General features: G+C 34.0%; 7 protein-coding genes, 1 long non-coding RNA gene and 1 pseudogene across 11 annotated transcripts; 4 read left to right on the top strand and 5 right to left on the bottom strand.

Annotated features, from left to right (window-relative positions):
* Positions 1–7057: 7057 nt before the first annotated feature.
* Positions 7058–15010, top strand: LOC18599092 (protein EMSY-LIKE 1-like). Of its 2 annotated transcripts, none has more exons than XM_018121416.2 (10): positions 7058–7422; positions 8449–8651; positions 8753–8862; positions 8968–9088; positions 9311–9538; positions 10060–10128; positions 13595–13834; positions 13933–14001; positions 14104–14167; positions 14673–15010. In XM_018121416.2, exons 1-10 carry the CDS (start codon positions 7395–7397, stop codon positions 14717–14719), a joined length of 1179 nt encoding a protein of 392 aa, XP_017976905.2. In that variant the 5' UTR covers positions 7058–7394; the 3' UTR covers positions 14720–15010. The 2 variants fall into 2 exon arrangements, with proteins under 2 accessions (XP_017976905.2, XP_007028972.3); XM_007028910.3 differs by having other exon boundaries at positions 7059–7392.
* Positions 15011–17632: 2622 nt separating this feature from the next.
* On the bottom strand, positions 17633–22008 carry LOC18599094 (DNA-binding bromodomain-containing protein). Its single transcript, XM_018121415.2, has 3 exons — positions 21385–22008; positions 20628–21294; positions 17633–18894 (listed from the first exon to the last, which is right to left on the bottom strand). Exons 1-3 carry the CDS (start codon positions 21723–21725, stop codon positions 17821–17823), a joined length of 2082 nt encoding a protein of 693 aa, XP_017976904.2. The 5' UTR covers positions 21726–22008; the 3' UTR covers positions 17633–17820.
* A 2479-nt stretch (positions 22009–24487) lies between these two features.
* LOC18599095 (uncharacterized) lies at positions 24488–26142 on the bottom strand. Its single transcript, XM_018122419.2, has one exon. The coding sequence runs from the start codon at positions 25758–25760 to the stop codon at positions 24711–24713; it is 1050 nt and encodes a 349-aa protein (XP_017977908.2). The 5' UTR covers positions 25761–26142; the 3' UTR covers positions 24488–24710.
* A 2219-nt stretch (positions 26143–28361) lies between these two features.
* Positions 28362–31068, top strand: LOC18599096 (non-structural maintenance of chromosomes element 4 homolog A-like; annotated as a pseudogene). Its single transcript, XR_016026235.1, has 7 exons — positions 28362–28615; positions 28965–29045; positions 29173–29434; positions 29506–29596; positions 29869–30085; positions 30192–30283; positions 30686–31068. The product of XR_016026235.1 is annotated as a non-structural maintenance of chromosomes element 4 homolog A-like (transcript).
* A 1031-nt stretch (positions 31069–32099) lies between these two features.
* LOC18599097 (enoyl-[acyl-carrier-protein] reductase [NADH], chloroplastic-like) lies at positions 32100–37509 on the bottom strand. Its single transcript, XM_018121962.2, has 13 exons — positions 37280–37509; positions 36297–36624; positions 35764–35873; positions 35609–35664; positions 35427–35511; positions 35302–35349; positions 34576–34650; positions 34380–34491; positions 34225–34276; positions 34089–34140; positions 33878–33935; positions 32789–32887; positions 32100–32549 (listed from the first exon to the last, which is right to left on the bottom strand). Exons 2-13 carry the CDS (start codon positions 36574–36576, stop codon positions 32398–32400), a joined length of 1179 nt encoding a protein of 392 aa, XP_017977451.2. The 5' UTR covers positions 36577–36624; positions 37280–37509; the 3' UTR covers positions 32100–32397.
* A 1316-nt stretch (positions 37510–38825) lies between these two features.
* Positions 38826–41461, top strand: LOC18599098 (zinc finger CCCH domain-containing protein 52-like). Of its 2 annotated transcripts, XM_007028919.3 has the most exons (4): positions 38826–38927; positions 39018–39157; positions 39400–39454; positions 40467–41461. In XM_007028919.3, exons 2-4 carry the CDS (start codon positions 39085–39087, stop codon positions 41215–41217), a joined length of 879 nt encoding a protein of 292 aa, XP_007028981.1. In that variant the 5' UTR covers positions 38826–38927; positions 39018–39084; the 3' UTR covers positions 41218–41461. The 2 variants fall into 2 exon arrangements, with proteins under 2 accessions (XP_007028981.1, XP_088662929.1); XM_088806803.1 differs by having other exon boundaries at positions 38879–39157.
* Positions 41462–44110: 2649 nt separating this feature from the next.
* LOC18599099 (18 kDa seed maturation protein) lies at positions 44111–45253 on the bottom strand. The gene is made up of 2 exons (XM_007028921.3): positions 45105–45253; positions 44111–44673 (listed from the first exon to the last, which is right to left on the bottom strand). Exons 1-2 carry the CDS (start codon positions 45189–45191, stop codon positions 44269–44271), a joined length of 492 nt encoding a protein of 163 aa, XP_007028983.3. The 5' UTR covers positions 45192–45253; the 3' UTR covers positions 44111–44268.
* A 2353-nt stretch (positions 45254–47606) lies between these two features.
* On the bottom strand, positions 47607–49684 carry LOC18599100 (uncharacterized). Its single transcript, XM_007028922.3, has 2 exons — positions 49522–49684; positions 47607–48292 (listed from the first exon to the last, which is right to left on the bottom strand). The coding sequence occupies exons 1-2, from the start codon at positions 49606–49608 to the stop codon at positions 47960–47962; spliced, it is 420 nt and encodes a 139-aa protein (XP_007028984.3). The 5' UTR covers positions 49609–49684; the 3' UTR covers positions 47607–47959.
* Positions 49685–57783: 8099 nt separating this feature from the next.
* On the top strand, positions 57784–59326 carry LOC148762827 (uncharacterized). Its single transcript, XR_016026238.1, has 3 exons — positions 57784–57879; positions 58305–58380; positions 59242–59326. It is a non-coding gene; the product is annotated as an uncharacterized LOC148762827 (long non-coding RNA).
* Positions 59327–70719: the final 11393 nt, after the last annotated feature.

The raw sequence follows: 70719 nt of genomic DNA on the forward strand, positions 1-70719 counted from the left end.
CTCTCTAAAATTTTTTTTCTCCCTTCGTCGGCGCCGGCGTCCTCCCCTCTTTTCTCGGTTTTCTCTTTTACCCGGCGAATCACTTCGCCTTCCGTTGGACGATTCTTCCCTATTCCCGTCGGCCTCTCTCTCTCTTCGCTCAGATCTGAACCTTCCGTCGGTCTCTCTCTCTCTCTTCGCTCAGATCTCCCCTTCCGTCGGCCTCTCCCTTTTCTCCCGGATCTCACCTTTTTCTCCTTGTTTCTCTTTGTGTTCTTTCTCTCCCCTTTTTGTGGCTAACTGCTGTGTTTTTTCTTTTGCAGGTTTTGCAGGGTTTTAAAGAGCCGGGTTGTCCAATTTTTTGGACAACCCGGCGTACGCCCAGCCATCCCGATTTTTTTTTATTTTATTTATTTATTTTATTTTATTTATATTTATATTTATTTATTTAAGTGTCTACAGCCACAAGCTGGCCGACGACAACAGAGGTAGGGACCATGCAACGTCGATCGGGTTAAATTCAACCCTCTGTCATTACCGGCTAAACCCTGGTCAATAGGGAAGACAGAGAAAAAAGAAGAAAAAAAAGGGGAAAATGAAAAGATTAAAAATAGAAAAAGGAGATATAAAATAAAAACTTAATAAACAAAAGAAGGAAAATTTTGGACGCTTTTTTAAAATTTTTTAGATATATTTTAATTTAATAAATAAATTTTATATATTATATTTTACCATAAGTATTTTTTATTTTATTTTTTTACTATAATATGAATTTTTTTAATTAAATTTAAACTAAATAATTTTTTAAATAAATGGTTAACATACATATCAATTTTCATATGTCTATCATGTCTATTATGTCGACTAACATTTAATGCGATGAAAACATCATTCGATTATGACATGATGTTAATAGTAAAAGAATCAATAAATTTTATTTAAAATTATAAAAATCAAAATGGTATGCACTCTAAATTTTAGAAACCACAGTAATAAAAATATTTTAAAAAAAAGGAACTCAGTTTAGCTCATTTATACCTCTAATTTAAATAGGCATAATAATATAATAAATTAATGTTTTTCTAAAACATTTTTCAATTCCAAGACATATGCCTCTCCTTGATTCATAGCTGGAAAGATGGGCTTCGCTCATCACTGCTATGGGCTCAATGAGTGATTGCTTCTAATCCGTCTTTAATTCAGACCTCAATTGGGCTTCGGCCTTCCTTTTAAAAGAATAACGAAGCTTTTGTCGGCGCATTTGCTATAATCTTCATCCTTTTCTCTTTTTTTTTTTATATATTTTGACTGCACAAATGTAAAATTCTGATTCACATTTTCAAAAACAATTCTCAAAGAGAGTGTTGCCTTTTTTTTTTTTTTTTTTTCTGCTTCAAGTTATTATTAATATTAGCATCTCATTGCAAATTACTATCACGAATTACCAATAATAATAACAATAATAATAATAATAATAATTTTTAAGTAAAAGATGAAAAATGAAGGAAAAAAGATAAGGTAAAATTATAAATAAAATTATTAATTTAAATTGAATGAGTGTTTTCTCTCGCATCCATAAGAATTCGATTTTGAGAGGAAGAAAAGTTACAAATCCATTCATTTTCCTTTCCTCCTATTTCTCTTCTACCAAAGGAAGGAAATAATTTTTCCTTCCACCCTCTATCATTCCTTACTCTTTCTCAACTACCAAACAAAGTATAAAAGTAACAATCGAATCACAATCTTTTCTTAACCTAATGATAAGAATCTTAATTATATGATGATTATATTTAATATTCATATTTTTAAAAAAATCAAAGAAATATAATTTTATATATATGTGATATATATTGAGCTGAACCATTGTTCGTAGAGTTTTTAAGCTTTATAAATGAAATTAAAATATTATCCATTTACCATATTAATTTATTTCTTTTATATATTTTAACGAAAAATGAAATAATCTTTTCATTTTGTTCATAAAATTTATATATTTAATGGACGATGAATAAAAAATTAATGTTATTGAATTATATGATAAAACAAGTAACTCAAAATCAAAAAAGTATAGCAGAGGAGACAGACGAATCTTGCAAAACACATTATATACCTAAAATGCCTTGACCGATGATAATAATGCAGTTATGCGGCGATGAATGTATTATCTCATTCACATATTGTCATGTATGCTACCTTTTGGGTTGTAAAGAGTAGTCTGTACCTAAAAGGTGGATGGGAAAACAATCCGACACCATACAAGCTGACAACCCAGCGTGCGTTTCTTCACTTTCCATCTAATTCATGGGGACTCAATATACAGACAGAGAGTCATGGTTCAATATTCATTGAGCCCCCATGTAGATTCATCATCTGGATCTAAAATCATGAATTGCCAAAATTGGGACAACAAGGGTAAAGCCAAGGCTTGAATTAATTTAAATTAAGGACCATGTGATTTTGTTTTTCTGGTAGCTCTGCTAGTTGTAGGCACGGGGAAGAGTTACTCGGACCTTATCTCTTTCACTGTTGGATAAATGAATTAGTCGACTCCTTTTAGAGGGAAATGCATTCCTTATGAAGGAATATAGCAATAATCTTTACTTCACCCTTACCAATTGTATGTCTTGGGCCTCCTGGCTCCAAAATTTTAATTCAGTCTTAAAGTTCTTCTTGCCTGATATACATAGGACTAGCAGCATAAAGTTAAGAAGCCAATCAAGATATATCTGTAATCTTAAGTGACATCTTCAAGTGTTCCATGCTTATTTCTTTTCTGGGTTGGTTCAGTTTTCAGGATTTTTCATTTAACATTATATAGAAGGGAAGGGAATTTTCTGGTGCAATCTGATAGGTATTTGTTGGCTATATATTTAGCAAGTTTTGTTAATTAGAAATCCACCCCAAGACATGGTCAAAGGGATTCTAGCCCTGACTAGCACAAACTCCCTCCTTTTAAGAGAGGCTACTAGATTACTAATTACTAGAATTGGTATAGTCTACACATAACAAATCTAATGTCTTTGCAATTGATTTTCTTTCTTTCTTTCTTTTTGGCTATGTGAATATCGTTGGAGATAAATCCCTAAGATTTCAGGCTCCCTGGCCTACAAGATCGACTCCCTTGAAGTAGGAATGAGCTGTAATTCAACTTTTAATAAAAACTAGGCAAGTTTTTACATTCCCTGCATTCTTGGCTTCTTGCATCCTTATTTTTTCACAAGAAAAAATTACTAAAAACTGTTTTCTCTTGGAATCTACGAACTGTACAATCCAATTCTGTAGTAAGGAGTGAGGTCAGGAAGAAAATATAATCCTATTTCCTTGCAGCTCTTGATCAGGGTTGTCAAAAACAATATCATTTTCCCAAAGAAAAGGGTAATTAGACAGTACATTCCCCATCCCAAAGTAGTTGTCGGTCTCGGGTTGTAAGTTTTTTACTTACCAATAATTACCAAGAAAACTGTCAGTGATCAGAAACTGATAATTAACCAGTGAAATTCAAAGACTGCAGCAAAAGGGTTTCAAGCATTTGCCTGAAACATTTATGCCTTCTGATTTGTGTTGGTCATCAATTTCAATTTGAAACAATTTTGAGGGAACAAATTTATAAAGCTTCAGAAAGATGGAAACAAAAGATAACAAATAATTGAATTATCTAATTCAAGTCCTTATTTACATACATACTTTACATACAATATTTTTCTAACAAATCTACTCAAAGAAAACACTATAAACACTACATAGATAACTGTAGATGTTCAAAACTTAAGAAGGCCAAAATTAAAGATCCAATAGGCTTCAAAAAGACAAAAAGAAAAAACTGAACTAACAAAAAAAATGTGGATATATCCTTCATTTTTGTTGAGAGATCTCCGGATCATGTAGTATAAACTGCTAGTTCTGGGTAGGATTTGGGACAGAGGGTGGTGCTTTCCTCAGACTTGGCTCTACAGCTTTCTTGGGCTCTTTCATGGCTCCATTCAACTTGTTTTCACCAGCAGGAAACGAAGCCACGGCTGACAGTAGTTTTCTTGACATCTGATATCTTTCTCCGGGAGGAACTTCTCCATGGCAGAGACACAACGGTGAGCACATGATGAGGATGTGAACTAGAATTAAGGCAACGAAAGCAGTCAAATTTATGGAACTGATCTTCATCAGAGTGGAGTTCAGTGAAGAAAATGATTAGTGAATGAGAAATCAAGCACTCAAAGGATCTATAACTTGGAGCAGGTTTATAAAGGCAGCATGCATGCGTGTTCATTGCACGTGGTTTGCCATAACCCCACTAGCATATATATATATATACATATACATATATATTATTTAAATTAATTTTGCAAAACATTGATGATTGGTTTTATTTTTCCAAAGATGGGAAAGGACACTCCTTTGTGTATTCCAAGAGTATGAATAAATGAGTTAATTTCACTCATATTAGGTCAATATAAGAGAATAATAAAGTTTTTACTCATCAAGCTAAAGACAAATCCCTTTCTGACGGTAAGGATTAACAGCGATTGTTAAGTTTGGAATCAGCTTTTCAAGCCTTTTTATCTTTATCATTTTTCTATCTATATGATGAGAAACTCATAAAATTTTCAATTACTTTGTATCACTCAATTTTGACAGTAAACATATAAATATAGCATGCATTTCCAATCTGACTACCTAAGCAAAGAATGAAAAAACAAGCAGGTTTATATCTTGTCCTGTAGCAGACTCAGCCCTTCTCACAAAAACAATGGCAAATCGAGGTTCATTATTGAAGATGCTTTAGATGTCATTATACAAATGGTACTTTTTCCTAACCTTTCACCGCCTCTGAACTTTGAAGTTGCCAATCATGTGATGCTGAATTGACTATTACGTTTTCTGGCTTCATTACAATCCTGCAAACAGAGATTAAACTATAAAAATCATGTGACAAGGCACGTGTATCACAATCCAGTACCTGAGTATCCATGTTCTTCATTTAGCTTTAGAGCTAGCTAGTTGTATATATACCTTCTAAGCTAAGACTAAGTTGATATATAGGTAATTAATTCACCTTTTTCACTTCAGAAATTACCTTTATCTTACAAAAATTCTATCCCTTTTTACACCTCTATTATCCTCAATCTGGCTCATTTCTGCCAAAAGTAGTAGTCATCCATTGTATGTTTCGCATTCCCCACCCATGGTAGCTACTGAAATGTGAAATGTGGAAACCATAGATTAATTTGGTTGATGATCAGAGGCTAACTTTTGAGTTATAAAATTAGCGTGTGAACGGCCATTAACTCAAACTAGGCATAGCTGGCTTGTCAGCTAAATGTGATTTCTCATTGGCTACACATTTACTTACTCTTTAATTGGATTCCTGGAACCTCACTCTTAATTTTCTAATCGATTTCAGAGACTAGGCTATATAGGTATGAAACGTGGAATTCAGCAACTTTGACAATTCCTATAGCAACCAATAGGTAAGACCACTAAACTCTTGACTGTCATGTTACTGCTCCACCATTCTTAATAATAGTGCCGCTGTAGCTACCCTTGATCTGTTTCAATTATATGAATATGCCTTTACATCAGCATTGATTAGTGTGGTTATTTTATTGTTTAGAATGGTGGCGCGAAGTTACAAATATCATATGTAATACAGTAAGTATAGCAACATTGACAGAACAAAAGAGAACAACATTCACATTGCACATGTCATCTTGGGTCTTTTCTCTCTTTTTGACAATATTTGAACAAGATCAAGAGAAAGAATCTCAATGTTGAACCTCCAATCTAGAGGCTAGAGCTGCCCATCAGTCTGTTGGGACTAAACAAGATAGTAATATTATATTATATGGCATATATTTGTCCAGGCTCGGCCTCGCCCAAAAATTCAGGCTTCAAATCTTGACCAAACCCGGCCCTAGCTTAGAAAAATTGAGCCCAGCCCGTCCATCGAGACCCAATTCTAAGTAAATAACAAAATAATTAAATCAAAGCCAGCTAATATGTTAAAAAGAAAAAAAAAATTGAAACCTACCAAGATCTGAATTACTATACTCGTAAAAAACTCAAACCCAAAATATTAAATTATAAAGAATTAGATACCCATTGTAAAACCCAATTGAAACTCGAACTCGAAATAAAGTAATTTAAAAATCAATTTGAATATATATTATTAATAAATAATTAAATTAAAATTAATTTATAAAATGTAAATTAAAGTCTAAAATCATATGTAAATCATGGATCTTTCAAAAGGAGGATTGTTCAATAAGATTACTGAGTTTATTTTTTAAGATTAATTACTCTCTTGTAAAAGAAAAAAATTGGAAAAATATTCAAATCTATGTCACAAATGACAAATTAATTAATTAATTAATTAGTAAGTTAGCCTACTCTTCCTTTGAAAAAAAAGGAAAATATTCAAATCTATGTCGGAAATGACAAAGGCCAATTAACCATGTGCTTTCCAAACATGTCGGGCAAAGATATTCATGTTTTAAGGATCTTAATTTATATATCAAAATTAATACTTATTCAGTAAAGCACATCTTGATTCATATATCAAAACTAACACTTCATCTCTTTCAAATTGAATCTCTACTTTCCATCTTTTTTATCAAACAAAACCAACTTCAATCATTATTCATCATAACATTATGTGAAATTAAGATTTCTCAAAAATAAGTTCTGAAAAATTATATTATGATCAAAGTTGGTAAAGCTTGGCCCATAAAAATATATAATAGAAATTCAATTTGAAATGTAAGGAATATAGTTTTACATATCAATATTTTATTATGTATTGGAGTAATTGTCTCAATGATAAATGCATGCTTGTATCATCAAGCAAGCAAGTGCTCCACATTCAATACTAAGTATTGGAGCTCAAAAAAAGATAAAAGAAAAAAGAATTATAGCCCAAAAGGCCTAATCAGCAATATTGCCAAACAGATTTGAGCCCTTTATGAGCCCAAAGACAACACAATAATACAAACATTTTGGACCAAAGCTTGTCCGAACTGGACCCGAACTTACCGAAACCAAAAGCCAACCTTAACAATAAAAATGGAAAAAGAACACGACAGCAAACATAAATCTCCATGAAGAGCCAAGCCGTAAGTAGTTTTAAGTCCAAAAGTCCCTCCTCTTCTCTCTCTTTTCCCAGTTAACAGATCTCTCTCTGTCTTTCGTCTGTCTCCACAAAACCAATCAAATCTCTTTCAAAACAACAGAGGAAAAAAGGCTTCCATCGTTCTCTCTAAATCTAGCTACTTTAACTTGGGTCTGTATTGCATTGGAGCATATTTGTCAGCAGCTTCTTCCTTTAATCTCTATCTCGGGGCAACTTCTTGTTAGGGTTTCCGCTTGTGTTCTTCTTCGACAAAGAAAGATCTTTTTCGGCCTTGTTTTTCTTTTTTCTTGGTATGGACTATGAAGTTTGCGATAGTAGTGGTATGTTGCATTAATTAATGTCATATTTTTGCATTAAACAATGTGGGTGTGTCTGGGTTTTTTTTTTTTTTTTGGGTTTGGGGTTGTGGGGTTTTGTTTGTATTTGGAAATTGGATAATGGGTGCATTGGGTTTTTTTTTTTTTTTGGGGGGGGGGGGGGGGGGGGGTGTAAGGTGAGATATGAGGGTTTAGGGTTTAATTGAGATCATTACAATTTTGATAACTTTGATTTGGGTAATGGTGTTATGTGGTTTTCTTTGGCTTTTGCTTTCCAAAGGTTTTGATTGGTGTTCAACTTTTAGGTGTAACTTGCTTGTTTTATTTTGAATTCTAACCTGGATTCGAATGTAAAGAAATCCATGATGAAAAGGAACTTGTTTTTATCTGGTCGATAAAATGGTTTTCTTTTCTTTCCTTTCTTCTAGTTCATAGTTTACTAGATTTTTGGTTAGTTGACACTTGAGAATAAACAAATAGCTATTGTTGTTAGAAGAATGCATTTGGTAGTTAAAGTTCATTCGTCCTGGCAATAAACTATTTTATTTTCTTCTAATTGTTTCAAAAGATTTTCCTTTGTGAATTATTATTGTTTAAATTGTCCACCTGGATTTGGAATTTTGATCTTCGATTTTGGTTGCTTACTAGACCAGTTATAGTCAATGCAGTATCTTCACGTTTCTCTTTTTTCTAGTTTAACCATATTGTATCTATTCCCTCTAACTTTCTACTTTGCGACATGCAAAGACCTAGTTAAACTTGGGTTCGTGTTTATATGCATAAATTGATTACCTTTTATGATAGTATGCAAGAAGATTCCTGGTAGATCGGTTATTTTCTTCTCCTTTATGTGCATTTGTAACATTACACTTCCTGTATAACTGTTCTTTTACCCCCTAATAAATTTGGTACCTATCAAAGAGATTAATACTAGTAAACCTTTCAAGCAAGAGCATCAGATGACTAGTTAATGTCGTTGGATACTCTATCCAGCATGATCATCCATGGTTTTATCTGAAATGACTACAGGTACTGATGATGATCTGCCTCCATCACATCAAACTAGAGTTTCAAGAAGGGGTAATATTGCTGGCAATGGAAGATCTATCGTAGGTTCTGCCTCATATTCTAGGATGCACTTTGACATGGAGGCCCAAATACATCAACTTGAGCAAGAAGCTTACTGTTCTGTCCTGCGTGCCTTTAAAGCTCAATCCGATGCAATTACATGGGTATTTACTTTTCTGTATTTGTACTTCTTGTTTTTAATAAGCTTTCCAATTTATTTCAAGCTGATCGGGTTTGCATGCTCTGTCATATGCTGCATATTCAGGAAAAGGAAGGCTTGATAACAGAACTTAGGAAAGAACTGAGGGTGTCAGATGATGAGCATAGAGAACTTCTGACCAAAGTTAATTCTGATGATATCATCAGAAGAATAAGGTCTGAATGCGTCATTAAATGTTCTCACTATTAGGGGACAGTAATTGATTCAATGGGTTTTGTATCTTCTTCTTTTAATGGGTTATATGTGGGCAATGCTTGCAGGGACTGGAGACAAGCTGGTGGGAACCAGGCTGCAAGACTTAGTGCATCTCAGCCTGTTCACAGTCTTTTACCTAGTCCAACTGTTTCAGCATCCCGCAAGAAACAGAAGACATCTCAATCGGTAACTTCTCTTGCCATTGCTGTGCAACCACAGGTTTTAAAACCTCTCATATTAGTAGTTCTGTGCATGCTGCTTTCTTCTTTGAATGCAAATTAGCAAACTGCTTTAGAAGTTAGGGGCCAAACGCTGGAAGCAATGTTCTTATTTTCATGATAGAAATGCAGAAGAGTACATTGGCCTCCATCTACCTTGTTTTGTTTTACTCACGTTTTACCCTAACAGGGTCAGTCATTGCCTGGCTTATCCTCTGCAAAGGCCATGCATTTTTCTTCTACAGTCTCTGCTGGAAATAGGCAATTCAATAACCGTGGTTCTGTTGGCTGCCTTTTGGCAAATGAACCTGCTGAAGGAGCAACATTTGAACCCTTAATTGGAAGGAAAGTGTGGACAAGATGGCCTGAAGACAACAATTTCTATGAAGCTGTAATAACTGATTACAATCCCTCTGAGGTATGTTAAAGGCATATAAGGAAATTTTCTGTGTCTCACTCTGAGACTTATCTTAACGCAGTACTTGTTTTGGTGATGCTGTAAGTCTTAACAATATATAACTTTGAAAGCATATGCATGACAACCTAAGGCTTTGTCACTGGTGCACTTTCTGGACCTGTTTATTTGGGTACTTGACTTGTGAGTCAAAAGATTTATACAACACTTCTTTTCCATTTCCCAATGGTGGAACCATGTTATTTGTCTCTATTTGCTAATTTATATGCGATCTGTCAATAATATCAGCTGTGACCAAGTAAAGACTTATTTTTTTAATTCACTGTACCTTAGGAAAAATATTTTTGTTAGATATTAAAGGTACCCATATAATCATAATGATTGTTCAAAAGGCTTGTGCTTTATGCCTCAAAGTTTGAGCACCTGCTAACAGTAGTAAAATGCCTTTTAGAACTAATTTTAATATTCTGTGAATTGTTAAGCCATCATCAGTATGTTTTATATTTATTATTATTTTTTTACAGGGACGACATGCTCTGGTTTATGATATAAATACAGCAAATGAGACCTGGGAATGGGTTGATCTCAAAGAGGTAAGTGGATATGATTTTTTAGCATGAACTGAATCATTTGTGCCTGCTAGTCATTATTTTGTGCAGCAACAATGTTAGAATGTATTGAAAAATATAGTTTGCATAGTTAGTGATGCTTATTACAGGAAAAGTAAAATTCATTATTATAGGATTTTTATATCTCCACAAATCTCTTCTGAATTTGGAAGTTTGCTGGGCTTTGGCTTAGCTGAGGTTTGTTGGTTTCAGGGAAGAAATTTGAAAGAGTTATAATGTCCTACTCTCTCAATCTAATAAAGGTCTTTTTGGAAGTGGGAAAATATGAGACTGACATAAAGAGATCCCTCAAAAATTGTTCTTTTGATTGTAACCATTAAAAAGGGAATGGGGGTCCGTAAAAGCAGTTGCAATTGGTTCTTGGTGTGAATCTTTAGTTTAACGATATGGGAATCTTTATGTTCACGGGAAGGATGATAATTTTTATGCAATTACTGTGCAATTAGATATTCTTATAACGTATTTAACTTTATATTCTAGGAGATCCTAGGAATCTGGTGTTATTTTTCTGGCAGTCTTGGTTGTTTATGCATTTGATAAGTAGTTTCCTTGTTAGTTTTGCTTATCCTCTTAACTTGCGAGAAAGTGAGCCATTATAGATACCTATGATTTGTATAGTATGGTTGCCTTTCCTGATGCATCAATGCCTGGTGCTCCATTTCTTTAGTTGTTATATTTTCTCAAATTCTTTATATCTTTTCTTTTCATATTAAGTTCTTTCATTACCTTGATTTCCCATAACCTATGTAATACCAGAAACCATATAGACATATTTATGAAATCAGGTATCCTGTGTCCTTTCTGTGGCAGCATTCATTGGTCTCTTTGATTGGATAGATCTTGTGCAGTTGTTTCACACCCAACATACTTTCTTAGACATGACAACCAATCCAAATATAGAGATAATGTACAGATATAAGCCTGAGAATGACAAATCCAATTGTCAATATTGTAGTTGGTTTTGATGTTGAGTGGCTACTATTAGTTGGAATAACGACCATGAATTCTTTCATCCTTCCAATTAGGGATATTGAAAGTAAATAATCCATAAGTATGAAGGTATTAAAGTTCAGTAAAAAGGTTCCTTGATACAGATATGACAATATGGCTTACTTCTTCCAAATGCTAAGATGAAAACAAGACAAATGTTTAGTGGATTGATATGGCCAATAAATATTAGTGTAATATTTGGCAGATTTTCTGATACCAGGCACATTAGTTGGTAGTACACAACATATCGAAACTTGGCAGCAGAATGAGTGGCAGGGGTTACCTGGTAACTTAGTAGAGTTTTAGAAGCAATAACCATGTTTACTGGCTCCTTTTTGTAATTAGAAAATTACTTGCTGAAGGAAGATTTTTTCTGTTGAAAATAACTTCCCTGAAAAAAGAATGTTTACTGGTGTTTGGATGTCATTATGAAAATATATTCTGGTGGTTGGAATACAATGAAGATTTGGAAAAATTTTCATCAAGATTATCAAAATTTGCAAAATATAAATTTCTTAAAAGATAACAAAATTATATATGGTCTTTCTTTCAATGGAAATTAAACTAGAAAATTTCATTATTTATGCACTCATATTTGAGCTAAGGCAAACCACAAATCAAATCATCATAGAAACCCATTACTCCAAATTCAATTAAATAAAAAAAATGCAACAGCCTCAATGATCTCAAAGGAAATTCTTAGATTTCGTATTTTATGTGACTTTGTTATAACAACTTAAAAAGTTTGAAATCCATGAAGATTTCGGGGTGTTAATGGCTGATCTAGAGTAGAGAGATGGAGTTTGGTTTAACAAGAAAGAGGGCAAGGCCTAAGGAACAAGAGCTGTTGTTAGTGGTGGCAAGTTCTGTGGGGAGAGGGAGTCGCTTGAGAGTGAGAAATGACAGTGGATTGAGGTTTGAGGGAGAAAGGGAGATCGGATAGGAAGGGGATTTTACTGGCTCTTGGGTTTGGGTAGTCTTTAGTTAGGGGTTTGTGTGGTGAAGATTCTTGGGAAGGGAAAAGGCCTTTCATGTGTTTTGGAAATTGTCTTCCCCTTTCAAAAAAACAGAGGATATTTTTTTGTGTGTGTTTTTTGTTGCTTTTTCTTTGCACCAGCAAGCTAACTTCTGTTGACCAATTTATATTCTACCATCCAAACATTGGAAAATGACATCTGGAAGCCATTTTCTTCATGGTTATGAACTGGAGTCTTAAAATGTTCTACTAGCTCAATTCCTAATCCAGTTGCCAAGGTGATTGAACTTGTCTATTAGGAGATTTATGAGCAGTGCTGTTCCAGTCTTTGTCTTTGACTAGGAAGCACAGACAGACATGGGACACGTGCATGATGATACGGGATATGCCATCTGGTTTATGAGCATTAAAATCTTATTAGATTTTTGAGCAGTCTCCTTTATTAAAATCTTATTAGATATACTTTAAATTTTATTTGGCTCAATTGTTGTTTAAACTTAAAATTCTAACTCAATAGGTTTTAAATTTTCCAATCAAAAGCTCATTTAAGCCAGCCCAATTTTATACTTGAGCCCTAACTATATTAACCCATTTTCTCCTTCACCAATGCAACATCTAGTTTTGGTAGTGCAGCCGCTGCATCTTCTTCCACCCCATCAATCACATAATCTTCAAACCAACTTTTCAATGTCGTACACATGCTTAGATTCACACTGCTTGAGCACAAAGCAAGCAAGAATGAACCGTTGGAGAAGTCACAAAAATTATAACCATTGGAAAAGTTGGTTAGTAGAAGGAGATGCTACAGCTGCACTTCCAAAACCAGATGCTGCATTGGTGAAAAGGATAAAGAAAATGGGTTAATATAGTTAGGGCTCAAGTATTAAATTGAGTTGGCTTAAATGGACCTCTGGTTGGAAGATTCAAAACTTATTGAGTTAAAATTTTAAACCTATAAAACAATTGGGCCAAATAAATTTAAAGTATATCTAATACAATTAATTGTTTCATATGCATGATAATATAATTATTTGTTGGAACAAAATGCTATCTAATTAGTTTTTTATATATTTTGAAAGATTTTAATGCATAGTCTATATTTAGATTAAAACTAATAAAGATATATAAAATAATAAATTTTAATGAAAAATTAATTAAATTATACACATATATCAATTATATGTATTAAATTTATATTTTATTACTGTGTTGTATCCTAATTTTTCAAAAATTACCATATCGCTTTGACTGTGGTTCCTAGGGTGTTTGAAAGAACAGTAGGGTGGGGAATAGGAGCATGTTGGCATATTTATTTGTTTGCTTTCTTGCATTGAAAGAGCTGATTTTAATTATCTTAGCCTGCCAATTGTTTTGCTGCTTCATCAAAGTGGAATGTTTCTTACCAGCAAAGAGTTTTTTGTCAACATTTTATTGAGAACTATATTGATCTCCTAATGATTACAGATTTCTCCAGACGATATCAGATGGGATGGTGAGGACCCAGGCATATCATATCGAGGGGGCCCTGGTTTTCATGTAGCTAAGAAATCCTTCAGCCGTGGTGCTTCTGCTCCAGGTCCTGGAAGAGGTCGAGGTTCAGTGAAGGGCCAATTCAGAAAAGAATTTTTGCCATCACAGAATGGTATTGTAAAGAAAGTGTCTGATGATATTGAGTTGCTTAACACAGAGACACTAGTAAAGGAGGTATTTATGGAGAACCATCTCAACTGATGTTATTACATGTCAAATTGAGATACACATTTTAAGTTGTTGGCTAATTCTTATTTTGATCCCATCAACAGGTGGAGAGGGTTTTTGATACAAGTCAACCTGATCCTCTTGAGCTTGAGAAGGCGAAGAAAAAGTTAAAAGTAAGATTATTATCGATTCATACCCACCTGGATATAGCTTTCTTTTCATTGCTTAGTACTGCAAGCCGCCTAATCAATATATTTAATGCATATGTAATGCAGGAACATGAACAAGCTCTCATTGATGCTATTGCGAGGCTTGCCGATGCATCGGATGGGGAAAGTGGTAATAAATATATGTGTACATAGTGATCTTTTGCATTCATTTCTGCATATTGCAGATAGCCCAGCACTTGTATTAGTACTGATTAGAATTAGTTTTTATTCCATTCAATTTGTTGAAGAAGCTAGTTGCATAATTTTTTTTCCTTTTTTCAAACATGTAACATAAGGTGATTTTCTTCTATTAAAACCATCTGGAACATTGTTTTGAATGGATCAAGGCAGAAATAAAATCTATTTACTCAGCCCATGTTGTATTTATTTTTTATTTTTTTTATTTTTTCCAACATGTAAGTGACACAGAGGTTGTATTAGATTACTGCTGTAATAGTACAAATTGGTCTTGATCCAGAGTGCATAGACAGTGTATGGTGGGCTGTTATTAAATGAACCAAGTTTTTGCTTTACAAATTATGGCATTTCAACAATGCTGTACGCAAGGTTAAGCTTTTTCTGAATTAGCGTACACCGGTGAGCCTAATTCTTTTGTTTCTCTTATTAATTGTCAGATGGAGAACAACCCTTCTCGCGTGGGCAACCCATGGAGCGGCTGTAAGGATGCAGACAACCAATGGTATTGTGGACACCATCAGAGATTGACTAGTTGGATTTTTTATTTCCTATTTCTTTGATTTTTATTTTTCCTTCTGGAATCTGCATCTGGTCCTCATTGGATAAAGAAGTTTGCCAGAATCTTGTACGAGGATCAGTGCTTTAACTTAATGTCCTTGGAAGATAGCTGCTTTCCCTCATCTTTCGGATGACAGTGTAGGTTGAGAACTTGGACTGGAATGTAAAATTACCCATGGCAGTCTTCAATGTAAAAATTTTGATATTTTAGGCTAAATGGCTGTAGTCTGTTGTGCATAGCATGTGAAATCCGTGTTATTGGTTGCAACCAAGCTTTCCACCATCTTTTCGCAACATATGCTAATGCTGCACGCCACAGCATAATGAGAACTGGAATACACAGGATTCAGTGACTTTAAAAATTGCATTTGCAACAAAATGTATTGTGATATTTCTTGTGAATGAATCTTTCAATTTAACTCCAATTAAATCACCATCAGTAGACACATGACATGATAGTAAGTATAGGTTTGGGTTTGAAGTGGCAGAGGACAGTCCTAGTATGCTTTCCAGACTGCTTGTAAATTTTAAGGAGGTGGTGACAGAATTGGCCTGTTCACAGCAAACAGATAGAAACAGGAGATCCCAAAGATAGGACTTAACTTTTGCCACTCCCTTAGGTGCTTCTATCAATTGGATTGGTTTTAACATTGTTGATTTGCAATCTTCAGCTTGTTTACAACAGTTGGAAGTTTCTACACTCATAAACCCTCATCAAGAGTTTCAGATTCAAGGGACATTAATGGCTAGATGGTTTCTCTAAAAGGACAGCCACTACCTAATCTCACATTAAGCTAGAATTTCATACAAAAAGGTCCTACTTAAATTGCCATGAATAATTAAAAGAAAGGTGGGAAGATTCTCACAAAGAAGACAGCCTTACAACTAAACCACAGAAGGTAAGTTACAATGCTGGAAAGCAAGCAATTCAAAAGCCAACTCCTGTTAACAAGACAGCTGCTCACATCTAAGAGCTTAACTTTTTCTATACTGGTATTAACTGATTTGGGGGCGGCACTGCTAATCAAGAACATATATTCTGCCTGCAAATGATATAGCACCAAAATGCAATCTCAAGAAAACTCAAAGCTTTCAGTAACTACTATTCTTCGGTAGAAAAATCTTTGAACCAAGTCATTGCTGGTGTTAAGGACAAGTACATACCTCAACAATCTGTCCAGCTTGAGTTCATCACCCATCTAATGTTAGCCTTAGGAAACCACTGGTCTTACTACATAAGAAAAAACAAATCTGTCAATCATGGAGAGATCATCACCCATCTAACATGGAATTCCTGTATAAATTGTTCCGCAAATTCTATTATGCCCTATAGATTAGATCTCGTTGTGATGTAAACTAGGCAAATAACAGCAGATAAGAGATGAGGATATGAACCTGGTCAAATTTGCTGAAACAGCCAAAATTAAAATTCAACTCAACCTGCTAAAATAGAACATTGACGTCCATTATATCACTCCCTTATTGACAACGAAATCAACAAATACTCGTGAATCACAAGATCAATCATCTGTGGCTCAAATTATCAGGAAGCAAGCAAAGGAAAAGAAAGTTAAGAAACGGATAAACAGACACATATATAAAGCATCAAAACTCCAAATAAACAATACCAAGAATCCAGAAACTCCAATCAGGCACACCCATCAATGATCATCACAAAAAATATAAGATTAAAAAAAATCATCAGTACAAGAACTGCATAAATAATTCAAAGAACCTGAAAGTTCAGCCTAAGCACATAAATCCAGTGATCACCAATCAAAATCAAACAAAAAAACTTTCATAAACACAAAGATCCCAACGACGAACCACCCACCAAGGCGTTAAAAGATAAAAATAATAAAAAGTTGATCAACGCAACCGGACCTCCAAGAGAATAAGATTAGCAACCAATCATTGAGGAACCCGTTTGTGCATAGCAACAAAAAAAGATCTTTAAGATCTGTCCACATCCTCAAATGTCAAGGGTAATTTGCTTTTACCCAGTATTTACCATTGATTTTATTGGTGATACTACCATGTTAACATTCTCACAATGAGCGTTATGCCACTGGATTTAAAGATTGTTGGCTGGTTCAATTGAATTTCTATTCGTCCTGAAATGGGGTTATGGAGAAGGGGAAAATGGAGGGTATTGGGGGAAAGTGTAGCAGAAATTGAGGTTGTCAAGTTAGGAGAGAAAAAGGGTCGAATTATAGGAGGATTGGTGAATGTCTGAATGATTATTTTAAGGAGGTAAAAGAAGAATGATAAATTTAGGAGGAATGATGTTGCCAAATCATAATGAGTGTTGCTAAAGTTTTGGATTTCCTCAAAGCCATTTTGACAAGGAATGCTTGCTTCTATTCACTCACTTTCCTCTTTAATAAAAGGGATTTACGGTACGTTTTTTACCATCCAAAATCTCTCATGGAGGACTACCTGTCAGAATTATCAAATTTCTCTTAAAAAACAGTATGAACTTTTTATGCTCATCTTGCCCTCTGGGTTAGGCCTTAGGCCCATCCCAAGAATAACATTGAAGCCTTCAATGGACGATGATCCCAATGTTCCCATGTCATGGTTTAATCCTAGAGCCCAGAGGCACGCATGGACCCATTCCACCCATTGCAGCGACTTCAGCCCAGTGGTTGATGAAAATGTCGTGCTTTATTGTACGAACTGCTGTGAATTTCCATTGCAAAGCTTGTCCAGGACTAGGGGAAATTGAAGCTCAAGGGAGGAGAAGGTAACAAATTACCGAGTAAAGTAGACTTATGCTCGAGTATTGTATATGCATCGAGTCTATTGCAAACAGACTGTCAAAGATTTGGCCAAATCGTACAAGTCAAAAGAAATTGGTTTTCGTATGATTAGTTGCCATGTTGCTAGACATTCTCAACCCCGATGGAGCAACATATATTTGATAGAACAAAATATAATTTAACCGCCTAACACAATTAGCTATATGGGGCTGAACCATCTTACAAAAATACCCAAAAAAAGAAAAGGATACAGGAATTATCCATTTCACTTTCTCGATCGCTTCTTTGCATGTCCACTACCCAATTCGTTCTCAACAACTTCTCTTCCCCGTTTAGCAGGAACTGACGGAGTAGCAGGAGATGGTGCTGCTGCTCTCTTCGGTGGTCGTCCTGTACTCCTCTTTGCTGGGCTTCCCATCTCTTTTGCTCTTTTTCCACCGGAACGTGTCCGTGGAGTTGATATTTGATCCTTACGTTGATCACCTTTACTATTGCTGTTTTTCTTCTGCTCACCTCCATCTCCTTTACCATTATCGGAGCTAATCACACCCTTCAGCGTCTCTATTAATGGCCCATTATTGGATGAAGAGCTCCTTCTCATTCTATTCAGGAAGTTTGCCGCACTTCGCTTCTTTGAACTGATATTTGCGTTGGTCTTCTCCTTCTCAGCCTTGGATTCCGAATCCTCATTCGATGACCCACCTTTGCTTGAAATGGCAGTATTGGTATTGGCATCTGAATTTTTGTTTGTGCTTGTGTTACTACGAGTCTTTACATTTTTGCTTGCTTTTCTTGCACCAGAGGCAGATCTTTCTCTTGTTCTCTTCTTTGTTACAAGACTTTCCTCGGCTTTCTCAGACGATTTATCATGCTGTTTCCAATCTAGAACTGGTTTCTCATTCATCAATGTGGCTATTGGCTGCCTTTTTTTGTCTTGTCCAGAAGATGATGTTGATGCTTTTGCAGTAATTGAGCTCCGTTTGCGACAAGCGATCAATGGGACTGATAATTTAGGTTTCATTGACAAGGAGAGTGCTGGTTCCGGTTCTGGTTTCATAGGCATCTGGGATTCAAGCAGCGTGTAGGATTGTGCTTTGGGCAACAAGTTTGTGTTGGGAATCTGGACAGCAATCTCCTTTGAAACAAGTGGTCGAAGCTCAACAGCAGCTGCGTATTCTGACGACTTCTTGCCAAAGAAAACAATGGCATTGTTTAAAAGCAACAGTAAGTCTCTAAAGAACTTGCTTTTGCATCCTGAATACCAGCCTTCTTCGAGCCTTGTCCGAATAGTCTCAAAGTCAAGATGTTGCCGAACCAAGTTCAGGTAATCTGGTGTTTCCTGCAGGATTGAAAACTTAGCCATGCCTAAGATATTTGCATGTCGCATTCATCAATTATGTGGGGCAAGAAAATGACAAATTAAAGAAATTGCAACTAATGGAAGCACATAGATCAAAAACAGCAGTCGATCCCATATAGCATACAAATACAAAACACATATGTTTTTGTTTTTATTTGAAGAGCATTATGATTAAAAATTAAAAGGTCTACCTGATCCTTACCTTTCCCATTCAACAAAATAAAAACTAAACCCAGGTGGTTTACACATGCTTTTGCTTCTTCTGACGTACAAGTATATGTACATGTGTACATGTCAGATTGATGCAAACTACGTGTGAGGGACCTTAACGTCAATAGGTTAATAAGATGTAATAAAATCTATTTAACACCTTTTAAATAGTATACAAATATAGAGAAAGGGGAAACGACAAAGAGCACAGAAGACTGAAAACAGAATTTATTATTAGTCAAAGCTGATGACTGACCAAACTTGGGATGGAGATGGGAATAAAGGGCCTCTCCCAATTTCTTTCTTGGACAAGATTCTCCCCTAATACCCACCATAGATCTTGCACCGATTAGCATGCGTAAAAGGATTTCGTGTTTTCACTCAACCCATTACCCCAAACAACTTTTGCTTGCTCACAGCAAAATGGACCGACTAACAACTCCTTATCAGGATACCACGTGGACCCCAATCCACTGCTGTTCTTCCTTCTCAATATGGCAACGCCACAAAAATCTAGTTTGTGAATATGACCTCTAAATTTATGCAGTCTATGTTCTATCTATGCAAATTGCCGATGTAACATAATTAATCAAATTATAAACATTCACATAATCAGATTTAAAAAGGATGAATGAAAACAAGATTTCATAATACTAATCACGAGAACACCAAAGTCCAAGCCTACATTCAACAATCCTGTTTATTGGGAACAATAAAGGGGAGACGAGAAAAAGACAGGAGAGGACAGGCTATTGGCCAATGATATCAAGTTAGTAGTGGTAGTAGTAGCTAGTACTACCAGATTCCTTTTTTGGATATTGCCCTTTTTCCTTCTACTACCGAGTATTGTTTTTACTATTTATCTTTCTGACAAAATCAGAGGAAAGAGAATCTTTTCATTGAAAACCTAATTCCACAAGGTTCATTTGCTCTTTATCTCCAAGCATGGCTGCATGGGCCCAACCACAGCACATGATATTCATAACTAAGAAAATTACAGGAACAAAATGAAAGGGTAGTTTTCGTCAATTCCAGCCACAAAATGATCGACAGCACGCAATTACCCTACACTTAAATGTAGCTAAACCCACCCAAAATAAAAAAAAAATTAAAAAAACAAGGAAGAGAGACCAATTATTTTACACAACTATTAGACATTTCTAATACGGCCAGATCAGCGGTTCAATTGCCAGGATCTCATTAGATAAATCAACTGGTCCAAACTTTGTAAAATACCAATTTCCCCTTTATCTGTGATCTATCATAGAAGAATTCTCCATGACCGATAACTATTTATCATAAAAGTCACCAAACCTAATCGTGCTGACACGTCAACCCCAGATTGGGCCACCACTACTGATAGTGTTGCTGTACCTCACCCGCAAAGCACCCAATAAAAACCTTCTCCTTATCTCTTTTTTTCAATACAAAAAAGTAATTATAAATTGATTTTAAAAAATTGAATCGAATTTTTTTCAAAAAATTAGAATATTTTGTGTTACCTGGCCATCCAGTCGGCGCTCAAAGAGGGAGCCGAGATTATGAGACCGGAAGATCTCGAGGAACTCAACCAACGGCTGAGATTCAATGGAAACCTTGATGGCGGGAGATTGGTCCAATTCCTCATTATCCGGTTCGTCCGGTTCAGCCTTTTTCTTTTCCTTTCCGGACAAGCTTGCCGAGCTCTGTACATCGCTGCTCTCTCTATTTGGTTCTTCCCCCTTTGACTCGGCTACTGACTCGGGCGAGTCACCAGGTTCTGTCCCCGGGTCACCTCGTTCCGAGTTCCCCGCCGATTCCTTCGCCACGCTATCACAGCTCCCGTTGCACGAATCCTCTCCCGCTGGCTTCTCGCTCTCCATCTCCTTACCCGTTTCACCACCTTCCGGTTCGACCGGTACCGGTTCAACCTTCGCCTCCTCCGGTCCGGCTTCCGGACTCTCATCCTTCGGATCTGTAGAGTTCGACTCGTTCACCGAACGATTCTCCCGGTCCGACTCTTCGCCGGCGTGAACCGGTTTTTGGATTTGATTTTCCGGTTCGTTTTCTTCTTCCTTCTTATTGCTTTCCTCCTCTCTCTCCAGATCCGTTTTTTCAGTTTCTTTTCCGTTATCTCCCAAGCTCTGTTCTCTCTCTTCTTTCAATCTCTGCACCTTCAATTGCAACGACCTGTAAAAAAAAGCCAAAAAATTCTCGAACTTTGCCCCAAAAAGGAAATAATTTAAAATTTTTTAAAAAGGTATTTTTGTAATTATTTACACGATGGAGAGGTCATATTGTTGGACTTCGCGGCGGAGTTCAGCAACGCGGAGTTTTCGGAGCTCATCGAGCCAAGGAACGGCGGTGGTGATGTTATTAGTAGTTTTAGCATCGTCGCCTCCGGCGTCGTTTTCAGCGAACCGGAGTTTAAGTTCTTGAAACTTCTGCTGACAAGAGAGAGGAGTAAGGAAGAGGTGTCGGAGCGTGGAAGTACGTTTCTGGAGTTCCATAGCAACGGAGTCCCAACTCTCGGTGCCGTAACGGTGAACGGCACAGGCAAGTAAGAGCTCCTCCCATGTACCCCATGTTTGTTTCTCGGGAAAGTTGTCGGGTTTGGCCATGAAAAAAAATAGAAGAAATAATAATAATAGTATCGGTCACGGTCACGGTTCCATAATAATAATAATCCCTTTTCTGAATAATAAATTTTTTTAAAAAAAATTATCTTTTTTATGATTTGTTTATGTTCTTTTGGAATTTCAAAGAAAAATAAAGAAGGAATAGCTAGGGCAGTAGGGCTTAATCTCTGTTCTTTTCGTATTTTCTTCTGTGTGCGAGGTATTTGTGTGGTTTTATATGGGAATTCGGCTCGGCCTTTTGTACTAGTTCAACGATGACCTGCTTTTGCTTTTGTCCGTCAAATTACTTTTTAGCCCTTTTAGTTTTTTTAACAAATTCTTATCTAAATTATTCAAATTTTTTCTTGATTAATTTATGGTAAGAAAAGATCTTTATTTGTGTATTTATTCAATCTGTTGGAATTGTGGTTGGTGGAACACGTTTAATTCTATTTGATTATTATTGCAGTGACGAGGTTGCCCTTCTAGACATCCATCTCGTTTCAACTTGGTTTAGGTACCCAACAGTTAGGACCTTAGTGACCAATTTAATTTATTAGGACCTTAGTGACCAATTTAATTTATGTTAGGACTACTTAATTACTAATCTGATCCAAAATAGTTGAAATGTCCTAAAATCTTTTATTTGAAAAAATGAAATTGCAAAATTAGGCCCTTGGCATTTCAGCCCAAGAAGCTTTGAATGATTTTTGTAGTCTATGAACTAATCTATGCAATGGCCCGACCCAAGAAAATAAAAAGAAAATACTCGTAATTGGACTATTGGGATGAGCTATGGCAATATGGAAAGAATAAGGTTTGTTAGTCAGCCCAATTTCTTGGGTGACGAGCTATTTCATAGGCTCTGTTAAGTAATTACACTAGATTGAATTTGAGCGTTTGATTCAATAATATATATACATATATGAAACAAAATGTAAATCGCCTCTTTAACCAAATCATATTAACAGTAATAACCTATAGATGTTGGTTAATGATAGGCTTATTATAGCACAACCAAAGTGGGTCTTGTATCCGCTTTTCACTCTTTGTTTCAACTGTCATCTCTTTTGTTTTTTGGATAATTAACTTCATCACTTCTGGACTAAGGGCTTCGTATTCAGGCTAGATCAGGATCGTTTACAAAGCCATAACAACAAGACAACTTGGGAATCCAAATCAGTAACCAAAAGGATATGTTTTCTTTCGCCCTATATGGGTACCTCTTGTTTAATTCATGACATTTATTCATTGAAGATTGAGTTAGCAATAAAGAGAATTGCAAGGTTAATTATTTTTGTAAGTGAATGACCTGGAAGAATATTGGACACACAACTAGTCTGATTTCAATTCAGATTTGCACCCGAGCATTTGGTTGCATGTATTACTGTTCAAAGAATTGGGTGCATGTATATGATTAGTCTTAAAACATTAGTGATAACAACTAAACAAAAGGTTTTGCAAGAGAATGGAATTGGGTGCTTGAGTTCTCTTTGGTTTTTGGCCATTTTACAATGTGAAAACTTGAAATGCTTGTTTGAAGATAAGCAAAGCCTAACAGCCCTTCCAACATTGGTGGTTTGGGGTTGTGAAAAGCTTGATCTCTCTATGGAGCTGGAATTTGGAGGAAAAGATGATGGTAATCTTCGAAAATTATTTATTCTAGGGTTTACCAAAGATGGAGGCACTACCCCAATGGATTTTTCTTGGATCTACCAAAACTTTTCAGCAATTGTCATTTGTACATGAACTTGAGAACCACTTCACATTGCCAATCTGGCTCCAACATCTCATATCTATTCAAAAACCTTGGATGATTGCCCGAAGTTGTCATCTCTACCGGGAGGGATGCAACAGATCACTTCACTTAAATAATTGAGTATTGTGGGGTGTCTGAATTAAGGGAAAGATGCACACCACAAAGATTGCTCACATCCCTAATATTTATCTCAGCGACTTGGAAGACTTCAACTACAGATGATGAATCCGTAAAGGCGTTTCATCTCCTCTTACAACTTTCACATCTGTAACCATATTTTTTAAACTTCTGGGGAACTTCTGTCCTTATGTTCTAAGTCCAATCATTAATGCTCATACTCTTTAGAAAAAATTGAAAATATTACAACTTAAAGCATCTTTTTCATCTGTCCACTCCAATATTCTGAGTTCAACCATACTCAAACCATATTTTAATTTTAAGTCTTCTGATCAGTTGGATTTTTTTCTATTATATGTTTTTCTGTTCTAAATTATGCTATCTATGAAGTGGTAGGTCAAGTTCATGGATTTCTAGAGTTCTATAGGTGCTTGGACCAACTGCTTTCCTGTGTTACGTGTCATGTTGATCATTGCCTTGTAATGTATGCTGTAATCTGATATGTTCTATCCTTGCTTGTTTCCTATGTCATAAATCAACTCAAAAGTTTTTATTTCTACTAATTAAAGGTTATAGAACAATTATAACTTTTCCCCTCGATGGGTATATTGTGGCTGTGTGTGTTTTTAGTACAAGAAACAAAGAAGTAGCATTATGATATCAGCATTTAAATTTACTATTTAAACCTCAACCTACTCCATTCTTATTAGTATTATTTTAGCACTGCTTTATGGAAACCAACATTTAAAACGAAAAGAAATACCATCTTTCGTAGGCTACTTTGAAATGATGTGACAACATAGCTTAAGACTATTTTCAGAGACAGAAGACTATTTTCATGTTCTACTCAGAAAAAAGGCAGCAAGCAGCAAGATTCACTAGGATAGTCTTACTTTCACTCTTTGGAAAAGAGTCCGGAACCAAATAAACCTATCGATTAAGAAATTTACAAATGAAATATTCACTAACCAAACCCAGTAATTTAAACAGTGCTAACAAATTTCAGATATGCTAAACAAAAACTCACAAAATCGATTGTAGTGTAATTACTAAACCAAGCATAAACACTTAATAAAAACACTAACCAAAGCTTACATTATATTTCGACAAATTCAAGCACCCGTAGCTCCCTTCAATGCCTTCTTCAACTCCTCATTTACATCCACTTCCGTCGATTTCTTATCGTTGTTTCTTCTCTCCATTTTTGATCTACTAACCCCATTTCTTTCCATTTCTCGATATGTCCCAGAATTCAAGTCCCCGAATTGCCCGCCGGAGATTTCTCGCCTGAGATCCTCCACGGCTCTCTTCAGAAACCCATTCTCAGCTTGCAAAGCTTCCAACTGTCGCTTAACAGTATAACATGCTGTCGCCAGGTCAGCATTGGAACCCAGCTCTGAACCCGCCTTGCTGTCTGTCGATATGGCCTGCTTCGACTCAACACTGTCCACGTGCTCGATCCCGATCTTATCCATCACCAAAAACGGAATCTTGCTATTCGAAATCCCAGCCGCTGGATCACCGAATCGGCCGACGCCACTCTTCATCTCCGATGGAATCCTCATTCCCCACCGGAATTTCAGCAGCGCCTTTCCCTTAACTGGCACCGCCGTCTTCGCCGCCACCTCCATTCCGGACAGAATCCCGGTGATATCTCCCCAATTCAGAGCCGCCAATTTCCTCTTCTCAGCAAAGAACCCGCCGGCCCCGCAGTTTACAGCCGGCGTATCCACAGCCTCAATCGACGAATCGTCCTCCAAAACGACGCCACTCCTTGGCTTCACGGCTCTATCAAAAACCGAAGACTGCGACTTCTTGATTGAGAAATCCCCAAACTGAGGCTTGAAGTGAAGCATAAAGCTAGGGTTTCCAGGGCCAAGGAGATTAAACTCAGCACTCATAAGCATAGAGCTGGAAATCGGAGAGCCGAACGGTCCGGTTCCAGTTTTGACGATGAGAGAGAAAGGGTTCCACGTGTCATTAGGACGATAGGCGATTTTGATAGACGGTCCAGATTCGAAGAACGTAGAAAGATTTAAAGTGAGCTCCTTCGATTCGCCGGCGACGATTCCCGATTGAAACGGCAAGCCCAAAATACTTAGAGGTACTTTCGCTCTCAGCAGCGGCCTTTTCTCTTCACGAAATTTCAATGAAGCTTTCATTTTTTTTTTTTACCTCAAAACCGTAACTTTGAGATTAAAAATAAAAAACGAAAATCTTTTCGGGCACTGAAGAATGAAGATTGGAGTGTAGAGGTTTTTGAATTTATAGGAATTTCTTATTTTGCTTTTGAAAAATTTTATTTAGCGGAAATTCCGCCAAATTTTGGCCGGATCGGGGAGGAGTTTCAGAGTGCTTGGCTATGGTGGGCTTAAAACGTAGGAGGGTTCGTCAGCTCTTGCCATTGGGTTTTAAGAAAATAACGAAAAGAGTAACAGTTAGGGAATTAAGGTTGGGGGCGTAATTATGGGGAATAGGAAGGGGGATTAGTGGGAGTAATGGTGGATGTGGATCTATGGCTACCACCCAAACCCAATGATAGATGAAATGATGAATAAACAAGGCAAAGGCGCCAGGTCTTGGAGTATTGTAGCAAACTTGGGTATTTTTGAATTTCAAAATTCAAAAAATTAAAAATCGTTTTCAAATGGCAATTATTTTATCTGGCGTTTATAAAATCAGTACTTAAATTTTTATAAAGTTAATCCACCCATAATTTTGCAGCGGATTATCTGTGAACATCGCTGGGCTTTTTGGTGATAGCTCTTACTTTACCAAGTTTTCAAATGCATTCATAACTAGGAAGATAATTGTTAAAAGAAACCCAAACAGCGATGCCAATGCCATCTTTCTGATAAAAATGGCTATATTTACACACACCTTTTATTTTTCTTAAAGCATTTTTTTAATGAAGTTACAAGTATATTATAGAGATGATTTCGTGTATTATCCCACTTGATTAAATAAAATTAAGGTATTTTATAATTAGATTCTATTAGAGTTTAAATATTAAAAGTACTACTCAGCTTCAAGTAAAGTTTGAGTAGTGGTGTTAGGGTATTTACTATAGGATTATAAATAATGATTCTTAACATAAAATATTATTTTTTTATTGTTTTTATGATAAATGACTTATATTACTTATAGTTAACATAAGCTAAAATATTAAATAAGTCCCTAAGCTATCTCATATTAGCTCATTTCTTTTATTATACACATAAGTTCATATTCTATGAGTTTTACCTAACTAAATTTTTTTATTGACCCAAAATATCATGTGGCACACGTGACCTTAACGGTTGTTGACTCATTATCAATTGGCATCTTTTGCCACCCATTTTAAATGATGTGGTTTTTTTAATGACTAAATGTTTAATTTGGAATCAAAATTTTTGAGTTTTTACCAATTTATGATCAAATGTTTCAATTGTAACAATTAAAGGCTAAATGTTCTTAGTTCCTTACAATTAAAGACTAAGGTAAGAGATGTCTAGCACTTGTAGGACATGCACATGACGTGAATGTATAACAATTTTTTCATCATGATGTGTAACAACTTATGCCTTGCATGATACTGTATTTTTATTCTTATCTTATTTCATTCTATGAACCAAACTACATAATAATAATTTCATACTATTTATTCTTTATTTTATTTTCATAATATAATTATTCTATTTCATTCCGTGAACCAAATGTGTCGTTAATTAAATTTTGCTTGAGCTTACTTATGGTGTGTTTGATTTGTAGGAAGAATAAAGTGAGAATAGATTAGTCATTTCATATAAATAGAATAAGAGATAAACAACTATTATATAGTTTGATTCATAAGAATGAAATAGAACGAAAATTGCTATTGTGAATTATTTTAATGTTTGATTAGTAGGATTAGGTTTAAGAATAATTAAAAAATAAGTGATAAATGATAAAAAATATTTATTGTAATAGTTAATTTTAAAATTAAATTATTTTATTATTTTAATAATTAATTAGAAAAATATTAATAAATTATTATTTAAATGTTAATATGATTATTTATTTTAATTTACAAAATATTAATAATTTATATTTCATTCAAAATATTAATAATTTATAATTAAATTATTTATTTTACTATTTATATTTATTTTTAAAATATTAAAATATAAAAATTTAATAAATTAAAATTTTAATTTAATTTTTAAGTTTAAAATATTAAATTTTTATAATTTATAATTAAAACTTAAACTTTTTTATTTTAAATTTATTTAATTTTCCTTTTAATTTTAAATTCATTTTGTTTTAGTGAGAGAAGAGCAATTAAGTATATAGAAAGAAATTTTTAAAAATTGAATAAATTATATTTTATATAATATAATAATTCTTAAAATGAATAAAAAGTCTTTTTATTCATTAATTATTTTACTTTATTCCTTATCTCTTGGAATAACCAATATCAACAAGATCTCAATATTGACAATTCCCTCGTCTCTATAAATGATTATTTCAAAAAATATCATTCCTTCCAAATAGTTTCTAGTTTCTACTGTAAACAACATTTGACATTAATTTAAAATTCAAATTTTCCTTAAAAAAGGAATTTCCAATCACTTGCACACATGAAACTGCGTGAAAATCCTAATCGTCCATCACTAAACAATCTAAGGCCCATGCAAAGTAATACGAGCGGAACAGTGAGGGGGGGGGGGGGGGGGGTAAAAAGGGAAAACGACTCTTCCAATTTCTAACTTCTCGTTCTAGGGGTTTTTCTTTTAGCTTCTCACGCACGCAATCAAAGCCTGTTTCCCCTTTTACAATTCTAGGGTTTTTTTTGTCCTATTAAAACTCTCCCTTCATTTCGTTTTCATGTCTTTTTCGTCTTCTCGAGAAGATCAATGAGAAAGTGAAAAAGCCATGACTCGAATTATAGAACGTAGCAATAGTAGTGAAACTGATGCTAACGATTCCGATCATCAACATGTTAGTGATCGTAGAACTCTTCGCTCTCGTTATCTCGCTGTTAAGAATCTTATTTTCGGTAATTTCGCTTATTTCTTTTCACTTTTTTTTGTCTTTTTTATTGTTTTATTTTCTGTTTGGTTTGGGAGAAAATGAATGGGAGATCAATGAAGTTCTTGTGTTAGGCTTCTTTGGACTGTATTTTTTGCTGCTTTCTTTTTTGGCCTTATAAGTAAATGACAGAGAATAGATTATGAACTTGTAATATAAATTCGGATACTAATAGTTATTTATATTGGAAAAAACTTATCAGAATACAATTATTTATATAAAACAACTTACATTATATATATATATATTTATTTATTTATTTATTTATTTTTCTTCTATAATATCGTTGGACGATTTTCTGTAAACTCTTTTTGCAGACGAAAGGGATGATATGTGTAGGGCTGACTCTGCCAAATTCAACTAAATTTTTAATGAAGTAGAGAGCTTACATCAACATGGTATTGTGTGTGAATAATTTTTTCTCCTCTATGTCAAGTGTTTTCAGTTTTTTTTTTTTTTGGATCATCACTTGGAGTTGCTGGACTTTTTGTTTTTGCCTTTTGGGATCCTCCCTGTGAATTTCAGTGCAGAAACCAAGAGAACAGATTGCTGATGCCGAGGCACTTTTGGACATTACCAACAGCTTGGTTACATCTGTGAAAGCAACAAATGGTAACGGGATTACTGTTGTCGATTTTGTCAACAGTCTTCTTAGAGACTTTGCGAAACAAAGCGGACTAGGTAGTAGTAGTAGCAGTAGACAGGGTGGCAGAACCTTAATAGATTACAAGAAGATCGGGATTGAAGTCTCACATGCTTTTAGGAGCAGTCCTGGATGTCGTACCATGTAATAGCGCTTGATTTTAATTCTATACTTATATTTTACATAGTTTTGTATTTATTTTTTAACGCCTTCAGGATTGGGCCTATGAATACACAACTAAAGCAACGGAGAGCCAGTGTTTGCAGAAAACGGGTGAGACCTACAGAAAATGTGCATCCTGCAGAGGTAAGAATTGTTGATCAAGCTGCAATCATTGTTTATAACAAGAATGACGGAAGAAGTAGTGTTATCTGAAGATGATTTGTCCTGTTAGAATGTGGATGATTGGTTCAATTAAATTTACCTTTTAATGAAATTATGTTCACATCGTTGTCCATTCACATTAGGGGATATAAATCATATCAAATATTGGCAGAATTTGGTCTCTCGTGTAATATATACTGATTCAACTTTTTGCACCTACCTCATCTGGGTCTGTCTTTGTCAAATTTGTGCAGGTTGATGATGCTGATACACAGAAGAGGACAAATACCGATGGTAATATGTCAACCATGTTTGACATTCTGCGGATGCATAGAAGAGTGAGGCTTGAACATTTGGTATTGAATAGGAGTTCTTTTGCACAAACAGTGGAAAATCTATTTACCCTGTCATTTCTGGTTAAAGATGGGCGTGCTGAGATAAAAGTGGATGAGAAAGGCTTTCATCTAGTCTGTAAGATACTTCTGAATGTCATGCTTATGTCCCCTTTCCAAGCTTGTGTCCATTTTCATTTTTAAATCTAACATTCTGTCTTTTCTTATATTTTCTTTTTGGTCAGCACCAAGGAATGCTCCTGCTGCTAGGGCAGTTACGTCAAGAGAGGTTGTTTACAGCCACTTTGTTTTCAGATTTGACTTTAATGATTGGAAGGTACTTGGGAAAAAAAAATTATTAACTTTATGTGATATATGAGTTCTCATTTCTATATCTTTAATTTTGGAAATTCTTTTTTGAGATTTACAATTAAATAGTTTCATCATTAAAATGGTTTCATACAACTATAGTCTTTATGCAGAAGAGTGGTCTGCTGTCTATCATGGAGCCGCTGGTTTGGGTCTTTACCTTTTGTCTTCAGTCTTCACTATTTCAAACTTAAGAGAATTGTTTGTATTTGTAGAATTTGTAGTTTGACATAGACAAGATACCATTTTCTCTGCTTATTTTACTTCAATTTATTTGAATGGGAGGAAACAATTCTTGATTGCTTAAATTGTATTCTACAAAATCTTATTCTTCCATTTGCCTGAATGTGTTCATTTTTGCATTTCACAGCGGATGACAAATTATGTTGAGGTTGGGCAGGAGCTGATGCCCAATAGGGATCAAGTTGATGTTTCAAGCAAATTTCACCCAGATACATACAATGGACAATTTGAAGCAACAGAACCTACAACACCAATTAGAAAGCTGTCCAGGAACCGTGGCTTGGTTTTACAGGAACAGTAAATGGTGGAAGATTTATCTGAGAGTACTGACACAGAACAAAGACGTGCTGCCATTAGCTGAATTTTCAAGGTGAATGCAGAGACTTGTACAGCATTTTGTCAGGGAAATTTTTTTGGGTGTTTTGTACATAAATTATAACTGTTTGGTAGCGTACAGCATAGCTTTTGTTTCATTGGTTGATCATTTATGAGAATTTAGGCATTCTATAATTTTTCATGGTCTTATTCTTGTTATCGCTTTGGTAGTATAGGGGGCATAGTTGGTTTAGAAAGCTGTAGGAATCTCAAATTGCGTTACATTAATAACCCTGGCCCTTAGAAGATGAATAGTAAGAAGTTTCTATGAACCTGTTTCTGGCATTCATCAATCATCGATGTTGGTTACATTAATAACTTTGGTCTTTTAAAGATGAATAGTAAAGTTTTTATGAACTTGTTTCTGTCATTCAACAGTGATGTTGATAATTTTGATATACGTGTTTTTTTTTATATTAATTTGTAAAATATTATTTATTTTAATTTATTAAAATTTACGATTTAAAAGTGATATGAATACTTAAATATGATTTTTTTTCAGAAGAGTAGACTTTGATGTCAATTGTTACGTTTTATATTAATTTGTAAAATATTATTCATTTTAACTATTGAGTTTTATGATTTTATTTTACAAAAAGTATTTCACAAATTAAAAATTATCATGTTTCATATCAATTTGTAAAATATTATTCATTTTGATATATTGAATATCACTATTTTATCTTACAAAAAATACTTTATAAATTAAAAATAATGTGAACTCTTAAATATTCTGTCATACCCTTAACGCAACCGTATGCCGAGACACTTACCCTCAGCCAACAATGTTGAATTAAGATTATTACTAGCTAAGAATGACAGGGTTACTTTTGCTAAGAATAGAAGGGTCTGGGCTTCTTTTACACTCATAGGAAGTGCTAAGTAATGATGATGGCGTAAGGGGAAAAGAATTATTGTTATTCAGAGATGCTTAGCAAATAGTCGATTTCTACTAGTGGTTTGTTTCCTTGGTATTCTTCACTCTTTAAGTTTCTTGGAATCAAATGTGTTTCGGCGAAATGATAAGTTTTTATTACATGGTAGACGTGGGCGATATTGTTTTAAAAATTTAGGGATGGTACCTTAAAACTACCAGATCGGTTAGTCAAGTTGAAGGACGCATACCCCCATAACTTCCCTGCATTGATACAAAGAAACGCAAAGGATTGCAGGGCATATAAGATTAGAGACGTTAAGAACCCAATCCGGTATGCAATTTCAGCACTTGTCTTTAAGAATAAACTAGAGGGAGGAGTTCAACCCGTTGCATATGATGTTGAAAAGAAAATTGAAAATTGAACTAAAGATGTAACTACCCTATCACTGAAAGGGGAGACGCCAAACATGCTTTCTCTTCCACAATGTGGCATCAGTAAATTGATCGGGAATAAGGAACATTTATTTCTGCTGAACGAAAAATTTCACGGCCATCCGCGGAACATTTCCTCATCTTAAATCTCTACTTCAGTTATCTTTCGGAATGTCAAGGTCCGCGAATACCGGACTGTCAACTCCCACTCCCATTGCATTTAGACCATTGTCCACATACACAACAGCTCCAGTGATAGCCGAAGACATCGGGGATGCGAGGAAGGCAGCAGCATTTCCCACCTCCTCTGTCCAGTTATAATTCAGACTTAATAAGTACACAACGATATATACACAGCAAGGCATAACATTTAAGCTTATGGTTGTGCTTTAATTATTACACTTTCTAATCTTGATCTATATAAAATGTTTGTGCTTTAAACTTCACTTATAATTAATGGCAATTTCTTGATTGAGAGAATGTTGAATGGCAATTATTCCATTTTACTGCCACGACATGCAGAATAAGTTATAGTTTGTGACTCACCTGCTGATAGTTCTTTCTGTAGGGGTGCATTAGCCAGTGAGTAATCAATCATCATATCAATAAATCCAATTGCTTTAGCAGCTCGACTCCTCAATGGGCCTGAGATATTCTCGAATAGCACAGCAATGTGAGGGAATTGATAGATACAGCGTTAAGATACTTAACTAAGATGCAGCTCAGTGTTCCTCTACACTGAGCAAATCACAAGGAATGATAGCACATAATTGAAATTGCATATTCTTTAATGGACATTCTAAAAGTAACTTCAAACTTTCATAAGGAATGCATTTTCTGTACTTTCGGATTAATGCAGTTCTGTAGAACATACACATGCTTTCCTAAAATTATTACTAGAAGATTAGAGGTGCAAAAGCAAAACAAAATTCTAACAAGACAATTGGAGGCTCAATCAAGTATTATCTGCATGAACAGAACGGGACTATTACTTAATTGTGCAATGCAAAGGCACGAGATTTTCAAGAAAGCCCTATGCCAGCAATAGACTTTCCAAACAAATAGAACTGTTCAGAGCATGAGCATGACTGAGCACATTCCAGCACTACGACACTAGTAGTCAACGAGGGTATAAGACCATCATCTTCATGGGTAATTTTGGTGGTAGTTACAGGCTTAAAGCCATAGCCCTACCCCTCATGCCATTAGACTTTTCAGATCAATAGGACATAGCCCTTAGCATGGACAAAGCACATTCCAGCAGTAGGGCACAACAGGACATGATGATGTAAGATTGTCATCTTGTTGGGTAAATTTGATCATCGATTTACCTAAAACTGCACTTTTATCATCCAATTTAAAAATAGATACATTTCCTCCTTATTTTGCTAAAATTTGAATTTTTTTTTTATAACTTAGTCCCTCCATGATTCTTTTCATAGTTCCTCCCATGCATGTGCTCTTGCACGGCACAGGAAATAATGGGAAATAAATATTTCTGACATAAGCTCAAAAGTCTTTTACTAAGAAAAAATTTATCGTTTTTCGTGTGTGTGTGTGTGTGCGCATGTGTGTGCGTGCACATGTGCTTATGGGTGGGGCAATATTATTCTTATTAACAAGTTACTGTTAGACCTGCAGATATTGTGTTGACTCTGACTTTGTGTTTTCTTCCAGCTTCAAAAGCCAGCACCTGTATCAAGCAAACATTAAGTTATCAATAGTATAGAATCATGATAAATATAGGACAGAACAGAAAGAGATCTAGAATAGGGTAAGCAAGAGAGATAGAAACAGAAAGCAACCCCAGAGAATATACAAAAAGAAGAAAGAAAGAAAAACTCACACGTGTATCACTCTCCAAAGCAGCTTTTGCTGAACTCATGCCTCCACCGTATCTGCCCATAGAATGACATGAAAAGACGTAAACAAAATATCTAAGAGCAAAGGCTTAAATGGGAAAAACGTAAATGGAAATGTACCCTGGGATTATTCTTTCAGAAGCAATGTATGTTAGAGAAATTGAAGCACCACCTGCAGCACCAATAGACAAGCATAAATTCAAGCAACAATTGGATCTTCATTTCCATGGATTGTTAAGAGAGAAAAATAGGGTGAGATTGGATGAGAAATATGCCTGGATTCATTATTGGAAGAAAGTTCCTGAGTAGAGAAACAAAGGAGTAACTTGATGCGGACAGGGCAGCAAGGTATCCATTTCTTGATGTCTCTAAAAGTGGTTTGCTTACCTGCAGATGTATGTTAAAAATAGATAAGTACCATGAAGATATTTGAAAAACAGCACTGAAGTATTAAAGTAATAAACACCATACCTCTGGTCCATTTGCAAGTGAGTGAACAAGGATGTCAATACTGCCAAAATCCTTTTTCACACATTCAACAACCTCCTGTGAGACATTAACACAATGTTGTAACCTGTGTTACCATTCCTTAACCATATGAACTTCAAAGAAAAAGGCATTTTAATCACTGAACTGGAGAACCATCATAAACTTGATACATTTCAAAGATTACAGTTAAACATCCAAGTTTGGAATAGTATCTGGAATCACAAATTTGCAGCTTGAGGAACCAACCAAATAGAAAAAATTCAGATTGGGTATGATCATGGCCAAGAAGGATACTGTTTGTGAAAACCAAATGATTTTGACACCTAATTAGTTAAAGTAATACATGAACCATCCATACATTTAATTTAAGTAAATGAACACAAAATTTCAACTTTTTTCTGGCAAACATAGCATCACATGAGGAAAACGAAAAGCTGCATAAATCTAACCGTTGATAGCTCTAACCCCATAGGAAAGAACAATGCAGTTCATTAAACCATGCAAAAGGTATTTTTGCTGCTTGGTTTGATTATTAAAAGTTGAGTATCCATGCAGCTGAAATGGATTTTGCAACAACTCATTGGCACTGAAACACTGGCAATATGTACCTAAATTTAATCAAGAAAATGATTTATCTGTCCTATGAGATGCAAAGGCAACTTAGAAGTTACATATTATGAGGTTGATTTTGACTGAACACTGTTTTACCTGAACCGTCCAATTTGAAGACCCAGCATAGCGTTTATTTGTTTTTACCTGCACGTAACCAAAAATTAGCATTTCACAAATTGATATTTGTCTTGTTCTAGAAACTACATGGAGAAAAAGCTTACATCTTCAGGAACATCCTCAGGACAGTCATAAACAGCATCCATGGGATAAACTTTTGTGATCTCCATTAATGAACCATCTGGCAATCTGGAAAAAATAAATTCCGATTAGCATAGGGTAAGGGAGAGTTCAGCACATATCAAAATCTATGTAATCGATCAGGAAAGGCCATATTTTTTCTTACACGCGTGATTCATCAAATTTCCCACGTCTTAGACTGCTCTCAAATATGTTGAGTGCCTGTACAAAAATAAGCAATTGTAAGAAACAATACAACTTTGACATTAAATGAGAATCTCTGTTTTCTAAATGACCAATAAGTTAGATCAAGATACATACAGGTACCCACGTTCCAACAATAATTTCAGCTCCAGCAGCAGCAAGAGATTTTGCTATTGCCCAACCATATCCATTGTCATCAGCAACACCAGCTATAAATGCTCTTTTACCTGTTAATAGATGGCTCGTGTTAGATGTTCAAGTGGTTATGTTCATACCTCAGAGACAAGTTTCACGCCTTATGTGCTTTTGAGTCAGGACATGACATATTGAGGTAAAAATCTTTTCAGGTTCAACAAACATGAGCACATGTTGAAGACACACATGATCATGTAATCTATCTGTGTTCAATGTTGTTTCATGATTGAATCTAGGATCAATAAAAGTAGGCTTTTTTGTACCAAAAAAACATACATGTAGCCCTTGAATTAATACTTAGAATTGTCATATTTTTCCAAGCATAGAAAGGCACATAAACAGTGAAGGGAGTGAAGATAAACTATCATTGATGGGACAGATAAAATCTATTAAGAAGATGAAACACATTAAAATTAGGCTTTGGAAAAGGGGGAGGGGGCTTAGGGATGGCTGACCTCTCAAATCAATAGGCAGTCCAGGTAAAGGCTTGTTGTCATTTGTCTCAGAAATTGCTCTTGTAACAAACTTTTCAAATTTCACAGGTCCTGGAGTGATCTTCCGGAGGAATGGCTGCCTTAATGAGATGTGAGAGGAGCTTGCAAGCCTTGTCCAAGATGCCTCTTTATTCTCAGTGCTGATGTTCACCGCGCTTGAGACAAGCATTTTACGAGAAGAAGAAATACAAGGCTTAATAGTTGCCATGTATGTGCCAGGAGCTGCGGCCGTTCCCATCATTTTAGTTTTCTTTTTTTAAAATTGAATCACCAGAAACCAAACACAACTCTGCAAGAACGAGAGGGACATTTAAATAGTCAACAGAAACACAAACAATATTGTTCATAGAAAGACAAAACTTTTAAGTGGCATCATAGGCAAGGATGTTAACTTAAAGAATAAAAAACACCTGCATCCCCTCTTCAAACTTTTGGAAAGTAAACAGATCACCAAGTTGAGTCAAAAACTCCTCTCAACAATCTATAGTGGAGTCTCAAACACCCAATCCTTATTTGCTTGCAATGGATAAATCACAAGTATAGTCTCTTTAAAAGGTAAATTCTATATTTGCTCGGTTTGGTTTCCCATATTATGGTTTCTACTTCTAGAAACAGTTTGTCCATTGTATAATGCAATAGTCTGACATGTATGTAACACATCATTGCTTATTTTCATCAAATTTCTCAGCAATCAAATAAGAAACAGAAGATTCCTCATATTAGTTTCTCTGAATGGCAAAACGACATGTAAATAAAACAGAATCAAGTTCAAAACTTCCAAAACACACACACATGGAAAAAAAAATGAAATATACAAAAAATGGAATGAACCCATTATTAAAGTTTCAATATTAAACCACATTTGAAGGTGATTACGAAATAAGAAATAATGAGACCCAAGAAAACAGAAGATGAGTATAACATTGAAAGATCCGAAAACTCACCAAAGTGATGCTGAGAATGCAGTTAGAAAGAGAGGAGGGTGGTTAGGATGTAGAGAAGTTTTGAGTCTGAGAATGTAAGAAGTAGTTGTGTATATAAATGTGGTTTTGTCTGGGGTTTCGATGAAATCGAAGTGGTTTGATGAAGTTTTGGTTTCCAACAGTTGGGAGGGGAGCTTTGGAAATGTCGAGGAGGGCTTCGAGCGTGCTGTTCGTTTTGGCGCCGAACGGAATGACTGATTTGCCCCTTTGCACAGTTAACCCTGGGTGGCCTTAGCTGGCTTGTGGTACTCACGTTGTCACTCCCCCACGTGTTAGTCCTCTTAGGTCTTGAAATTCTTGGAATTTGTTTGGAACCCTAGAAAATCAATACCAAAACCAATTAATATCGCATGTAACATTAGAAATAGGAGCAGACTGTAGCTACTGTCTCTAATCTTTTTTATAAAGTGTCTTCTTCATTCTTAACTCTCAAATTGTCGCAATTGAACTTTCCATTTCAACAAAAAAACACTAATAGAGCTTTTTTTTTTTTTTACTTCCCTCATGTACATTGGCTACAAGCTAACAGAAATAATAAAAAAAAATTTAAGAGTAAGATATGTGAGGATGAACACACTTGTATAAGAGTCAGCAATAATCATATAGTAGCATTAAGTGCTTGAATAGTTAAAAAGCTTGGCTCTAAGTTGCATGTTGAACCAAATATGTCATATAATTCAATTCGATATCAATTGAATGAGAACTATGGTTTGACAATCAATTCAAAAAAAAAAATTGTATAAGGTTAAGAAAAGAGTGAGGGAAGAATCTCAATAACTCATACTAGATCATACAACATGCTTTATTTATATATGTTCAAATGGTGAGAGATATTTATCTTAGTAGCATTTTCATCGTACAATTAGATTAACTTAAAATTAGCGTGAAACCCTACTTTTAAAATGTTTTTTCTTTTGCTCGATGCCATGACAAAAGGGTTTAATAATGGATGTAAACTTTTTATTGTTGGGATGAATAATATCAACAGATAAAATTTACGTAAATTATTAAATTTTTTAATTATTTTGTGTGATAGTTTAACCATAAAAACATCACGATACCTCTTCCATGTTAAAATTTACTTGTGTTACACTCATAAAGCTCAAATTATTTGTATGATTTCGTTATTTTTCTAATTTTATGAATTATCAAAATGTAAAAAGCAGAATGAAAATTACTTTTTTTTTATTTGCAATTATTTGTCTAAACAGGGGCTGGGGATTGGACAAATAGTGGGCCTAATTTAGACCCAAGAAAATTTGGGCTTCTAATTAAAGCCCAAAAGAACCCAAGATTGCTAAATTCTCTGTGACGTCAAAACAAAATCCAGCCCTATGATGAAAGAGCACGTGACAGCAGCGTGACAACACGGACGCCATTTTTCAGTTAAAAGGACGGCCAACTCGCGGAATCCAGCCGTAACAATTAACTGCATTTAAACCCTAATTCTAAAATCCCCCCAATTATTAATATATATATATATATATATGTATATACTTATTTCGATAAAATAAACAATATCTCATTCATTTAACCTTGTCCCACTCTCTTCGGCTCTCTCTTTTAGCTCGTTCTTCCTCATCCTCCCCAAAACCCCTCCAAAGCTAGGGTTAGGGTTTTTCTCTCTCTCGGGTTTTTGTCTTGCTCTTGCTAGGGTTTTTAGGGCACCTGTAATTCGTAATATTCTTTTATTTTCCAGATAATTTGAAATTTATTGTAGTCGTTTTTTTGGATCTGGATCTGTAAGTTGCGTAGAAAGTAAATCGATGGATACTCGTAAAAGGGGAAGGCCTGAAGCTGGCTTCAACAGTAATGGTGGCTTCAAGAAAACTAAGCCAGGTTTGCTGCCCCTTTTTCCTTTTTCTTTTTAAAATAGTTTTCTTTTTGTTCTTGTTAATATTTACGAGCTTGGATAAATACGAAAAATTAGTAAATGATTATTTATTTAATTATTAGTAATGAGATTTGCAGCCATATGAAGAATTTAATTACATGGACTTTATGGGGGGTAATTTGGTTAAAAGATATGGAAAAAATTTGTAACTGAGAAAAATAAGTAATTAATTAATGTTTTGCAACAGAAATGGAATCAACTGGTGTAGGAAGCAAATCGAAGCCATGCACCAAGTTTTTCAGGTTAAAATTCTTTTACCCACCTAAACAAATATTAGTAGTATTTCCAATTTAAGTTATACTTAATTTTGTTTTTATCTTTTCTCTCTAATGCTTATATTGTAAAAATTTTAAATTTACAATTTGTTAATAGTTAAAAGTGCGCCATTGTGCTAATGAAATTGGGTATTGAGTTATTATTTACAGGTACATTACTCTTGTTTGATCATGATCAAGTTAAAGAATAACAGATATTGGCTTCATTTATAACAATTTTGCTGGAGTTAGGTGGTGGTAAAGAGGCAAATTATATCAAGATCTATCATTTTTATAACTTATAGTACCTAAGGTAGAACTAATGGTAAATTTTTCGGAATTGGTACGGTTGTTGAATCCATTGGTAAGTTACTTGTGTTATAATTGAAATGGTTAGAGTATGATGGAGTTCAGGTATGATGTGTTCATGTTAAAATTTTGTGATTGGAACTCAACTTTTTATAAGTTCTATACATCCCAGTACCGAAATGCAGCATAGTGGGGGGCAGAGGGTATTTTTCTCAACAAGTCATATTGATATCAGTATCAATAACTTAGCAACTTTTATATATATATATATATATATATTTATATTTTCTGTTTTGGATAAAGATATTTTGTTTATGCACATAAATATATAATAGCACTGGTAGCCAATCTAGAAAGAAGCTTTAGTCATACACTTAAACCATTTATATCAACTTTCTATTGTTTGTGGTGTACTGCCAATAAACTCAAATTTAAAATGACAAGTAACTACACTCCTCAGGTTCTGTGCATCCTCTGCTTTTAAGTTGGGATATGTGCTCTGTGCTCACTTTAGCTAGGTTTCTGGTTTATTGAAATTTCTGGATTTTTCTAATAGTTTGCTTTCAGCTATACAACATCTGATGCCACTGAAGCATATCTATTTCATGGACATCTGATAGATTTTATATGTAGATGAACTCATGGATTCTTGTTAGCTTTATCTGATCATATCTCATGTGTTTAATTGCAGCACTGCTGGTTGCCCCTTTGGTGAGAGCTGCCACTTCCTGCACTATGTTCCTGGTGGTTACAATGCTGTAGCCCAGATAATGAACCTTGCACCAGCTGTTCCACCAGCTTCTAGAAACATGGCAGCACCACCACCCATCCCAAATGGATCCTCTGCTGTTAAAACTCGCTTGTGCAACAAATTTAGTAGTGCTGAAGGTTGCAAGTTTGGTGACAAATGCCATTTTGCACATGGTGACTGGGAACTTGGCAAGCCTATTGCTCCTTCTCATGATGATCCTCGTGGCATGGCAACTATTGCTGGTCGTATGGGCAGTCGGATGGAGCCTCCACCCCCATCAGGTCCTGCTGCTAGCTTTGGTGCCTCAGCGACTGCAAAAATTAGTGTGGATGCCTCTCTTGCAGGAGCCATAATTGGGAAGGGTGGTGTGCACTCCAAGCAGATTTGTCGTCGAACAGGAGCAAAACTTTCTATTCGGGAGCATGAGTCAGATCCCACCCTCAGGAACATTGAGCTTGAAGGATCATTTGAGCAAATTAAACAAGCCAGTGCAATGGTTAGAGAGCTAATTAGCAGCCTTGGTCCAGTCTCAGGTCCTGCCAAAACGCCTGGTGTGCCTGGTGGGCAAGGGCATCCGGGAAGCAACTACAAGACAAAGTTATGTGACAATTTTGCAAAGGGAAGTTGCACTTTTGGGGAAAGATGTCACTTTGCACATGGTACTGCTGAATTGCGAAAGTCAGCAGTGTGAGGGCTACTAGTTCTTTCCTAGTAGTTGATAGCCTGAGATATTTTGTAGTCTTGTATCCGTGAGAGCCTTGTTTAACATGCTAGCTGTGCAATACTATCTAGTGGAAGTGATTTGGGTGAGGGTTTTTTTGGGCTTTCTTAGTCTTTATTTTTTATTTGTAACTGTCAAATTTAGTATCCGCAGTTTCCCCCTTCTCTGAGTTCCCATCAATCTTTTAATGTGGTTTTATAAGCTTAGAGCAGCAGATGATGATCTTCTTTTTTGGGGTATAATGTGGTTTTAATGTCATTTCTTAAAGTATCACATACTTGGAGGTGATTTGGCCATGGGATTGTGATCCCTGGACCTAAGATTAGGGAACAGTATTGAAGCTCACAAGTCAGTCTGCATTTTTAAAAGTAGAGTCTCGCTTTAGACTGAAACCAAAATCCTCTAATTGAGTCCAATTGTCTTTACAACGACTGCTAACAGCCTGCAAGGCGATACAGGCAATTCCTTGTTAAATGACAGAAACAGAGGATGAGACCACATCAATTAAAAGTTATCATCATGATACATTAAAGCGCTCAACATCCATTTCTAATTAGGCTCTTTACATTATTATTATAACTATTATTCTTTTGGTAAGTAGGCTCTTCACATTTAGTTCGTCATCAAGGTTTCAATATTACAAGGTCATCAAATTTGTTCCTTGGTACTACAAAAACGCTTAGGAGTTCTCAAAACTTTTCCGTAACTCTGATTTTCTTCTGCAGTATATCATCTTATACAATTTCAAGTACATTTCACTGCCATCTGTTGTCTAAAAATGCTAAGTTTGTCGTCTTTTTGCTGTTCTTTGAACTTCTCGTTGATAGTTGAGAATGAGGTGCAAAAATCAGCTGAAGCCTGGAAGAAAACCGTCAGTACTATCGGACATCTCCATCCTTGTCCTCTTGCCATTCATTTTGCCACTAGAAATATTTTACATCCGGTGCAACATTACAAGAAAACCTATGGCTTGTATACTAGTGAGACATGACAACTCTCTGTAATGATAATATTTCCAATACGCCCAGAGCTTTCTTGTCAACGACTTAAAACATATACCATTCAACAATCATTATTACCAATCTAGTAAATCAAGAAGTTGTAGAGGACATACACCAATGAAGGACTCCTAATCAAGGTTTCAATTGCATTAAACACAAATCTCAGTTGTTTAGTAGTTCACACTTAGTTGATTTTGGATCACTTTAAATGCTACATAAGATGTAAAATTTGTAATCAAATTCTGATTGTTTTCCCACTAACATTGAACTGATGACATTGGTTGACATCATAGCATTGTTTTGGATATTGACGCTGGGATTATGCTCTGAACGGGTGATTGTTTCGTTCTCTGCTGGAGTGCGAATTTCCAGAATAGAGAAGATCAATTGATGATAATGTACCACGAAGCAAGGAGTAATTCTATCCCAACACAAACAACAAAGTGAAAAGGCTATTAAGAAACAAGGTCCTACAAATATGTTAGAACTTTTAACTATGGTTAAACTGTTTATTAATTAACTAGTTTCAAGATATAAGATTTTTCAGAGTGGTTCTTGGCTTGATTCCTGAGATGGTAGGCATCATTTTTGTGCTTGGACTAGTGTTTGTATTCTGTGTTTCTTTCTTTTAATAGGATTGGCTGCCATTTACCATTCTGACCATCTATTATGTCTTGAGTTTTGTTGCCAAGGAAAGATTAAGGTTACCAGTTTCCAGGTCTCACCCCATAGTTTGTATGTATTTGTGGTAACGTTTCTAGTTCTAGCTTATATTCATTTCTCACTTTAGGGGCCATTATCGGGCCCTTACTTAATTCCTTTTAATTTGAGATTTATGTCTATATATCCTTGACTCTTTCCCTAAAAAGCTAATCACATGATGTCCTCATCGCCATGGATCACCTTGCCTGCCTCTTCCTCTTACTTCAGGTGCCATTATCAAGCTATTGCCTAATTCTTTTTAATTTAGGACTTATATCTATATATATCTTTTACTTTCTCCCTAAAAAGCTGATAAAATGATGTCCTCGTTGCCATGGACTACCGTGGCTGCCTCTTCCTCTTACTCAGGGGTCATTATCAGGCTATTGTCTAATTCTTTCCAATTTGAGACTTATATCTATATATCCTTTACTCTCTCCCTAAAAAGCTAATCAAATGATATCCTCGTCACCGTGGACCACCTTGCTTGCCTCCTCCTCTCACTTCAAGGGCCATTATTGGACTCTTGCTTAATTCCTTTCAATTTGGGACTTATATCTATATATTCTTTACTCTCTCCCTAAAAAACTAATCAAATGATGTCTTCGTCGCCATGGACCACCTTACCTGCCTCCTCTTCTCACTTTAAGGGCCATTATTGAGCTCTTGCTTAATTTCTTCTAATTTGGGACTTATATCTATATATCTTTTACTCTCTTCCTAAAAAGCTAATCAAATGATGTTCTCGTCGCCATAAACCATTTTGCTTGCCTCCTCTGAAGGCGCTTAACATGGACCACCTTACCTGACATCCTCACCTACCCAATCCAACGACGGCCTCGTTGCCATGAACCACCCTACCTTCCTCCTCTGAAAGTGCTTGGCATGGACCACCCTACTTGTGACCTCCAAAGGTGCTTGGCATACAATCAAGTCAAGGTCGGATCTAGTTTGATACTATTTGTCACGGGATCATTACTCTCTTTAAAAAGCTATCCTAATGAAATGTGCACAGCCACCGTTTATAAGCTTCTCAAAATTCCTCTACTTGTCCGATATGAGATTTTTAGATATGCCTTAATTACTTCCTTTTAGCATGACACTGGTACCTAGTCATTTGTTTTACACATGATGATCATTATAATACAAGAAAACGCACATAAATCAATCGCATTTTTATTTGGAACAACTAAAAGTCAAATCATTTCATTCCTACAAAGAACAAGTTCCAAACATACCCACACAAAGGGCCCTATAACTGAATGGCAAACAAAACCTAATACTTTATTTATTCAAAGAAAACAAGAAAATGCCCATTTCAACTGTGAGTCCCCCCAGTCCCGTACCCATGGGGATCCCCCTCCACTCGGGTATTATGGGTCTTGGACCCACCCGCACCAGTCTTGATCCCAATAGGATGGGCCTCTGCCCTACCGACATCCACCTGCACAGTGGGCTGCCCAGTGCCATGTCCAGGAAAAGCTGACATTTGGCGGGCCCCAGTGGGCTGTCCACGATCCCAGTCGTCGAATACGTGAGTCCCGGTAGCTGTGTAAGTATGGGTGCCTGTTGCCGTATAGCCGTCCTCTCTACCGGCTTGCTTCGCCACCGCATTGTGCAGACGCGCCTCTTGTTTGTCAAGTTCTGCCTGGTGGATCCTCTCCTCTTTCTTTTGAGTCGCCATTTCTTTTTGCACTGGGTCATGGGCTGTCAATTTCTCCACCTGCATCACCGCATTTTCCATGTCCAAATTAAACCAAGCGATGATTAGTCATCATTAAGATTCAAGGCATAAAATTTTGGTTCCTTCCAGGAAATTGCCTAGTGCACTAGTGGCCACTGGCCACCATGATAAGACAAGTTGGGTTCTTTTACTACAAAAAGTAAGGTCGTCCAACTTGTTATAAGGAACAGAACACGTGATCCGCCAAGTGCAAGTAGGCATTACGTACCCCACTTCTAAAGTGAAAAGTTGGACACCAAAAAAATTAGGAAATGAGAAAAATAAATAGGACTTCAAAAAGAATTATTGCTTTCGTTTGTATGACAGAGTTCAGCGGAATAAGCTTTACCTTATAATAATTATAATACTAATAAAGTCTAATCTAATGTACCCCAAAATTTGAGGGTAAAAGAAAGGGAAAAGAAATGAACCTTCTCCTCCACTGTTGCCTTGGTCTTTTCCAAGCCAGCTTTGGCAGAGGCCGCTATGTTGGCTGCTGTTTCCTTTATGGACTGCATGTTTCTGTTTTTCCACCGTCTTCTCGTCTTCACTATCAAAACCTCTCACTTGTTCCAACAACGTAATCGTTTTCGATTAAATAGATGAGAGGGGCATCTGAGTTGTGCCACCTGTACCAAGAGAAACATTCGTGGCGTTTCGGGACAGGGCTTTTGTTATTTGCTGACACGTTATTGCCACTTGTCGAGCTGTTGAGACAGCGAGGAAGTTTTGGTCGTTAATAGAAGTCTTATTTATCTCCAAACCCGGCAAGCTGAGCATGTGTGGCGACACGAGGCCAACAGTTGGTCTGCGACTGCGCGAGTGTCAATGCTTGTTTTGATTACCGCACTGCTTTTGGTTTTTTGTTTCTTCAAGGACAAGTTGATGGATTCACTTTGTCTAGGATCCAAGCAAACCGAAAGTTGATATATAGTTACAGTTTTGCAAAAAGCTTTTAATACTGGTAACATTTTATATCGACAAAAATATATATAAGTGACAGGATGAGTCTAGAATCAAAGTTTTTCACCTCTTTAATGCATGAAACCTGAAACCTGAAAATATATATACTTTAAAGCTTTTAAAGTTTTTCACCTCTTTAAAAATATATATAACTCGACTTAATTAAACCTGAAACCTCACAAAGTATTTATAAGCATTTATAAATAAAGATAGGAGTGCTTAATTAATACCATTAAACTAAGTAGGTTTTAACCCCAATGTTTATGACGCGACTCAAACCTCAATTGAACTAAACACTTTTACGTACCGTGACTGAACATTTGTATGATAAATCGTATCATAGTATTATTTGAAGTAAAAGTTTCTTTGCAATCACAAAATTTGAGAGGAAAAAACATTAAAACGTACCATAGTTGTTAATTATTTCTGTACTTTTTGCATTGAGAAAATCGTGAGAAATGATCTTTCTTGATAAAAATATTTTAAAAGTAACTATCAAAATAAATTTAACTGTTTTTAGCCATATTTAATCATGATTTGACGGAAATACTCTTTAAACTATTTCAAATAAATTAAACCATTCATCACAATTTCTCCCCATTTATCCTAATTTGTGCTTCGGATTTCTCTCTCACCATCCCAATCTCTCAAATTTTATCGATTTCTCTGTTCGACATTCGTCTGCTATGCTTTTGATTTCTCTCTCTCACGTTTTTAGATTTCTCTTTCTTACGCTTTCAAGACACCAAGCAATGGTTTTGACATGCTTGGATGGATGACTGTTTTGAAAATTCGATTTTTAGGTATTTGTGATAAAACTAAAACAGTAGAAATAATCACAAATGTATGAAATAGCTTTTAATTGAATCAATTCAGAACCTAGATATCAATAAACTCAAAATTTTGAAATTTATAAATCTAGATTTTCAAAGAATTTTTTTTAATTTTTTTTAATTTTTAGTCAAAGTGGGTGCTTTAGATAAAAAAACATTTGTATTTTGATTTATGAAAACATGTTAGAAACACTTTAATCTATGCCAAATTATCAAAAAAAAAAAAAAAAAGAAAAAAGTTGAGAGGATTTGAAGTTCAACAGGTTTTTGTACATTGCTTGTCACATGCTTTTGTATATGGCGTGTCACACGCTAACCATGACTTGTCATAGGCTTTTGTACATGGCGTGTAACACACTAACCATGGCTTGTCACAAGCTTTTGTACATGACTTGTCACATGCTAATCATGGTTTGTCACAGATTTTTGTACATGGTGTGTTACATATTTTTGTACATGGCGTGTCACACGCTAACTATGACTTGTCATAGATTTTTGTACATGACGTGTCATATTTTTTTGTATATGACATGTCACACGCTAATCATGGCTTGTCACAGGTTTTTGTACATGACGTGTCACAGATTTTTGTACATGGTGTGTCACAGATTTTTATACATGACGTGTCACAGATTTTTGTACATGACCTGTAACACACTAACCATGACTTGTTACAGATTTTTATACATGACGTGTAACATCATAACGTGTAACTTCATTAAGGATAATTTTATCCAACTTGATTAAAAATAGTTAAAACTATAAAGATGGTCATTTTTAAAAATATCTTGTCTTTAAAGACTACTTTTTAAAATGTCCCTTTTGCATTTCTCTAAGTGGGGGGCTGGCTCTGATCATGCACTTCCTACCTACATCTTGTATTACTGTCAAATACTACTAGTATTAAATTGAATTGAATTGGTTTGCCTTCTGTCTTAATTAAACGTGTGGAACGCATGCAGATATATCACTGTAAAAATTGGTCAATCCAACTTCAAAATTAAGCAGCTGCCTGTCCTGAGCAATCTTTCAACGTTCAACAAATTCAAAGATCGACAGCTCCTTATTAGCCTTTTCTTCTTTAAAAATCATTCCAAGGGAAAAAGAAAAAGAAAACTTTTGATTGACTGAAACGTGTTTTTTTTTTCTAATTATTCCCAACTTTATTGATTTATATATATATATGTATATATAACTGCTCTGAAAGAAGACATTACATTCAGCCTCAACAACAGGAGGAACCCAAAATGAGAAAAAAAAGAAAACCAAGCTGAAAACACATCCTTGACTCTTGACTCTCTACTTACCAACAAAAGAAAAACAGGGAAAACCAAACAATGTCCAACTCCCATACGACAAAGCACAAACTGACTTTCTAAGTCTTCATTCAGAGCACAAAAACTCACCCATTAGGGTCCATATGGATCATCCCCAGCCAAGCGGGTGTTCCTTCTAGTCGTCCCTGCAGCATTGTTAGGCTCCCGCTCCTCTCAGTTCCTACCCTCGTATTCCCCACTTCGGTAATCTTGGCTCCCAGTTGTCGAATAAGCGTAACCACCTGTTGTGTCTCCAGCATAGCCAACATTGCCATCATAGCCAACTTTGTCACCGAAGCCAACATTCCTGCCCGCGTCATTGCCAGTACCCGTGGCAGTGTAGCCACGAGCGTCGCCTCTATTGTACCCGCCACCCGTGGTGTAGCCACCACCAGCTTGCCTAGCTGTTGCGGTTTGATCCCGGGCCTCTTGTTTCATCTGCTCTGCAAGTTCTTTTCTCTCTTCCTTCCTCTCTCTCGCCATCTCTTTCTCATTAGGGTTTCTGGTCTTCATTTTGTCCACCAATAATTGCACATTTAGATTAGAGTTCAATTAGCACTCCGGTGAATGCAAATTAATATTCTTGCATTGAAATTCTTAATTGGATAAAGACATCAATGCAAATGCCAACGATCTATGCACTTATTAATATTGAAGACAATTATAATGTTATGGTCTATCTAAAGGCAAATGTAATCAGAGGCTACTCAATAAGTTCAAACATGTAAAGCGAAATATTTAATAAGATTTTTTTTATTGAAATTAAAAAAATTATTAAATTTTCATTATTTTAACGTTTTGAGATATAAAATTTTTATATTTTTTAAATAGCTAATTCAAAATCAACAATCAAAATTTTTAATTCAAATAAATCAATTATCATATAAAATAAAGATAATATAATAATATAATACAAATTAAAAATTAAAGTAAAAAATCTGTAAATATTAGAACAATAGTACCTAATTGTTGAATGTTTATTACAACCAGTAAATAAAGTTCACGGCTTTATAAAGGTAATAACATAATTGATTTCTTGTGTATTTTTGGAGGAAAGTTGAAGTTAAAAGGAAGAAGGAAGAAAGAGCAAATGAGAAAAAAAAATTTAAAAGTAGATATTATGCATTGAAAAGAAAATAATTGGTTTTATATATAGAAAAAAAATAGTTGTTAGAAATCATTAAATATGTTGATTGAAAATAAGAAAAATAAATGAAAAAAAAATAATTATTAGAGATAATTAAATACATACGATCGTTAGTTGATTGAAAATAATATAGTATTCTAAAAATTAAAAAATGATAAAAAATTGAGATTTATTAGATATAATTAAGAAAATGAGAAAACAAGTAATTTTATTAATTATTAATTATTTTTATATTTTTTAATTTTTATATATTTTAATATAATAAATTATATTATAAAATTATAAAACCTATCTAAATTGGGGTCTAAAATCCTTGTTTGGGTGGCTTTACCCAAGGACCGGCCCTGAATGTAGTGATAATAGTCCATCAAATAAAATATATAGACTTTCACATTACATTTGTCAACACTATGAATGTTTTTAAGACACTCAGTAATTAATCTGATAAAGCCTTCAATTGACAATGTGGTAATGATCTTTGATGTATTAAATGAAATTACTTTGCAAAATAAAATAAGAAAAGCCTTTATAAGCACTAAATAGCAAACCCTTTGAAGGGGAAAAAGGAAAAAATCAAGTGATTATAAACCTTTTCCTGCACGGAGGCCTTGGCCTTCTCCAAGCCAGCCTCAGCAGAGGCCCCTGCATTGGCAGCTGTTTCCTTCATTGACTGCATCTTTCTACTACTCTTATTTCTTCTCTCCAAAGCTAACGGGGTTTAGGGTTTAAGTCTAAAAACAGTGCTCACTAATGAGAAAAGCTATTTCATTATCTCCTTATATAGGACCCAAAAGCTAGGTTCGAAGTCGCTACGTGTTGAAATTGTGACAGGTGCGTCCTCTTGATCGTTCAACTTCTGACACGTTTCAACCATGTGGCAAAGTATAAGGCTTTGGCAGTTTTAGAAAGTTTTATCAAGACAAGATAAGGTGGCGACACGAAGCCGGTAGCGGCTGTGGCCGCGTGTGGCCTGCTTATCTTAACGACGCAGAATTGGAGATTGTGAGTTACTTCGTCATCCATTTGTATAAAATAGTTAAATAATTTCATATACAAAAGGCTAGAAATTTGGCCGCGCCTTGCCGCGAGGCAAAATTTTTTTATTTGAATAATTTATATGTTTCTAAAATATTACCAGTGCTCTTGAAGCCAAAAACTAATATGGTTTTGTTGATGACTCTCTTGAGAAGCCTGTTGCCAATTCCCCAGGTATCTCTGCTTGGGATGTGCAACTCAATGGTAATCAAATGGTTATTTAACTCACTTTGCTGCAAATCTTCACAATAGTGTCGCATATGTGTAGCCAATACTCTGGGAGTCTGGATTCACTTTGAAGAAAGATTTTCTCAAGTAATGCTCTTTAAAGAGTTTATCAATTGAAACGTGATTTACTGTTTGCCATTTCAAGATAACATGTCTATGGCAATCTATATATAATTCAAAGCTGAAAGGAATTTGGGATGAATTGAGTACTTATGCCTTCCTTCCTGATTGCACTTGCGGTGTTTCCAAAAAGTTTTTGCTTGAACTAGAGCCTGAAAATGTTTACCAGTTCTTACTGTGACAGAGTGATATTTTCAATATCATCCGCTCACAAATCCTAAGCACAGATCTACTATACGTGGGACAAAATCCCACGTCGAAAAGAAAAAAGCACAAAAAAAAGTTTTTTAAATAATTAAGAGAATAAATAACGAGTAATTGACTAAAGTGGATTAAAATGCACTTAGATCATAATTACATTTTCTAAGCTTGATTGATTTTGCAATTTAATTAAATTATTATAATAACACTTGGCAACACACATAGACATATAAATAGATAATTATGTCTCTTAAAAATAAAAGATGGAACAATTTTAAATTTATAAATAAGAATTTTCTTTCAACTATTTCACTATTGTACATAAGCCCTCACGTAAAAGAGTTGAGGTAGACCTAGATCAAGGTGACACCTTATTCTCTATAAGTGAAAGACATCAGAAAAAGATGAATTGAGTTTTGGACTTATGAGCAAGGATTTTCTTATATATAATTGGTATGCCTATTAGATTGGAAATATAAATATGTGATACACATACTTTAAAGTTAAAAAAGAGGAAAATAACTTTTATGGAAACATTGGAAGCAATCTTAATGGGGAATAATTAATTGGCAGAGAAAAGAGGGAAATAATGCAGATCAAGCAATCATATGTTAGGCAAAATCTAATTTGTTGAACCTTCACGTCAAGTAGTAGATGGGAGCATAAATTGGTGGCCAATTTTATCGATTTAATATAGGCAAATCGTACCCTCTTACGTATTAGAAATGAGGTTTTTACGTTTTTTCTTTTATAAGAAATATTTATTACAAATAAAGAACATATATATCAACGTCGATTGCTTCTTACAAGTTTAAAATTATTAAATTAAATTGTATAGAGAGAATTTTCCACCTTTCCTATGTTTACGTATTTGCAAGTGTACAGTTGGATCTATCTCTCTTAATTCTTTTATTCTATCTAATCAAGCATATGTGATGATTATGTTAATGGACGGAAGTCACATGCGAAGTTCCAATTTTCTTCTAAATGCATTAATGTCTTTGAATATTATATATATATGACTAAAAGAGGGAAGAAAAGTGGCACCCAACATTTGGCTGCAAATTATACTAAACGTGGAAAAAGAAAATCACATTTTAGAGCCACCGTCCGCCTAACTTGGAATGAAATCATGGCAAATAATGATGTCTCGATGGAGCACCAAGACGAGGCAGAGTTCCTGTTTTTGATAAAACGTTTTACTCTTTTATTAGAGAATTAATTTGATAGGATGGATAAGAGTGTAGGCTATTCCTGGATTTATTGAATACTATATATATATATCTATATCTATATATATATATATATATATATTATTTGTCCAACAAAAAAGGTTTTGGATTAATTGTTGTTTGTCCTTTCAAAGATTTAAATTTCTTTTCACGTTTTTGATGTTTGTTTTGTTTAAACTTTTAGTAAGAAAAAGTCAAATTTGCTCAATTGAAGTACTCAAAGTAATTTTCCTTTTATTAAGACTTGTTATCACGTGCATTGAAGTCAATACTTGCTTTTATTTATTTTTAAATAATAATATTTTTAAAAATCATTAATTTATAATTTATTCAATACTACTACAATTAAGAATTTTTTGTTACTTAAAAAGTTATTTAATACAGTTAGAATTTTTATTTATATATTAGATAAATCTTATAATTACTTATAATGAAAAAATATTTTTAATGAAAGTCATCCGATACAATTAAAATTCTTATATATTTACAACTTAAATAAATTTATTAATGATTGATAATAAAAACTATTTAAAATGATTGTCATGACATTAAAATTATTATTTAAAAATTAGATGAATTTTATTAATATTTGTAATGAAAGAAATATTTAAATTATAATTTAGAGATATATTGAACAAATATTTTTGTTTTCATCAATCAAAAAATTTTTCAACAAATATACTATAGGAGTAAATAACACTTATTATTAATCTGGTTTGGAAGCGTACTCCCAGCGGTATTTTACAGTACAAGATCTTTTCGCAAAACAATCTTGGAGGTATCGCATGAGAAGGTCAACTATTAGAAAGACTTATGGAAAGGGCTTGCTTCTCTCAAAATTGAAGTTTTTTGCTAGTTAATGTTGAAAAGTAAGATTGTTGTTTGCAATGTTCTTCTAAAAAACGATTTCTCAGAGCTGGTTCGATTTATTGTCTCATTTGACACTTTAATTTGGAGACAATTGACATTACAAAAAATTTGGCTCTTTCCAACGAAAATTTCCGTTGGAAATAGACCTTTTTCCGTTGAAAATATTTATTTCCAACGAAAAAGTCTATTAAAAATTTCGTCGGTATAAGCCTTATGGGTAATAGTTTCCGTTAGAAATCCGTTGAAAATTTTCAACGAAAAATTTCGTTAGAAATCTGTTGAAAATTCGTTGGAAATTTTCAACAGAAATTCCGTTGAAAATCCATTAAAAATTTGAAATTTTGCCAATTTTCTTTAAAAATTCGTTGGAAAGCCTATTTCCAACGGAAAATCCATTGGAAATTTTCAAGAGAATTTCTGTTGGCAATTACATTTCCAATGGAAAAATCTGTTGGAATTTTTTCCGTTGGAAAAATTATTTCCAACGGAAAAACATTTGGACAAGGGGTCATGTACCCTATAATTTCCCTAAACCCGAACCCTAACTCGATAAAAAATAAACTATCCTATCCTTATTAACTACCAGTATAATTTTAAAATTACTACCCTAACCCTAGTACATTTTTACTACCCTATAATTACCCTAAATCCGTTTAAAAACCGATTATATTAAAATATTATTAAAATCTTCTTCATACAATTTCTCAATGTATACCCGAATCCGTATACATATACAATAATATTTCTCTACGTATTTTATAAAATTAACTACTAATTAAATTTTCTTCCACAAAAATATTAAAATTAAAATTTAAATAATCAAAAACAAAAATCTTAAACATAAAATTAAATAACTAAAAACAAATATCTGGGGAACCAGACAACAGCATTCTCACTCAAAAATCAAGTCTGAAAGTACTAATTGCAATTTGCGTTAATGGAAAACTATCGAGTAAACTAATGACAACATCGACATTGGCATATTCCATTAATTCTTAGGGTATTATTTTTCAATAACAGACAATACTAATATCATTAAGATATTAACAGACAATAATAGCAACACATCAACTCCAAAAAACTGTCTGAAGCAGTCAATAAACTAGTATCATTTTTCAGTAACAGACAGCACTAATTGAGGCATCAAATCTTGTTTGCATAACAATTATTAAGAATGAATCTAGTTTAACAAAATCCTATACCAAAATCGCAGTTGGGGAAGAACAATGGCGTGGGGCTTGGGGCAACACAGAGGCAGTCGGCAGGAAGTGGCTGTGGCTGGGCGGCTGAGGAGAAAAGAAAGATGAACCGATGAAGGAGTCAAACGTGGCGTGGTAGGCTGTTAGCTAGGGAAGAACAACGGAGTCTGGCTTGGGGCGACACCCATGCAGCCTGCAAGGCCTGGCTGTGGCTGCCCGGTTGGAGAAAAAAGGCAGATGAACCGATGAAGTACCTGAGCAAACTATTCTAATCGGCATCTGATGTGTCACGATTCGGTACTCCTCTCGAGCTCGTGACAACCGTCGCGGTGTCTTAGTAGATACTCATTACCCGGAATGTCAACCCGAAACCCCGCAAGGCTTAATATCAGTTTCTCATCTTCCCTGTGAGCAACCATTGCCAAATATCATGTTCTAAAAGATTTTAAACTATTTCCAACTTAAAATAAATAAAATAATAATTTTCTTTCTACAGGGGTATTTTGGTCATTTTTTTCAAAAATTTTGAAACCAGTTAAAATATAAAATACAAGTACAAAACACATAATTCATGATTAAAAATAAGTTTAAAAGTCTAAAACCTCCATTTAAAACGAAATTATGATTATTTGGATATAATAAGAAAATAAAATAAATATTAAGTAAAATATTCTATTTTTTTATTAAATAATATTTTTAGAGTTATACGTAGATAATTTTTGTAGCGTAAAAGCAAAATAAATTCATACATACTGTAATACAATAAGCCAGAGTATTTAATTTAATTTACAATAACCAGTGGGCCTCCAAATAATCAAAAGTAAAGAGGACTGTGAACCGACAGTTTAGAGAATGCAAATCCCACAATAGTCCTCGATGAGATTAGCTATCTACAGTATAATCTGAGCTTGAAATGGATGGAAAGGAGGGTGGTGAGATTATAAAATCCCAGTGAGTAAACAGACATCATCATAAACATCTAGAGTTTAGTACATGGAGATAATAAAATAAATCATCGTAAACTGGGTCATAACATTAGAACACATTTCATTCAAAATATGTAAAGAGGCTTATGAATCTCATAAAAACTAGGCTTGTGCCATAAATCCATCCTCGGAAACACCTTGGCCAAGGCATCCTATCGAGACCGTCAATGCTGTTAAAAATTAACATTTCACATAAAACATATATTTTTTTTTCATTTAAAAGCACAGTCGTTCCTTAGCGTTGGCTGAGTTCTCCCTCACGTGGTGGTTTAGAGTGAAGTGAACCCTAAACTTACCCTAGGAGATACCCTACGCGCTTCTCCGATCAAGGTAAGAATATAATGGGGTTTACCGTGCCCCTCTAAAAGGCTGATCCATAGAAACCCCCTATTGCAGTGATTAATTAATATATAATCCACCATAAAATAAAATTCAATAACATGATATGACAATTTTTGTAATTCGCAGCCTTTCAAGGCAACCAAACAATTCGTATTTCAATACAATTGCCAACCAGCCAATCATGCCGATTTATCATAAACCAATCAATTTAAACAATCGAATTGCAACAATTAACAGTTTTCGTGTACTCTATTTTTCAACATCATTATTAATTTCAAAACAATTTATAAATTAATTTCATTGAAACACATTTATTCATAAAACATGAAAATTTACCTTTTTAAATCCTTTTTTTCATAAAATTCATGAAATCATCTAAAATCCACCCTAGATAATTAAAATGACAGTAAGTTTACTCACAATATCTAGAGTGTAGATTTCTAAAGTACTTAGACTACTGGTCCCCGGGTGTAATTTTCTTGCCTTTATCGGAGGACTCACCACCTTGACACAGTACAAAATCGAGAAACTCACTACATTGGTACTAAATCGAAATTAAACTAATTTAGACAACTAATGCATGATATGGAATGCAAAATGTACCAGTAACCATCTAAATTTCGGTACCGATCAAATTCGTCTTATCACCCGATTAATCACTAACGTGTCCAATTTAATTCCAAATTACTCCATTTCTTTTCTAATACCTCAATTCACTAAACATTATTCAAATAACACCAATTTCAGCATCAAAACCCTCCCATTTCTTCATGGAGAAATTCGACCATTACAGTGCACTAACACCGTGATTTTTCCTACTTAATTTTTCTCACCATTATTCATCATTTTCTAAGCCATTTCTCTTGAAATAATAACAATCCATCACCCACACACATCAAGAAAAATTTGGCCAATGAAGATTCATGGAGAAAATGGATTCTTTTCTTGTTGTTTTGCTTCTAAATATGTTAAACCAACTAAAAACACTAACATATCTTAAAATCAATTCAATCCAACATCTTTCTCTCTCCATACCCATTTTGACCAGCCATGAATTCATCATGAAAACATGTAATTTAACCATGAAAAATAAGGAGAAATGCTTAAGGAAAATAGATTTCAAGTTTAAATTGAAAAATCCTACCTTTTTCACTTGTTTTCCTTGATTTTCCACACTTTTTCTCTTGAAATTCTCCACCTAGAGTTTGTTCTTCCTTTGTTTCCTTCTTTTCCTTGCTTGGCCAAATATTTGGAGAGATAATAGGCTGATTTATGCTGATTTTTAAGCTAAATAATAAAATATTCTAAGCTTGACACTTGTCATTTTCTTATTGGTCCATTTTTAAAACTTTAAAAAATTTAAACTTTTTATCTCCACCACATTTTCTCACTTATCCATAACATAAAAAGTCAATGAATGAATTCTATGAGCATGACAAGTGTTCGGTGTGTAAAATTACCATTTTGCCACCGAAGGGTGGAAAAATTACCATTTTACCCCTATGCTTCGAAAAATACCGAGATTACAATTTTTCACTTCTCAACCTCAAATCATACTCCAATAAGTCAAATATGATCAAAATCTTTCAAAAAAAATTCTCATTTTATCCTCGAGTAGCAAAATTACCATTTTACCCCTAGATAGTGAAATTTTCGATTTGACTCCAAATTGATCCTCGAACTCCAAATCACCATTTTAAATCATTCCTGGACTTTAAAATTTTCAATTTCACCATAAAATCTCTATTTGATCTAGTTCGAGGCTTAAATCAACTTTGTTGTACCTCTAGGTACAATACCAACTTTTACAAAATTTTCGAGACTTTTCTAGCATGCAAACATGCTATCCATCACATGTATGTCATGACAAATATTTTATAAGGTCAGGCTTTACATGACGAGCGTGGCGTGGTAGGCTGGCAGCTAGGGAAGAATAACGGCGTCAGGCTTGGGGCGACACCCAAGCAGCCGGCAGGGCCTGGCTGTCAAGCCCTACTTCATTATATACTCATCATAACATCCATATACTTGATGACACATTTGCATGTTAGAATGCCTTAGAAATAGTTAAATAATTGGTATCGTAATTAGTTATGCAACTAAGTTAATTTAAAGCTTCGAACTAGTTCAAATAGGAATTTTAAGATGAAATTGAGAATTTTAAAACACTAGAATGACTTAATATGATGATTTGGAGTTCGAGGATTAAATTGGAGTTAATTAGGAATTTTCATACTATAGGGGCAAAATGGTAATTTTGCCACCCAAGGAAAAATTTGGAAAGTTGGATGAAAATTTTGATCAAGTTTGACCAATTGGAGTATAATTTGAGATTGAGAAGTGAAAATTTTCAATTTCGAGCATAAGGGCAAAAATGTCATTTTTCGGGTCCACAAGGGCAAAATTGGAATTTTACGATTTTACACCACCATGACATTTGTCAAGCTCCAGAATTTTACCTATTATTATTTTATGCTATGGATAAATATTAGAGCATTTGTGGTGGTGAGAAAAGGCTTAAAAATTAAGTTAAAACAAGTGGACCAATAAAAAGGTGACATGTGTCAAAAATTAAATATTTTTATATTGCCATTTAAAAACCAGCCAATACTCTTCCACTCATAAATTGAAGGCCGACCAGCACCTGCAGAAAAGAGAAGAAAAGAAAAGAAAAACCCTAGGGAGGAAAAACTAAGGAAAATTTGGTGAATTTTCAAGAAATTGGTGACTAAAGGTAAGATTTTTAATCTTAAGCTTGAAATTCATCTTGCCCATGCATTCTTTTCCATTTTCCATGAATTAAATTCAAGTTTTCATGAGGGGCAATATGCTGGCCAAATTTAGAGAGAGAAGGTTGGTGATGAATTTAGTTGAATTTCAAGCTAACTTAGTGTTTTTAGGTGTTTAGTAACATTTAGTATGAAAATTAAGCAAGAAATTCATATGCCCATTATAGAACCTATCTTGGCCGAATTTTATGGGTGAGGTTTGATGATGAATTTGGTTGTTTTTCATGCCTTTTAGACCGATTAAATAGTGTATAGTGCGCGATAGGCCGAACACCTCCCATTTTATTGCATGCATTCATATAGAACATAAAATAGTTTTGTGACAATTTAGCATAGGTATATTAAATTTCCTGTTGCACATTATGTATAGGTGGAGAGCCCTTGGATAAGGGCAAAGGTATTGCACCCAAAGATCAAGACTACGAGTGTTGTAAATTCCCGTCAAAGTGAGTAACCACTGTACATCTTATCTATCTAGAGTATTTTTACAAGCGTTTTTATGATTTTAAGAATATTGAACCTAAATGAAATTTATGTTTTATGACTAATAATCGATTTAAAGAATAAGGTTTATGACTTATTTTACAATTCAATAATGTTTTTTTTGAAAATGTGAGTATGTGGAGACCAATCTTTGATGTTCCCTATATATTTAAGTTTACGTACCTACGTTGGAATTGATGATTTATGAACTGACACGTGATGACATATGTGGCTGGGTTTTTGGATTGTGAAATATATAAACTGTTTGTTTTCCTTTGACAGGCTGGGTAGTATTATGTTAGCCATGTTATGCTGTCAAAATTTTATTGATTGATGGGTTATTTAATTAGCCACTGTAGTAGGCGGGTTTTCGTGGACCAGCCTATTAGAGGGGCATGGTAAACCCCGTTATATTTACCTTAGTATGAGAGGCGCGAAGGATATGTCCTAAGGTACGATAGAGTTCACTTCATGCCGAACCACCACTTGAGGATGAACTCTGCCAACGCCAAGGGATGGCTAAACTATGTTTTTATGAGTAATTGTTAACTTAATAACCTTGACGGACTCGATTGATTGCCTCGGCCAAGGTATCACCAAGTATGATTTTTGGCACGAGCCAAGTTTTTAAGAAAATCATAAGTCGTGATGTGTATTATAATGAAATGTGTTGTTTTATATGTTTTGAAACAAGTACAAAATGTTGTGGATTATGGTATGATGAAAAGTTAACTGTCTCTATTTACTCGGCTTTAGATGTTAATGATAGATTTGTTTACTCACTGAGTTTATGAAAACTCACCCTTTCTTTTTAACCATTTCAGGTTCAGAATAAACTGTAGGCAGTCGATTTCATCAAGGATTTCTTTTGAACTTACTTCCTTGGAAATCGTAGGTCTACATTCTAGCACACTTTTGGTTATCTCGGGGTCCATATGCCACTGTAGGATAATTTTGAATACCTGGTTTATTGTATCACTATGTGTATGAATTTATTTTGTTCTTACACTACAAAAATTATTTATGCATAGTTCTATAAAAATTGTTTTATAAGAAAATGAAATATATTATCGAATATTTTTATTTAGTCTAATTAGCCAACTTTTTACTCCAAATGGATGATTTAAATTATAAAAATTTATTTTTAATTGAAAATTGATATCTTTCTACCATACGTTGTATTTTTATCAGGTTTCAAAATTTTCAGGTAAAAATGACCAAAATACCCCTATGTAGCGAAAATTTTATTTTGATTGTTTTCGATCTAAAATAATTTATATTCTTTTAAAACTCGATATTTAGTAACTATTGCTCATAGGGGAAGTGAAAAACTGATGCAAGAGCCTTGCGAGGTTTCGGTTGACATACCGGGTAATGAATGATTATCGAGACTTCGCGACGGTTGTCACGGGCTCGAAAGGAGTGCCGGGTCGTGACACTGGCTGTGGCTGCCCGGTTGGAGAGAAAAGGTAGATGAATCGATGAAGTACCCGAGCTTGGCATGGTAGGTCGACAGTTGACGAACGTGGCGTGGTCGGCCGGTAGCTGGGGTCGGGGAAGAACAGCAGATGAAGGACTCGACTGAAGGAGGCAAGGAGCGGCTATCGATTAGAAGAGAAGAAAGAAAGGAAAAAGAGGGGTCGGGGGGTGGCTGGGCTTTTTAATTTTTATTCATTTTTTAATTTTTTTAACATCAATTACTATTACATAAACATTTAACATTTGGATTAATGTACAAAAAATACATTTTGTTATATAAATTTTATAAGTATTAAAATTATCATTTTAATAATATTAATATAAAATAAAAAATAAATATATATTAAAAGTATTATAATGTATATACAAAATAGTAATTATGTTTTTTTTAAATAAATCGAATTTATATAAAACATAGTTATTAAAAGACCTTATAATTTAATTAATAATCATAAATTTATTGATTATATGAATTTGTCCTTATTTACATGAAATTTTAAAAAATAGCTAAGTAAAAAAACTATTGTCACGACCCGGAACTCCCCTCGGGCCCGTGACAACCGTCGCGAAGCCTCGACAGTCATTCTTCACCCCGAATGCCGATCGAAATCTCGCAAGGCTCTCGTATCAGCTTTCACACTTCCTCGGTGAGCTATACTTATCAAATATCGTATTTCAAGAAGTCATAAGTCGTTTCCAAATCAAAACAATAAAATATTATTTTTTGGCTCACAAGGGCATTTTCGTCATTTTTCTTCAAAAATACCGAAACCCGCCAAAAAAATGGTGTAAAAGCTAAATATGTTCATACATACTTTAAATCAGATAACTGAAGTATAAAATTATTTTACAGTGACACTTGGGCCCATATATAACCAAAATGCATCGGAAGTTGAAAACCTACAATTTTTGCTGATTCAAGTCCAAATGAAGTTCCTTGTCAAAGTCAGCTAACTATGGAATTCCTTGAACCTTAAATGTGAGGAAATAAGGGTGGTGAGATTATAAAATCTCAGTGAGTAAACAAACACCATTTAAACTATCTAAAGACGAGTAAATGGAGACAAATTAAAATATTCTTTTCCAATATATGTTTCATAACATGAATATTCAGTTTACTCAATTAATCAACATGGCTTATATATCTCACAAAACTTGGCTCCTGCCAAAATCATTCTCGCAAGTACCTTCGTCAAGGTATCCCACTGAGACCGCAGGCTGTTAACGTCCCATACCCATAAACATGTTTTCACATCTGACACATAGTCGTTTTTTGACGTTGGCTGAGTCTCACTCTCACTCGGTGGTCCACGTGAAGTGCACTCAAATCTTTACCTCAGGAGATACTTCATCCAACATTTCCCCCCAAAGGTAAATATATAATTGGGTTACTGTACCCCTTTCATAGGCAATCCACGGAAACCCCCACCACTACAGTGATCGTTTAATATACCACCAAACTCATAAAATTTTCAGTAGCATAATATGGCAAATAAAATTTAATCCAGTCTACCGAGACCAATCTAAAACTATTCATATATTTCATGCCAAACTTGAAAATTTAGCCATTATGCTACCATAGTGTCATAAGCCACAATTTCAATAACATATAAAATCATAAATTTCAAGACAGTCTCCATATACTCAATTTTTCCAAAACAATATTTAATTTCAAAACCAATATAAATATCATTTTTATTAAAAAAAATATTTTAATTGGAAAACATAATGTTTTATAATTTAAACTCACCATTCAATAAAAGCATCAAACAATTATAATTTCTCTAGATATTTAAGACGATAAATTGTCCACTCACAGTTTTAGGAGTCGATGTACTCCTAATCTCAGTCTTCAAGCACAATCTCTGTACTTTTACCAGTGTAATTTGCTCACCACCTATTCACAACGTACGATACATAATTCACCATATCAATGCTTGACCATTATAAAATCAATTCAGGCTCGGTGTATATGCATGATTCGGCCTATTACCCGATTAAATGCATGCAACTTATCCGACTACCGCTTAAATGCAGTGTTGACCTAATTCGGCCTATTACCCGATTAAATGACAATTGTGTCCGATTTGGCTCCAAATTGATCCATTTCATTTCTAATACCTCAATTCACCAAACATTATTCAAATAACACCAATTTCAGCATCAAAACCTTCCCATTTCTTCATGAAAAAATTCGGCCATTATAGTGCACTAATATCGTGATTTTTCCTACTTAATTTTCTCACCATTATTCATCATTTTCTAAGCCATTTCTCTTGAAATAATAACAATCCATCACCCACACACATCAAGGAAGATTCAGCCATGAAGATTCATGGGGAAAATGGATTCCTTTTTTATTGTTTTGCTTCTAAATATGCTAAACTAACTAAAAACACTAACATATCTTAAAATCAAATCAATCCAACATCTTTCTCTCTCCATACCCATTTTGACCAGCCATGAATTCATTATGAAAACATGTAATTTAACCATGGAAAATAAGGAGAAATGCTTAAGGAAAATAGATTTCAAGCTTAAGTTAAAAATCCTACCTTTTTCACTTGTTTTCCTTGATTTTCCACACTTTTTCTCTTGAAATTCTCCACCTAGGGTTTGTTCTTCCTTTCTTTCCCTCTCTTCCTTGCTTGGCCGAATATTTGGAGAGATAATGGGCTGATTTATGCTGATTTTTAAGTTAAATAATAAAATATCCTAAGCTTGACACATGGCATGTTTCCATTGGTCCAAATTTTAAATATTTGACTTTTAATTCTTAAATTCTCTACCACACATTTCTTATGTTTATCCATTGCCATGATGAATAAAATCCCTTGGTCTTGACAAGTGTCGAGGTGAAAATTTACCTATTTGCCCCCGAAGTGGCAAAATTACCACTTCGCCCCTATACTCCAAATTATACCAGAATTAAAATTTTTCACTTCTAAATCTCAAATCATATTCCAATACTTAAATTATACTCCAATAAGTCAAATGGGGCCAAAAATATTTTTCAAAAATTTCCATTTTGTCCCCAGGTGGCAAATGACTATTTTTCCCATAGATAGTGAAAATTTCGGTTTGACTCCAAATTGATCCTCAAACTCCAAATCACCATTTTAAATCATTCCTGAACTGTGAAACTCTTAATTTCACCTTAAAATTCCTATTTGAACTAGTTCGAGGCTTAATTGACTTATTTGTACTTCTAAGCACAATACCGACTTTTAAATATTCTTCCGGGGCTGTTCAAATATACAATCACTCTATCAGTCTCATGTGTAACATGGTAGATAATTTAGGACTGGGCTTGACAACTATTCTAATCTCACAACTTCTTTTTAAATAATTAAGTTTATATATTATAAATTTATATAAATAAAAGTATATATATATTTTTTAGTAATTACTTTATAATACAATAGTAATTATATTTTTTATAAATAAACATAACATATAATATAAAGTGTATGTGTTAAAAGATATTACAAGTTTTATATTATAAAGTATATATATTAAAAGTATTATAGTGTATATACGAAAGCCGTAATTATATTCTTTTAAAATTAACCCAATGTATATAAAGTATAGATATTAAAAGATATTACAATTTAATTAATAATTATAATTTTATTAATTATATGAATTTGCCCTTAGTTACATGAAATTTAAAAAATATAGTTAAGTTTCAAAACTATTCTAATCTCACAACTTTTTTTTAGATAATTAACTTCATATATTGTAAATTTATATAAACAAAGGTATATATATTATTTAGTAATTCATTTATATAATAGTTATTATATTCTTTATAAATAAACATAATAGATAATAGATAGTGTATGTGTTAAAAGACATTACAAGTTATAATAATTCTAAAGTGTGTGTGTGTGTATATATATATATATATATATATATATATATGTATGTATGATTTGGATCCTATTACATTAATAATTATAATAATCTAAATGAAATTTACTATAATCTTACATAAATTATATATTAATATATATATATATATATATATATATGTAGACCCTTATTTAATATATCTCATATATATATATATATATTCAGTTATAAAGATATTTCAATTAAAAAATATAACTTTTACTTTAATTTTAATACAATTATTAATTGATTTTTTTCTTAAATCATACTTGTTTATCTATATATATATAAATTTATATATATTTTCTATAGCTCTCGGTCAGATTTGCATGAATACATAGATATAATAAAATGATATTTTTTAAGCACAAATATTAATAAGTTTATTATAAAACTTTCAATCTTAATTTACATATATTAGCTAATTACAATTAAAACTTAAATAAATTAATATATATATTTTTTATATGATTTTTATATCTTGTCATGGTTTTTTATAAAATATAAAATCTTACATTGTATTTTTTACAATTTTGGAATAATATAACATTACCCTAATTTGGTATTATTAATAAATATCGTATAATTCATTAAAGTATAAAAACTTATACAAAATTACTCAAAGGAAAACATATTTAAACAGAGTCCAAAATTTTAAACATATAACTATGTATTTGCTTTTAGTAATATCTAATTCTTTAAAAATAATAAATAAAATTTTTAAAAATTTTAAATTTTATAATTGAAAAAATTATGATTATTTCCAATGTAATTTTTCAACGAAAAATTTCGTTGGAAAGTTTAAAAAGTCATTAACACTTTGATACACTAAAAAGTTACTTTCCAATGAAAAATTTCGTTGAAAATTTCATTGGAAAGTTACTTTTTTTCAATATATCCTTGACTCTTTATCTTTTCCAACGGAAAATTTCGTTGAAAATTTCATTAGAAACTGTAAAGATTACACACATTTTTTTTAAAGTTTAATGTTCCAATGGATTTTCAACGGAATTTTCCGTTGGAAAAGATAAAGATAACATAGGAAAAGTTTAGGGTTCCAACGGAAATTTCTATTGGAAATCCATTGGAAATAATACATAGTAACACGTGTGTTCTGAAGATGAAATTTTCAACGGATTTCCAATGAAAATTTTCGTTAGAAATCCGTTGAAAACTGTAAAGATTACACACGCTTCTTTTTAAAGTTTAAAGTTCCAACGGATTTCCAACGAAAATTTTCGTTGGAAAATTTTCAGTAGAAATCCGTTGAAAATTCGTCGGAACAAGCATTTAAAAATTTTAATTAAATTTCGTTGTAATTCCGTTGCAAATTCGTTGAAAATACAATGTTTTTTTGTAGTGTGAGCACTTGTTCTCCTCATGTCCGGGAACCTGGTTACGATGGCATAAGTAGGTTATTGATTAAGAACTTAGTTGGGTTTTGCATGCCAATCCAATAAGCAACTTTCAAGCATGGATTGAGGCTGCAAAGTCCTTAAGACTTGGCCTTATTTAGGAAATGGCATTTTTTGTTATCATCTGGATTATTTGGTTTACTCGCAATGAGCTTATCTTCAAAGGAAAGCTATGGGACATCTTTTAAGTTTAAGATATGATTAAATTGATAGTTACATGGTGGGTTAACGCCAAATGGCCAAACATTAATATCTGAATCACAGATCTCTCACGATTCCCCAATGCTGCTTCTGCCTCCATTACTGTTAAAATAGTGAAACCAACAGTGCCATGGCCAGCTCCCCTATGGGTGTTTTGAAATTTAATGTGAATGGTGCTTCGAAAGAAAGTCCAAGGGTAGCAAGGGTTGGTGGTGTGCTTCGTGATAGTAACTGTAGAGTCCTTATTACTTTTTCTTCCTCAGTGGGTAACCTTGATGCTAACGCTGTTGAATACAAAGCATTTGTAAGGCCATGCTAGTTTATGCTACTTTAAGATCGATTGATAATATGGTCATCTTTGAAAGCGACTCTCAAAATGCTATGAAATGAGTCCTCAATCCCCATGACACTCCTTGGAAACTAAGGTCAGTCACTATGCATATGGATTTTCTTAGTTCCAAACTTGTTAATTGGTGCATTGGTAAAATTCCAAGATCGACAAATGAGCTTGCCGACTCTCTAGATAAAGCTGAAGCTCAAATAACCGATGAACTTTTTTGGATTTATGGTGACCTAGATGGTGCTTACTAAACTGGGGTGTGGTTTTTTTGCTAGGGCGGTTTTTGATTGTTGTGTGTAGAAACACAATTTTATTTGGGGTATTGAATTTTGAATATAAAAAGTAAAAAAAGAAAAGAAAAAAGAGATAATACATGAAAAGATAAGGATATGTTTGTATCAATCCTAATCAAATTGAAAATTTGAAGAGAGATTAGGGTAGATTAAATTAAAACTTAAGAAACTAGTTTGAGAAGGAATAGGACACATTGGCTATAAATATAACCAAGCATCAGGGCCAAACAACACACACAGAGATAAAGTAAAAAAAATTAGGGAGAAAAGAAAAAAGAAAAGCAGAGGTATTTGAAACAGGAAAGAAAATAGTTCTTGAGTTCTTGGTTTCTTGGGTTTCTATTTATTTTAGATCTAGGAGAATCAATTTAGTTATAAGAAAAAAGAAACTATTTTGATTAAAGGGAGAGATAAAAAAGAAAAATAGAAAAAATGTCCTTATTTTTTGAATAGGGTTTATGTTAGGAATTTTGAGAATATGGTGCCTTGAAAAACAAGTATATTCTCATGCTTAATTTCATTCAATTTATTTGTAATAAAAGTACATTTTGATAATAAGATGAAAAGTTTGTTTTAGCAAGCATTCATTATCTAATTATTACGGTACCATGATTCTATTGAGATATTAAAATACATTTGAATGAAGAGTCATACATAGGAGACATGTATTTTAATTAAATCTAAAAATTATTCACAACCATATAATAAAGCTGGTCACTTTGTTGTGTCAAGGTTGTAGTGTCCAGATTACTTCCAACGAAACAAATGTGATTCATTTCAAGGGAATGATGAGTCTCAAATCATTGAAATTGTTGACTTCGAGTAATGACACTATAACATGAACTGGAATCATGTGAGAATCAAATTTAAGTTTTATCGTTACTTAAATCTTGATATCACACTTATGCATTTGCTTATAGTATAACCAAAATCTTGATGGATAATGGACTCATGTTTAATCTCCTTATAATCTTTGATTTACCATGAGCATGATCATCATAAAGCGTTGATCTAAACTTCGTACATTGGGATTACAATCGAGATGACCATCTGGGAACATATATCCAAATAATGGAGTTCATAGCATTAACATCACTTCTAGTAGAGATGTCAACGGGTAAGGTACCCTATAATTTCGAGGTACCTAAACCCTAACCCTATAAAAAATCAACTACCCTAACCCTATTAACTACCCAAATAATTTTAAAATTACTATCCTAACCCTAACCCTATTACATTTTTACTACCCTATAATTATCCTAACCCATTTAAAAACCCGATTAGATTAAAAAAATTATTAAAATCTTCTTCATAGGTACCAAATTACCTAAACCCGTATACATATACAACAATATTTCTCTACGCGTTTCATAAAATTAACTGTCACGACCCGAAACTCCCATCGAGCCCGTGACAACCGCCGCGATGTCCCGATAGGCACTCATTACCCTGAATGCCGATCGAAACCTTGCAAGGCTTAGCATTAGCTTTCGCATCTCCCCAGTGAGCGACAGTTATTAAATCTCACATTTCAAAAAAAATCATAAGTCATTTCCAAATCAAAACAATAAAATATTACTTTCTGGCTCACAGGGGCATTTTCGTCATTTTTTTTCGAAAACACCAAAACCCACCAAAAACATGGTGTAAAAGCTAAATATGTTCATAAATACTTTAAATCAAATAACTGAAGAATAAAATTACTTTTACAGTGACACATGGGCCCCCAACTGACCAAGAAGGTGTAGGGCTACGAACCCTTACTTTCTAGGATGCAACTCCAAAATTAATTCTCGTCTTAATCAATTATCAACAAATTGTCCTGAGCCTGAAAAATGGATAGGAAGAGGGGTGAGATTATGATTACATAATCCCAGTAAGTAAACAATTACCATCAAAAGCATCTAAAGTCGAGTAGATGGAGACAATATAAAAACATTATATCTCAATAATGTTCATAATGCAAAATTCGTTTCAATTTACACCAAGCAATTTCTTTTCATCAAAATTTCCCTACTTATGAATTTCTTAAACTTGGCCCTTACCAGAATCATTCTCGCGGGTGCCCTCGTCAAGGTATCCTATTGAGACCGCCAAGGCAGTTAAATGACCCATACCAATAAACATGTTTTCACATCTGACACAGCCATTCCTCGGCGTTGGCTGAGTCTCACTCTCACGTGGTGGCCTGAACGTGAGCTGCACTCAAATCTTACTTCAGGAGATACTTCATCCAACATCTCCCTCCGGAGGTAATTATATAATTGGGTTACCGTACCCCTTTCATAGGCAGTCCACGGAAACCCCTACCACTGCAGTGACTGTTTAATGTACCACCAGACCCATAAAAATTTCAGTAGCATAATATGTCAAATAAAATGTAATCCAGTCTACCGAGACCAATCCAAAACTATTCATATATTTCATGCCAACCCCAAAAATTTAGCCATCATGCTACCATAGTGTCATAAGCCATAATTTCAATAACATATAAAATTATAAATTCAACATAGTCTCCATATACTCAATTTTCCCAAAACAATATTTGATTTCAAAACCAATATAAATCTCATTTTTTTATAAAAAAAAATAATTTAATTGAAAAACATAATATTTTATAATTCAAACTCACCATTCAATAAAAACATCAAACAAATATAATTCTCTAGATATTTAAGATGATAAATTGTCCACTCATAGTTGTAGGAGTCGATATACTCCTAACCCCAGTCTTCAAGCACAATCTCTGTACTTTTACCAGTGTAATTTGCTCACCACCTATCCACAATGTACAATACATAATTCGCCACATTAATGCTTTACCATTATAAAATCAATTTAGGCTCGGTGTATATGCATGATATGACATGCAACTTATCCGACTACCGCTTAAATGCGGTGCTGACCTAATTCGGCCTATTACCCGATTAAATTACTAACACGTCCAATTTAATCCCAAATTAATTTTTTTTTCAGTTTCTATATCTCAATTGCACCCAAATTGACTTAATGTTCCTCAGTGTGGTGCAAATTATCAGTCTCGATAGCAAATTACGAAAATACCCCTAGTGGGTAAAAATTCATATTTTTGCTCTGAAAATTCCCATTATTTTTCTCGGCTCATAATTCATCATTATTCATCATAATTCCTCAAATAAACATCAAGATCAGCAGCCAATATTCCCTAGAAAATTCAGCCAATAATGGTAATGGAGGAAAATGAATTCTTTTCTTGTTGTTTTGTTTCTAAATATGCTAAACTAACTTAAAACACTAACATAAATTAAAATCAAATTAATCTAACTTCATTCTCTCTCCATACCCATTTGGGCAGCCATGAATTCACCATGAAAACATGTAATTTAACCTTGGAAATTAAGGGAAAATGCATGGGTAAGGTAAATCACTAGCAAATTCAAAGAAATTTTACCTTTGCTTGATCAAATCCTTGAATTCCAACACTTTCTCTTTGATTTTTCCCACCTACGGTTTGTTCTTCTTTGGTTTCTCTTCTCTTCTGGTTTGGCTGATCACTATGGGAGAAATGGACTGATTTTTTACCTTTTTATAAAGATATAATAAAATAATAAAAACATGACACATGGCATTTCCTTATTAGTTCAAATTTTAAATATTTGACTTTTAATTCTTTAATTCTCCACCACACATTTCTCATATTTATCCATTTCTATGATGAATAAAATCCCTTGGTCTTGACAAGTGTCAGGGGTGAAAATTTACCGATTTGCCCTCGGGGTGGCAAAATTACCATTTCACCCCTATACTCTAAATTATACCGAAATTAAAAGTTTTCATTTCTAAACTTAAAATCATACTCCAATACTCAAATCATACTCCAATAAGTCAAATGGGCCCAAAAAAAATCTTTTCTAAAAATTTTCATTTTGTCTCCAAGTGGCAAATGACCATTTTGTCCCTAGATAATGAAAATTTTGGTTTAACTTTAAATTGATCCTCGAACTCCGAATTACAATTTTGAGTCATCCCTGAACTGTGAAACTCTTAATTTCACCTTAAAATTCCTATTTGAACTAGTTCGAGGCTTATCGTCTTTTAACGATTCCTCGAACTTTCTAAATATGCAAACATTTTATTGAGCATGTAAGTGACGTCGTAATTATTTTATAGAACAGGGTTTGACATTAACTACTAATTAAATTAATAAGAAAATAATAATAAAATTTAAATTTAAATAATCAAAAACAAAGATCTTAAACATAAACTTAAATAACTAAACACAAATATCCAACAAAAAATATAATTTTTATAAGATATAATTTTTATAATGTTAACACAAAATAAAAAATAAATATATTTATATTTAAAGAATATATACTAAAAGTATTATAGTGTATATACAAAATAGTAATTATATTCTTTATAAATGAACCCAATGTATATAAAGTATAGATATTAAAAGACATTATAATTTAATTAATAATCATAATTTTATTAATTAATTTAATTAATTATATGAATTTGTCCTTAGTTACATGAAATTTAAAAAAATTAGCTAAGTTTCAAAACTATTCTAATCTCACAACTTCTTTTTAGATAATTAAGTTTATATATTATAAATTTATATAAACAAAGGTATATATATTATTTAGTAATTAATTTATATAATAGTAATTATATTCTTTGTAAATAAACATAATA

The sequence above is a fragment of the Theobroma cacao genome, chromosome 5 (genome assembly GCF_053813885.1).
Source record: "Theobroma cacao isolate CCN51 chromosome 5, ASM5381388v1, whole genome shotgun sequence".
Taxonomy (NCBI): domain Eukaryota; kingdom Viridiplantae; phylum Streptophyta; class Magnoliopsida; order Malvales; family Malvaceae; genus Theobroma; species Theobroma cacao.

Excerpts from the sequence above, each read along its gene's own strand:
- LOC18599094 (XM_018121415.2), bottom strand. The coding sequence starts at position 21,725 with ATGGCCAAACCCGACAACTTTCCCGAGAAACAAACATGGGGTACATGG. Across the intron at positions 21,295-21,384 it reads CAATATGACCTCTCCATCGT|GTCGTTGCAATTGAAGGTGC; the intron begins GTAAATAATTAC and ends TTTTTTTTACAG. Across the intron at positions 18,895-20,627 it reads AGCGCCGACTGGATGGCCAG|GAAACACCAGATTACCTGAA; the intron begins GTAACACAAAAT and ends TCAATCCTGCAG.
- LOC18599095 (XM_018122419.2), bottom strand. The coding sequence starts at position 25,760 with ATGAAAGCTTCATTGAAATTTCGTGAAGAGAAAAGGCCGCTGCTGAGA.
- LOC18599097 (XM_018121962.2), bottom strand. The coding sequence starts at position 36,576 with ATGATGGGAACGGCCGCAGCTCCTGGCACATACATGGCAACTATTAAG. Across the intron at positions 34,651-35,301 it reads CTTCAAATTGGACGGTTCAG|GAGGTTGTTGAATGTGTGAA; the intron begins GTAAAACAGTGT and ends AATGTCTCACAG. Across the intron at positions 32,550-32,788 it reads ACAGAAAGAACTATCAGCAG|AGGAGGTGGGAAATGCTGCT; the intron begins GTGAGTCACAAA and ends ATAACTGGACAG.
- LOC18599100 (XM_007028922.3), bottom strand. The coding sequence starts at position 49,608 with ATGCAGTCAATGAAGGAAACAGCTGCCAATGCAGGGGCCTCTGCTGAG. Across the intron at positions 48,293-49,521 it reads AGGCCTCCGTGCAGGAAAAG|ACCAGAAACCCTAATGAGAA; the intron begins GTTTATAATCAC and ends GACAAAATGAAG.
- LOC18599092 (XM_018121416.2), top strand. The coding sequence starts at position 7,395 with ATGGACTATGAAGTTTGCGATAGTAGTG. Across the intron at positions 7,423-8,448 it reads TGAAGTTTGCGATAGTAGTG|GTACTGATGATGATCTGCCT; the intron begins GTATGTTGCATT and ends AAATGACTACAG. Across the intron at positions 14,002-14,103 it reads AGGCGAAGAAAAAGTTAAAA|GAACATGAACAAGCTCTCAT; the intron begins GTAAGATTATTA and ends TATGTAATGCAG.
- LOC18599099 (XM_007028921.3), bottom strand. The coding sequence starts at position 45,191 with ATGCAGTCCATAAAGGAAACAGCAGCCAACATAGCGGCCTCTGCCAAA. Across the intron at positions 44,674-45,104 it reads AGGCAACAGTGGAGGAGAAG|GTGGAGAAATTGACAGCCCA; the intron begins GTTCATTTCTTT and ends GCGGTGATGCAG.
- LOC18599098 (XM_007028919.3), top strand. The coding sequence starts at position 39,085 with ATGGATACTCGTAAAAGGGGAAGGCCTGAAGCTGGCTTCAACAGTAAT. Across the intron at positions 39,158-39,399 it reads CTTCAAGAAAACTAAGCCAG|AAATGGAATCAACTGGTGTA; the intron begins GTTTGCTGCCCC and ends GTTTTGCAACAG. Across the intron at positions 39,455-40,466 it reads CCATGCACCAAGTTTTTCAG|CACTGCTGGTTGCCCCTTTG; the intron begins GTTAAAATTCTT and ends GTTTAATTGCAG.